The following is a 71,867-nucleotide window of genomic DNA, read 5'->3' on the forward strand; positions in this document are numbered from 1 at the left end:
TCCACCACAGCATTTTCTAAAGTAGTTCTAACCTAACCCACAGTGTCTGATGGTATGGCCTGACTCCATATATACATGCCTTTATCTATTAGAGGTTTGCATAGAAATGTATTTCCTCTTAAAATCCCAAAGTAGTTTTGGAGCGATTTTCGCTTCCATTTTAGTCACTGACCAAAAGAGACACTGCTCCTTAATCTGATCCAAAGTCCTTTCAGTAACTTAAATACAATTTTATTACACAGTTTATTCTATTTAGTGGATACTAAATTGCACAAAGACCTTTTAAATGCTGGCTCAGACCATTCACAGTGTGTCCAAAATTGATCATTTAAGTAATGTCTCTAATGTGATTAAAGGTGAAAATCATCATATCATAGTAGTGAAAATACTATTGCAATGACAGTCTATTCCCATGCGAACTACCATGTGCCAAAACATCCTGATGCTTCACCGAAGGGCGTGGGAAACACAGTTCGTTCAATACATGTGATCATTAAGACCAACAGAGAGATTCTTGCAGAGTCTGAAAGCTTTTGGGTAAGGCCCAAGATTCCAGAAGGTTTCCTATGAAGTTATTTTATTCTCATCAGGTAGAAAACAAAAAGCAAAGATCCATCTCCCAGCACACACTTTATTCCTCACAGATTTCAGAAAATACAGGGCTTTGGACTGAATTCAAGATCTATTCTGGGATCTTCATAAGGATCCACACAAGAAACCAGACAGAGTGTGTAGAGGCCTTCTACTGCAAATGCATTCAGGAAACTGCCTGGGCCTCTGTCAAAACTACTTAAGGGAACTGGACTTTTAAATTAACCTGAAGCAGAGGATGTAATGTTGTTAGTCCTGTGTAAACAGAGATTATTTTCTTATTAGAATGTTAATTCTCAGAAGTGGAGAGGAAGGTAAAAAAATAAACCTACCTGCAATAACGGTTTAGTCCTGCAGTGCTTACGCACAAAAACAGTTCTTGTCTGAATGAGTAATCCCACCAATTTTAGCTAGGATTTACACATCGTACCCTGAATTAGATATGTCTAAATCAACTCAAGTGTGTATCCATAGAGCTAGAGGGAGATTTGATTGTTTTTCTTTTAGTTTTTAATAAGATTCTATGACTTTTCAACCCGAGGTACAATTCCTAATATTCTAGATGACATCCTAGCTACACTGAAGTCAATGGCAATTTTCAAGTTCACCTCAGTGTTATTTGAACTTCCCCTTTTGTACTTCAAAAATTACTTTTCTGTACAAGACAAAAGGACTTCAGAGGTCAATTTTTGAACCAGGGGTTATTTTATTCTTTTTCTGTAACTATTTACTCAGTCATGGAACTAGTTTATGAGATAAGAGATTCGAACTCTACCTTATTCAAGCATTACAGCAAATATCTTTCCTACAAATACAAGACTATTTCAATCTCATTTTAAAACAGAAATGATGTCTGATATGGGGGGAGAGTCAGCATCTTCACTTCGTTCCTTTGAGCTAGGAGTGTAATTTACCTGTTTATAACATACCCTAGACAAAGCCCCACTGGTTTGAACACACTTTTACATCTGTCTTTAGTGACAGTCGTGCAACTTTCACCTTCACAGTACTACAAACTTTAAACTTCAATAAATTTGCACCTTTAAAATGTTTAGACAAGCCTAAAATGAATACTTTCCTAAAGGCTTTTTCACGTTTACTTTCTGTTTTGTGAGCCTTTCTGGCTCAGATCACATTGCTATAAAGCTTAGCAATTTACCATTTCCCAATTAAAATAGAAATTTACATTATAGGCAAAAAAAGGTGTGTAAAGCCCATACTTAGTTTACATTTTTAGCATACTTACAACTTTGAATGAATTACATGCTTTTTCATAACTGCTGTGGTGCTACATTGTAGTTGCAGTCATGTTAAGAGTTTACAGAAATTCCTAAAAGCCTCTTGGGCACAAAACCCAGAAGCGCTCATGAACTTTTAAACCTGGGGGTATGGAAGAGTGATAACTAACGTATTAGAAACAATCATAGGAAAGAGCAAAAACGAATTTACTGGATAGTGAATGGTGTTGATTTCATGAACCCTAGCTAATAGAGCAAGAGAAAAGGAGATTATCTGTTATACTTCTCAGTATCTTAAATCTTGTTTGACACCTTTCAAAAAAATCAAGAAGATGATTGTGATTATTTCTCAAAGGCTTGTAGAATGAAGGGGCTCAAAACTGTCCACCTTTTTTGCCTTTTAAAACTTTCCCTGCAATGGTAGATGCTTTGGACTTGACTGAAAATGTAAAATGCAGATGCATTTCAGTGGAAACCATATAAAGAGTCTGTCTCTATAAAAGCCAACATAGTTTGTCTGATAAAACTTTACCTTGATGTTTATATATTACAACTGCAAAACTTCTACTTACACAGTTTTTTTCTCCTTACAAGAATGTAATTTGTAAAGACATTATCATATAGACTTACTTAAAATTAGTTGAACCGCTTTCAGAAGATAACTATTAATTCTGTTGCCCACATTTCTACAAAATATGTAAGTTAGACTAATATTAACTGATTCGATTTTTTGCTACACCTTTTTGAGACAGTGGTATTGTATTTTGCCTATTTGCAGATAGGAACCTGACACACAGGAAAAAAAAGAAGGACAAAAGCACCCATTTAGTGTCCAATGTGAGGTACCTAAGACAAAATTTTTTGAGTGCTCAGCATTTTGTAGCACTTGATGTTTTCCAAATACAGCCTGCATTGATTTTAGCTGAAGTTGTGATTATTCAACATTTCAACAGTGAGTTGAATAAGGTTCCACATAATTTGCAGTCCACATAATTTGCAGAACCTCCATTAATCACTGTGTAGCACAAGTAGGACTAGACTCTGGTCAACGTAGAGACAGTCAGTTGTCTTAATCAAGAGATTTTCTTTCTTTTCTGTAGTGTTCTGACACATTCACTATAGGTATTTAAAAATATGTGTGTATATATATATACACGCACATACATACATACATATGTGCCTCTGTGTGTGTGTGTGTGTTCAAGTGTCAAGTGAAATAGGGCCATACACAACAGTTGTCTTGGCTGCACAGCCCCTACTCAACTCAAAATTCGATATGCTCAGAAAAAAACATGTGATCACGTCATTAAAGCTTTTTCATGATGAACAATGGGGCCAAAGTAAAGTTGAATTTTTATTTTTGAATGTGTGGATCAGTAATCTAGAAGTCTTTCTTTTCACATAATTCTTTGCTACTTTGTTAAAAAGTAACATTATTATTATTAAAGAAATGCCAAGGTCTGATACTGCAACTGACCCTTTCTAAAGAGCTGAAACCTTTCCCACCCTTACACAGGACACTACCACTTCCCGGTGGCAGACCACTAGTAGGTAGTCACCACTTACCTAGTCAGTGCTAGAAGTAACGAAACGCTCCCTGAAGGCTTCATCCATGTTTCTGCAATACTTATACTGAGATTCAAGGATGCTGAGATCAGGTTCACTCAGGGAAAGGTCCTGATCCAAACCCAAAGATTTGGGTCAGATGTCCCTAGAGGCCGTCCAGATCAGTTCACCCACTCCATTTCCGCAGGACATGTCACTCGGTGCTGCAGCCTAGCCACTATAATTTGGGGGCCCATCTCCTCGACCTGGGGTCCTGTTGCCTTAACATGGGGCACCATCACCGCAAGGTGAGTCACTGTCACCTCAGCTTGGGGCACCATCCCCTCAAACTGGGGCACTATGCCCTCCACATGGGCTGCCAGCACCTCAACCAGGAGTGCCATCATCTCAACCTGGAGCACCATCACCTCAATCTGGGGCACTGTTTGTTACCCAAGATGGAAAACCATCACCTCAGCATGGGGCCTCATTGCCTCAACCTGGGACACCGTTTTCTCACCCTGGGATACCATCACCTTAAAATGGAGTGCCAGCACCTCAGCCTGGGGCACTATCATCTCAGTCTCAGGCACCATCACCTCAGCATGTGGCCCCATCACCTCAACATGGAGCACCATCACCTCAGCCTGGAGCCCCATTGCCTCAGTCTGGGGACCATCACCTCAACTAGGGGCACTATCACCTCAGCATGGGGTCCCATCGCCTCATCCCAGGGCACCATTGTCTCAACCCGGAGCCCCATCACCTCAACTTGGGGTACTATCACCTCAGCATGGGGCCCCGTCGCCTCAACCCAGGGCACCATCATCTCAACCCGGAGCCCCATCACCTCAACTTGGGACACTATCACCTCAGCATGCAGCCCCATCACCTCAACCTGGAGCACCACCAAGTCAACCTGAGGCACTATCACCTCAGCATGCAGCTGCATCACCTCAGCATGCAGCCTCGTCACCTCAACCTGGAGCACCACCAAGTCACCCTGAGGCACTATCACCTCAGCATGCAGCCCCATCACCTCAACCTGGAGCACCACCAAGTCAACCTGAGGCACTATCACCTCAGCATGCAGCCCCATCACCTCAACCTGGAGCACCACCAAGTCAACCTGAGGCACTATCACCTCAGCATGCAGCCCCATCACCTCAACCTGGAGCACCACCAAGTCAACCTGAGGCACTATCACCTCAGCATGCAGCTGCATCACCTCAGCATGCAGCCCCGTCACCTCAACCTGGAGCACCACCAAGTCACCCTGAGGCACTATCACCTCAGCATGCAGCCGCATCACCTCAACTTGGGGCACTATCACCTCAGCATGCAGCCGCATCACCTCAACCTGGAGCCCCACCAAGGCAACCTGAGGCACCATCACCTCAACCTGGAGCCCCATCACTTCAGCCTGGAGCCACATCACCTCAACCTGGGGACCATCACCTCAACTTGGGCCACTATCACCTCAGCATGGGGCGCCATCACCTCAGCGAGAGTCCCAGCTTTCTCCCCCGCTTCCTGCAGAGCCGACGGAGGCGGGAGGGAAGCGAACAGTCAGCGCCTGAGGGGGGCGGGACCGGTGGGAGGTCCCGGCCCCCGCCTCCCTTCCCGCCCCCTCAGGCACCGCCTTTCCCCGCCCGACGACGCGAGAAAGTGGCTCGGGCTGCGCAGGGGCCTGGCAACTAAACGGCGGCCGCAGCGCTGCGCGTTCCCCCTTCCCCTCCTCTCTCTTTCTCTCTCCTCCCGTGCGTGTGAGTATCCGCCCCGGTTGCCTGCGCCGTTACCACAACAAAGCCGGGGAGGGGGGAGACGGTGGCTGCTGCTTCTCGGCGGCTGCCAGCCCGGCCTGGCGGCAGCGGGGCTTCCGGTGCTCCGTCTCGGGGGTCGCCGGTGCCTCCTCCCCATGGAAGGTGCCCGGAGAGCGGGTGTGTGGCGGTTGAGGGCGGCGGGAGGGGGCGGTAGGCAATTTCCTCCCCCGCCTGTGGTAATTTTTGCTAGATCAAACAAGGTGGGAGACGTGTTTTGGTTTTTTATATATATATATATATATATATATATATATAAACATATATAATTTTAAATCATTATATAATTTATATTTTTATTATTTTTAAATTTGCTGTCTTTCTACTTGGGGTCTGCCTGAGCGACATGTATGTAGGTGTCTCCCAAGCACGTCGCGCGTGCTATATTTGGAGGGCTTCGGCTGGCATTGAGCCACCAGAGTTTTGTCATGCCGCCGTCAGATATATTTTATGCTCTGCTTCAGTGCTGTGCCTGCCCTTTCTGCTCCTCAGCGGGATTGGAAAAGAGGTGGGAGATTTTCTTCTGAGGCACCGGCCCTCATTGGCATCATGTGCATGCCATCCTTAAAGTTACTGGACTAGGAGGGATGTGTTGAAGCGATGCTCGAATAGAGTTTAGTGAAGTGTTTTGGTTGGGTGTAGTTAGTGGGAATTAAGTCTACTGAAATTATCGTTGTAAACAGCTTGCCTTGAGCGTGTTAAATCATAGCAAAAGTCACATCTCCGCAGTTTCCTCGGGACAATAGTGTTGTAACTCCCCCTGCCCTGCACAGGGCTGTGTTCTGCAGTAGCGGTTCCCAAGGTGGGGCCGTAGTTTGGAAAAATAACCAACCACTGAATCTCTTGGCCCCTGTGGATTTGTGTGGAAATCACAAAAGAGGTAACTGTAAATCCTGGGCCTTTCTTGGCTGTCATTTGTGCAGCCCCTGCAGCAGAGCAGAGTACTGAATTCATTCCAAAGCATCTCAGTGAGATGATACAACAAACAACAGCATATGTCATGCTCATGAACCTCTGTTTTTTCTGGAGTTTTCACAGCATGTTAGGGAAATTGTAATTTTAAAATACAGTTTAGCATGGCTTCTGGCACAACCGAATTTAAGGTCATGTAACTTCTATGCTTTGCTAAAGTTTTTCCCTTGCGGTTCAACACAATTTTTCAGAAGCTGGTCTTATTACAGTATGCAAATGTTTACACTTGTTCATTCTTACTATAAAACATATAAAAAGCATCTAGTGTTTGCATTTGGACATTTCTATATTCAAAAATTGTGTGCTTAAAATTTCTATGCAACATTCATAGAAACAGCAGGAAAACTATGTGGAATGGAATGAATATAACAGAAATAGCAGTGCTAAATTTCTTTTGTATCCCCGCTTTTGTCTGTTATGAGGTGCTCAATCTAGAGCATCAAGTGCATTGTGCACATTTTTGCTTCTGTGAAAAAATAGTTAATCTCTCTTTCTTGGATAGAAGGCAATCGCTGGAGTTGTCAATGGAGAGAGAACGAAGTTCCACAAAAAGTTAAATTCTTCAGAGGAGCTATTTGAAGACTAAAATGAAGTAATCATTACTAGAAAATTAGTCAATGGATGTTAGCTTAAGAATGGGTTTGTAAAATAATTGGCATTTTAAAATACGGTTTCCAAAAATTTGAGCTCAGCTTTTGGAGTGCTTCAAGCTCTCCCACCATTTTTTCCTGTTTGTTTTTGGGGTTTTGTTTGGTTTGGTTTTGGTTTTTTGGTTTTGGTTTTTGTTGTGGTACTGTGGACATTATTCCTTTGTATTTTCTCAGCCTAGATAATCCTTGAAATGGTATGAAGTGGAGACCAGAGAAAAGGAGAGAACAAGTAATTTGGGGACATTCTCTTCCTTTCTCTTCCTTTTCTTGGGACTTAAAGCTTTTATGACCTACTGGGATTTTTGTTCTGGTTTTGTGCTTGACCATGTTTAAAAGGATATTCAGAGGGTCCCATGTTTCTGCATAAGACTTACATGGGCTCAGAGGGCCATCAGGAATGCAGAGCCTCTTGAGGCTTTGAAAGTGCAATTAGCCACTTCCTTTAGAGATTTGACCCAGCAGCGCATACAGGTGTTTCTCTAAGGAGTATGTCAAAATTTGCAGGATAGGTGGCATAGGTGATAGGAGCATCTAGAGCTTTTTAAAGTCTGCCCAGTCAGGACTCGGGTGATTTATTACATAATAATATACCTGGAGCTTAGAGGTAAGAGCCTCAAAGTGAGCCGGCTCCTAGGTGAGCCTAGGTATCCCCTTAAATTAATGGGAGATAGGCAGACCATTATTATGATGGATGTACCTTAGTGCTTCCACAAGAGCTGCTTTTTAAAGCTTTTTCATTCTTTGCTTCCTGGTCCTATGCTCAACCAAGACTGATGATAGTAAGGGTCGAAAACATAACCTACATTCCTTGGCTAAGTTTTTTTCCCATCCAACAATCTCAACGGATGTTTAAGTCACAATACAATGATGGGTATTTGTCATTCTTGAAGCGTTTCATTGCAATAACATGATAAACGTTGGAACTCCAGGAAACTCATATTATGTTGAATTTAAAAGAGCGCTCTATATTTCAGCATTTTATTTGCTTTTCCATACTGATATTTCTCATCTGAAGAAATGAACAAGTCATAAAAAGATAATGCAAGAGAGGATTGCAAGAGGCCTTTACCTCATTTGCCCCCTACACACATTCTGAGGAAACATAAATATACTTGGACTATTCCTAAGTGATACTTGTTTAAGCTGTTCTTTCTATACTGATTTAGTGACTGAATTTCTGTACTTACCCCTGCTCATCTGTACTAGACAGTGCTTGTTCCTCTTAGATAGAAATATATTCACTGAAAATTAAAAGAATTGCATTTTATTTTCAGTGGCTGTGGAGAATGTGATCATTGTCTCTGTAAAACTGTATGTGTATTTTCCAAACTGTGATAATAGGTGTCATCTTGTGGTCACAAAACTCACATCTATTTGGTCTGTGTGGAAGTACATCTATGCAAAGTGCTGAGGGAAATGCTGATGACATACCTACTTGTGCAGTCAGGTCACTAAGCATACTAAATCCGTAACATCAGAAGCATGAACAAACTTCTAGTTCAGTGAGCATTTCTGTTGTCGGAGACAGTTCATGTCTTGTGCCACTTGGTAAGGATGGCCTGGTATTCTGGAGTATGCTGTGATTTATCTGCTGCTGAACTCTGTCAATAGCTTGTGAAATGGTATAGTTGCTTCCTTCGTGGTCCCGCCATCTATTTCAGGACTGGCACAGAGGCAAATCCAGAATATGCCAAGGTTAAGTGGCATGTGCACAGTATAGATGGTCAGCTCTTGGATGAAAGTTTCAATGCTCTTGAACTCTATTATGGCTTTATTTTTGAGGTCTGTCTTCCCAACAGTAGCAGAAGGGCATCTGTAGATTCTAAACATTTCTGGGCCATACCTCTATTGCATGCAATGGATGAGACAGGAGCGCAGACTGAACACAACTGGTCTGTTACAAGGTGAGAGTAGGGGGAAAGCTACTGTACAAATATTGATGAAAGAATTGTTGTGTCTCATTTACTTTTGAACTGTGATGAAAGAAGGGTTTTATGCCTCCATGTAGTTTCAAGCGAGGAATGATCAATGGTGGTTTGAGAGCTTGAAGATGTACACAGAGACCTTTGCTGAGGTCTGGGCCACCCTTGGGCTATACTTTTTGAGACAGTTGACCAACATGGAAGCATTGCTTACATGAAGTGGGAGAAGTGGTGCATCCGCTGTCATTTGGAAGATGGCAATACCTGACTCCCAACAGTCTGCAGCAGCTGCTTGGATTAGTCTCGGCAGATCCCAAGGGATCTGATGTTTGAGTGGTGTGCTTGGAGCTTAAGGAAGGCCCACACAGGTAATCCCCCGACTGGCGCACCAGGGCAGCGGCACATGTAACTCCAGCCTTTATGTGGCAGACATGCTAAAGTTTTGCTTTAATAAGAGGAATTGTTTTTCTTTTTCCTGCATGCCATTGTGGACTACTGTGCAGATTCACCACCTTCAGTTGCGGATAGCCTAGTTGGATACATGTTGTCCCAATATTTAAATCTTTATACTGGTCAGAAATACTCTTCATAGATATGCACCAGTACAGCAGGAGCAAGAAAACTCAGCTTCCTTTTACCTTGCTCTTCACCCTCAATACCTGGCAGTAGAGTCTGTCCTTTTCTGGACTTTTTGTACCTGTGTACAAATAACATTTTCTGTCTGCCTATGTTATCGAAAGACTGTGGCTATGGGTCACTTCTGGGAAGGGTCAATGCCAGTGACCAGTTTCCTCCTAGCATCTTGCTGCCTTTTGGTCCCTGAGGTAGCTGGAGGTGGGACTCTTCCAGGTAGTGAGAAACCGTGTATGGCAGTAGGCCCATGAGATTTTTGATGTGGGTGGCATCACTTATGCTTGTAGAGATGGAGGGCCTTATGAAGGAAATCCTTCCAGAAACTGCTGATACTTTTTTCAAACAACATATGATTTGTCATCTTTATTTTTTATTTTGATTGTAAGCTGCTTCTGTTCCCTCTGGGTTTGGAGGGTTGCTGGTCATTTTCTTGGGATTCTGAGTAGCCGTGGCCTGTTTAGACAGGCCTGATGGGCATCATCACTCCCATCATTTAACTTCAGTAGTCTCTGACCCAGCCTTGCTGCTCATGAAGTCACAAGGTGACCTTTGCTGAAGAACAAACATTTAATGTGTGTGTATGAGTGAAGTCCTGGAGCTACAGATCCACACCTCTCAGCATAACGCATTGCAGCTTTTCGTAGTCGGGGAGTGGCTTGGTTTTGGCTCAAGAGGAACTACTCTTTCTTTCCCCCCTCCCCTCTCTTTTTTTTTTTTCTTTTTTTTCCCCTCCCTTGTACCTTAACTTGAAAGCCTTTGCCCTGCAGTCATCTAGGGTTCTCTGGTGGTCATGTGCTTTCATTTGCTCTAACAGATGATGGCAATTGACTCTGTTCCGGGACTTTCTCATGCCCATTTGCTGAACTGAAATCCTTGCTTGTAATAGCCAGGAGACTCGGGGCTTTCTGTTGGAATCCTTTTAAAAGGACTCCAAAGTACTTTGGAGCATCTCCAGTGGGCCTATGTCTGTTTGGGGACAGAACTGCTGTTCTGAGGGCTAACCTGTCATAGGTTTGGGAGTTACTAAACTATATCTTGCAGCATACAGGGAAAAATCTTTTCCTTTTTGTCCAGCAGAGAGAACTAGGGCAAAAACCAAATCAAAACAATCAAAGAAAACAAACAAAAAAACCCAAGAAAAAAAAGCGGAGGAAAAAGGGCTGGGTATATTGACCCCATAGATTTGAAGTAGCAGGTCTTCCCTCCTTCCTCTTCTCTAGCTAGGAGAGAGAAGAAGACAGTGAAAGGCATGAGAGAGACAGCTGAGAATCAGCTGGACAAGTGGTTTTGGATGCACTGGAAACAATGGTAGTTCTGATCTGGTCTGCAAGGGACAAATGGTGGATCCATGGCCTGTTCAGATTACTCAGTTCAGGCGCAAGCCTACTACTGTCTCATGAGCCAACAGCAAGAAGTTTGTCATGAATCAGCAGTAAATATGTAGGTTGTAATCTGAGCAAAGGGATTCACCCCCACGTAGTTATGTCTAGGTGGTTGATCAGCAGCAACTTGGTTACCTGTAGCTGGACAGAGCCAGCTTTTTCTTCAAGGTGCACCACGAAAGGATAGAAGCAATAGTTGCAAGGGAAATTCTGATTTAAAGAAAAAAAATTCACAGTGAGGGTTGTTAAGCACTGGAGCAGATGCCCACATAGGACTTGAAGTGTTCATCCTTGGAGTTGTTGAAAACTTGGCTGGACAAGGCCTTGAGCATAACTAGATCCAACTTTGAAGCTGACCCTGCTTTGAGCAGTGGACTGGACTGGATAATGTCCAGAGGATCCCTTCCAACCTAAATTATTCTATGATTCTAATTCCAGCTCCTGTCTGCTTTGTGGTGTTTTGCAGAGGAACTTGCCTGTGCCTCAACCAGCCCTTTCATCTCGGGGTGTAGGAACAGGTCCAGTGCAGCACGTATAACTGTGGAGGAGCAGAGCTTGGATAGATTTGTAGTGTTGGAGTTTATTCTGAGCTGGGGTTGAGGCCTTGTGTTTTGTAGATTGGTTATGAACCCATCATGGTTTGGATTGGGGAAATTGGTACCCAAGTTTGGAGACCATATGGTGTGCAGAACAGCTGTAGCAGGTATTGTGCTCTAAGCTTGGAAAATTAGAATATCTGCTAAACAGGCTGGTTGTCTCATTCATTGGGGGTTGCCCTCAAGGGAAATAGTTTCCTGAGAGATATATTTCCTCCTTTGTATGCTTTGTTGTTTCTTAGTAGTAAAAATGAAAGCTTTAATTAAAGAGGAGGTAGGTAGGGCTGGGTATGTGTGGTTTGTCACATGGCTGGAAGCCGCTGCACTAGTTGATCTTTACCACTGTTGGTTGTATCTGAGAACAAACTAAGTTTTGGGTTAGTCTGTTTTACAGGTTTTAAGACTTATGTTTCCCTGTGTTTCCCCTCTTTTAAACTAAACAAACCCTCAGAAGTTGGACTTTTCCAGTTGTCTTAATTTTTATTGCTCTCTTCCAGACATTTTCACATTCATCTTTTTTTTTTTTTTAAAGCCTCAGCCAAAAATGAGGAAGGGAGGAGAAGGAGGGGGCTGGGGTTTGAACTAGTGTGTTTTTACATGGTAACTTGTTTAATGATTGTTGTTTTTGAAAATGGTAGTCAGATTATATGTTTAGCATTTTTACCCTCTCTCAAGTTCACCATATAAAGAGGTGATTTGACAGTCAGCAGGTTTAAGGGGGCAGGATCCCTGACGGAGGGGCAATAATGAGTAAAGAGGGTCAGAGGATTTTGGAGTGTCCTAAAGAACATCTGCAATTAATAGTATAAATCTTTTAATTACAACATTTTAACCTTCCAGCCCCTTAGCTCTCAAACACTTGTTTCTGCTCTCTGAGATCAGGAGGGTAGGTCCCTGTTCTGAAGAGCTAGAAATTTCCAGCTGAAAGGAGAGGTGCCATCTGTGGGAGCACTAATTGTGCAGGCTGGGAGAAGGTTGCCTGCTTGGTTACTTCCTTCAGTATCAATTATACTTACAAAGCAAAATTAATAACCCTAAACCAGAAGGTGCCTTATTGGAGCCGAATACAACATTATTATTGCTTCTGATCCTTTACATATATGTTTGTTAATACATCCTAAGATGATGTCTGTTCCTTTTTGTTCCAGGAAACATATTGTTGACTCATCTTGAGTGTACTATAGCTGTGCTGTATTATGGCCTTTGTGGTGAGGCACAGTATGCACACAGTAATGTCAGAAATTTCTGATTCAGCCCACAGCGTGCTTAAGGAGCTTGTTTTCCACTTTTATTAATTACCAGAATCTTAAGACATCCTGAAAGCACTTAGGGCCTTCAGAGGATGTATAGCATACAAATTCAGTGTGGTGTTCTGTGTACTAGGAATTTGTATGTTACTAGATAGAAAAAGAAAAAAAGGCTTATCTCTCTGTAGGAACCATCCTCTTCCTTGATGATGAAAGTAGAATGCTTAAAAGAAAGTTGATCACTGCTTGTACTTTAATGTTGATTTTTTATTTTTTTCTGTGATTTATTTCAGTGCTGTCTGATGCATGTATTTCAGATGGTCTGCGTTTAAAAAAGTGAAAGATTGATTGGATAGCTTTAAGGTTTAACCAAGGTTAAAAATGTTATCAAACAATGTTATCAGAAGGCAGTATATGTTCAAACACAAAACCCCATCTAAATCTGTATTATCCTAATTCTATTATTATCCTAATTCTAGGATAACCCATTTTAAAGCAGGTACTTGCATGTCCCTATATGGGTACATGAGAGTGAGGAGCTGATGTGTGCTATATCACTTTTTATGTACTATCCTACCTTTGTATAAGATACTTTATATTGCACCCATACCTAAAGGCCTGCTATTAGGCATTACCTACAAAAATATTTCAGGTGGTGCTGTAGTTGGCAGGTTTGCAGTTGAGAGGGGAAAAACACTCGATACTTTTAGCATGAATAATGTCTTGATCTTTGTTTAACATGGAAGATGATGTCAAAATGCTGCTTGTCCTTTGGGCAGTGCAGCAGCAGGCAGTGGTTGGCCTGTACAGGACCTAAGTGGTCTTTGCTCTTGCAGTGTCTGGCTGGTGAGAATATGAATGTAGTCTTGGTAGGCAATCAGATGCTCAGTGCATCAACCTCTTGACGAGAAAGTGTGGGTCCCTACTGCCCCGACTGCCAGACTGCATGTTCTCCTTGGCTGCTTGGCCACTGCTTTCTGCTCTTAAATGTGTCAAGCTTGGTGTTTACAGGTGAAGGGATTAAAAAGTGGTATAAACTAGGAGGAACTGCAGTGAGGAAGAGACAAATAGAAATGGATGTGCTTGGTTGGGGTAATGGGTGGGTGTTACAGTTACAAGAAATAGGGAGAGGCAGGCAGAGAATTACACGGGGAGAGGAAATATTACAGTAAAAAAAGATCTGACAAATAATTAATGGCCAACCTGCTCACTTGAGTTGATCATATTTGTGTTAGAGGGTTTAATGGCAGAAAGCCACAGAAAACATATATATTTTTTTAAATAAATATGGTGGTCATTAGAATTAGCAGTTAATGATAAGTATTTGATTCTAATGAAGGTTTTCTTGGGATTTCAGAATATCACTTGTTGATTCTGTATTTTAACAATTGATAATGTAGCAGAACTCTGTACTTCTCACAGGAATAAAATTACATTCTGCCCTGTATATAAAGGGGTGTGAGTGTGTCTGTGTGTGTATGCACAGCCAATTTAGTAATTTAGGCATGGTTTATCAGCAAAATTGCTTCTTCTGTATTACTTCTTGGCAAATTCCAGCTCCCTTAAAGACATTCTAGATGCATGAGGGGAAATACCATCTCATACCAAAAATACCATCTCTTCAGCTATTTCCTCTTGTTTGTTTTTAATGGAAACTACAAAATTAATTAATGTTTAGTTTGTGAATGATTAAGAGCATCAGTGAGAGAAATTGATCAGCGCAGCATGTCTGTTTTCCATTAAGATGAAGGCTAAAGTCTTTAGGGGATTGTGCCAGAAAAGTGGAAGGAGCATTTGGCAGTGAAATGACTGGTGTTATGACTGCTACTCCTTCGGCAGAGTCAGACTGCTAAACTGCATTTCTCCTGGTAACAGTGGTTGCTGTCCATGAATCAGTTGTGGCTCAGTCTTCATGGAAAACAGTCCACTGGCAGGTAAGCTATTCCTAAGTCATGCAGAGTGAGAAGATGTCCTTGGCTGGTGCTAATGGTGGAAAGGAGTGTACGGGCTCCTTGCTATCTTTTATCACCTTTTGCCACCTCTACGCTGCCCTTTTACCACCGTCTTGAGTTAAAGCCCATCCTCACTTAAGAGATTGTGTTCAGAAAAGAGACATCTGAGAAGTCGTGGTGTGACCACGTATTATATTATAGCCGATGAGATAGTTTAGTCTCCTTTGCAAGAGTAGTGTTACATAAACTAAAAATACATGGATGCATGCATTACAGTCAACAAAATTTTATATTTCAAGCTGTACTTGTTGGTCTGCATCTAGTGTCATGCCTGGAGCACACCTTTAAAGGTTAGTTTCATCTGAAAGAATCACTCACTGTAGTGTGCAGTGTGAGTTAGAGGACTGTCAAGAAAAGCAGGCTCCTGATCCAAACTAAAGCATTAACACTGACACGCCCTACATCTCTTACAACTTAACCTATAGAGCTATGGATCTTTTGGTGTAAACTGAAATTGCTCCTACTTTAAGTGCTGAAAGTCTACAGTTTGAATGGCTTGAATGTTTGAATGGCAGCCAAGATGATGACCACCACATACAAACAAGGTTTTTAATATAAAATCCAAACTAATGATGGCTCATTGGTGGCTGTAGCTTAAAATGGCTCTAGCTTAAAGGAACAAAATGAGACACTTCAATTGCTTGTTTGTCATAGTTAAGACTCTTTAGCCACTAACAGTGTTTGACTAATCTCCTTAGGAGTAAAAGTTTTGAAATCGTGGTGGGTTTTGTTGGCTTGAAGTAAAGCTTTTCGGTCTAACATGTAAGCTGTGTACAATAAGGTGGCACTAAATTTCTTTATAGAACTTACTATGGAGTTGTCTGTAGCAACATAACATAATTAATTGCAGAATTATAAATTACTAGAGCTAAAAGAGTAAAGAACAAAACTATTATACTAAAAGTGTACTTGGATCTGTTTTTATGCTAACCTTTGGAAACCTTTTCTGATGGTTGCAGGCAGCACTTCATATTTCAGTATGGACCGGTTTGAAGATGTATCAGATGGTGAAGTGGATCACGCTTTCTTTGACAGTGATTTTGAGGAAGAGAAAAAGAAAGCTGAAAAAAATGGTGAATGTATAGAGAAAGGAAGTACAAAGGCAGCTCTTGCAGACCCTGATTTGGTTTCTAATTCAAAGGATGCAAAGTGTTGCGAGGAGGAAAGTGAAGAAAAGCAGAAAGATTTGCGGAAGGATCAGTCCCTAGAAAATAGCACAGATCAGCTTGGAGATGCTTCATCGTTGTCACTTTCTCCAGTTGTGGTGAATGCAGGTGCATCTGGAGCAACATCTGCAGCAAGTAGAGGAACACAGGAGAATGTTCCTGCTGGAATCCCCAAAATAGTTAAAGAAGGTGAAGAAGATTATTATACAGATGAAGAAGATAGTAGTGATGATGGCAAAAAACAGAAGGTTAGACCAAAGTCAGCTAAGCAGTCAAACAACGTAAAAAAGGCTAGCAAAAAATATACTAATATCAGCTCCTCTTCCTCTTCCTCCTCCTCTTCCTCCTCGTCCTCGTCCTCAAGCTCAGATACAGATTGTTCTGATACAGATTCCGACAGCTGTTTATCAGATTCATCTCATTGTTCCTCAAAGAGGAATGCTTGTAGGAACACTCTTCTGTCTCCAAAACAAAAATTCAAGTCAGCAATGAAATTAGCAGAAGGAAAACCAAAGCTCGGTGACTACTTGGAGGAGTCTGAAGACACAGTGACTGACGTAACACCTCTGTCAACTCCAGACATCAGTCCTATCCAGTCTTTTGAACTTGCAGCATCAAATGATAAGAAATTAAAAATAAAAAGACAGGAAAATGTGAACCAAGAATTATATGGTAATTTTGAAGAATTTAAGTACAACACAAAATTTGCAAAACCTACAGGGCTGGGAAATCCAATCTTATATCTGTATTTTTTTCATTAGATTCCGAGTTTGATCACAGATATAGTCGAAAAGTCCTGCATGATGCCATGGACCTGAATCAGCTTTTGAAAGGTGACTTTTAAATTTTCTTTTTACAAACACTGACATCTGTACATTGTTGAGAACAACAGAGTTCTGATAGAAGAGAATGAGGTTTTAATGTGCCCCATGTATTTTTAAAACTGGTTCGTGATTAAGCTGTGTTGATCTAATTCTTTGCATTCTTATGTATGTAAATAGTACTGATTCTACAGTGGAAAGAAGCAGCGTGTGTATGAGCATATACCTAGAAGTAAGATATACAGACAGGGCGAATCTCTAAATAAGATTTGATATATTAACAAATTGAATAATAAAACTGCACATGCATTTTGAGAAATCAAGGTTTACTGGACTATGCCACAATTTGCTATCTAAATTAAAACACCAACCTTTCTGATTAAATGGTGGGTTATCGACCTTCAAAATTGAAAGGCAGTCCAAAACTACATTGCATATTCATGTATTTAAAATTCTGGTACCTCTTTGATAATGAAATGGAATTATTTGAAATTCTTTTTTTGAACTAAGTGTCTGCCTCCCAAAATACCATAAAGTTGAGTAAACGTATTTTAAAGAGAAAAATAACAGATAATCTTTACTAAAACTTGAGCGGTTGCTTCTTGCCAATAGATTTAATAAATCTTAATAATGAAGTCTGAGAAAGAGAACTTGGTATCTCTTTCACTGCATTCATTGCAAAACTTCATTGTATGGGGTGAGAATGCACTGGATGATCTCATGTGGATATTTTAAGGTCTACACAGTGCTTTTGTGCTTGTTTTCATGGCCCAGATTTTTCAGTAGTAAAAATCTATAAAATAAAAGAGGCTTGGCTCAAGAAATCTGCTGATCTCAGGTGAGGAAGGCTTCTTACAGTCTACGTCTGGTACATTTCAACCCAAGTTTGCTGTATTGAGATAGATATGGCATGACTAAACCTGTATGTGTCATCTTTCTTCACTTTGTACCTTGCCAGACTGAGCCTATAGTGAGTAAGGATTCAAAATATATTGTATACGTCATTTAACTTTCCTATGAGTAGAAATGAGGATTTTACTTGTATGGAAATTCTTCTGGTGGTAAGAAAAGCAGAGCTAGCCATCAAGAAAACCATCTCATCTCTGACAGTCCTTGTGCTCTAGCAACTCTTTCATACTAGAAACAGCTCCAACCACTTGTCAAAACATGTTGTTAGAAGAGTTGTTGCTAGGCAATTGAAATTATGATGTCCTACATCTTTATTTGTTCCCTGATAGCAAGAAGCCATTTAATAACTCGTGATTATGGAAGGATTCATCTCATCTCTAAAACAAATGGGTATTATAGCTCAGAATAAGTATTCTCAGAGATTAATCTCTTTTGGGAAGGGGGGGGGAGTTTTTTTCCCAAAACTGAAAAACAATTCTAAATAACAATAATAAAGATTGAGTAATGAGAAGTAGAATTCATATAGTCTGGCAGCTAATGTTCCTGATTAACATGCATATTACACCCCAGTGCCTTTCTAAATTGGCAAGCGTAGCATAGCTTAATTACTTTGGGTATTTTGCAGTTTAAATGGGGCAGGATTATAAATGGTAGAAAGTAACTAGTCTGGGAAAATAGGAGCTAATCTTATTCTGAGTTATTGCTTCCAGGTTTTTCTGTACTCATTTAAAAAAAAAAAATAAAATGCAAATCATTTCCCCCTCCCCAGTCTGCATGAAATATTCATCAGAACTGCATAGGCATGAACATTGCTTCAAGTGAGAACAGTATAAGCCCAGACCTGAGTGCATGAAAGAGTATTTAAATGATCATCGGGATGTCTCAGATTTGGTTTTAAAGTATAATATTCTTCCAGTAATCTATACTGATGAAGCATTTTGTTTAAAATTTTCAACAAATATGCTTGTAATACAGCTGGGCCTAAGCATTTACAGTAGTTATGTGAGTTTAATTTCTCAAGGTCCCCAGAAATTTGCAGAATTTCAGTGTGATCTGTTACCGTGTTGTTTCTAGGGGGCGTGCAGTAATTCATTTTGTACAATTCTATGCATTGGTAATGTGAACATTTGGGAAGACTTGAGTCTTTTGTATTAAAAAAGAATCACAAGAACAAAGAAAGGGAAGAAATCTGTTAAAAGCACATGGTGTTCAAAGAACAAGTTTTGGACTAGAACAAGAGTCTGGTTATTGAGCAGCGAGGTAGTTTGTGTATCTTAAAATAGAATTCATTTGAAGCATTTAGAAAAAATGTTGCCATTAAATTAAAAAGGAGTTGAAATAGTTTTTCCTCTATATTATATGCCATTGATACATATTTGTGCTCATATTGCAAACTATTCATTTTTGTAAGCATTTTTAAAAAATCGTATTTAGATAAAAAAATTTATCATGCCCTTACATCTCCTAAAGCTGTGCTTGTTCTTGATAAAAGCCAAATTTTAAGTTATGCTATTCTGAATAATTTGAAATCTCACAAATAACATCATTTTAGTTGGAAACCTCATAGTCTCCATGCTGTATATTGCGCTTTGAATGCTTTTTAGGTGGGTATTGCTGTGCAGCTTTATCACTGATTTTAGAAATATTCTACAGTGACGAGAACTCTGAACAACAGATTGATAAAGATATGTGATAACACTTGGTTACTCCATCTGAAAGTTGTCATTTTATGTATGCTGTTACTGAAGTGAGCCTCACCAGGTACTGCAACTTGCTGTGCAGCCTTCATTCACCCTATGGAAAATAACTGAACTAATTTTAGTCAAAATGGCAGAAATCTATTTGGTAACAGTAGCTGGGGGCAAAGTGAAGATTATGCTTGAAAACTGGAGAGAAGCAGGTTCTGCACGTTGCCAAAGACAAATAAAGCATAGGAAGGTAGTCCTTATATTGGCATTTTTTAGACAGGAGTCGAACCCTGTTTCAAAGGGAAGGAAGAAGTACAAGGTATGGGGTGCACACTCACACTGTTTCAGTTGTAAGGAGCCCACAGTTTGCAGTGGGAACAGTATTGCTAGAAGCTGCAGGCCATAGTGAAAGCAGAGGTGGTGCAGGGTGGACGAATAAACTTGGAACTTTTTGGATCGATCTCTGTTGTGTGTTTCCAAATCAGTCCCGTGGCAGTGTCTGATGTTCAGTTCAGAGTGGCTTGGAGTTCAGGTGGAGGGAGCACCTCTCTGCAGTACCCTCCCTGAGGAGCAGAGCCTGCTCCACTCACTCATACTGAAGCCCTGTGGCTGCAAAGCCTGGAATACTAAAACCAGCCTGGGTCATGTTACAGTCTAGGTCCACCTGGACCATGTTCAAGTTACTGGACTTAGTGATTACTTACAATTATCCCTGCATTGTGATTAAAAATTCTTGAGTTTATCTGTTTTGGTAGCTATGAACTGCTGAATTGTTTAATTGTTTTTGGTAGCAGTTTTTATTTCTGTTAACGAAAACCACTTGCTGTTTGGGTGGCATGCTTATTTAAAATGTTTATAAATGCTAAATATATGACACTTGAATCATCTCATTTTTACAGACAGAGAAGTTGATGTTTAGGAGGCTTACATCATTTCATTACCATGCTAAGATTGATGTCATGTAGCTGTTGTCGTTATAGTGTATGACTATAAGAACTATTGTAGCACTGTGGAGTCAGACAGCCACACTACTTAGGAATTTAAATGTCTTGTCAGTGAGGCCAAGAACATAGGTACTCACAATTTCAGTTACCCAAGGTTAGTAGGGTTTATATTTTACAGACCTCTCCTCACTCTTTACCTCTCTTTTTTTCGCCACCTGCATGGAAAAAAATATAGGTGTGATTATAATTTTTCAGGTCAAAATACAGTTCTTCAGTTGTTTCATGATGTTATATGGGTTTTTGTATGTAATTCTTTTGTGAGTCAATGCTGCTTCTACTTTGCTATAAACCTTAAAGATCTTTCAGAAAATTAAAATAACTAAGAGCAATATTCAAAACCCATAATAATAAATGTCAGAGTTATCTCCTTCTCTGCTGTACTCTCGAGTAAGCTGAACACAAAAAGAGAATTAAATATGCCAATGCAAAGACATAGATTGTCAAAAATTGATTTTGGAAGTGCTTTCATAAAGCTCCATGTTAGAAAGCTAGGAATAAAAAAATGGGAAATTTTTCTGATGCTGTTTTGCTTGATCCTGTGTCTTGATCCAATGTCCCATGTAATTTTAAGGAATTGAGGTTATGCAGATAGAGATGGATTAAGCATATGCGTGTGAATTAAGCACTCATCCATTTCCATCCCATTATGCTACAGACTTGCTCTTGTCTTTAGACAAGTCTCTTGATTTCTGTAGTTCAGAATACAGAGTTGTATGCTAAAAATGCTGTGTATATCTCTATCTGAATTTATGCTGGGTATCAATACAGTAGTAATGGGTATATTACACAAGGTATATAGAGTGCTAAAGAATTTAGCACTTTGTGTTTTCTTCTCTGTAAAATGGGGTTGATACCTGCTTATTTTACAGAAGTGTCTGTGAGAATTAGTCTGTAAATCCAGGGTATTAGCTATTATTAACTTGAGGAGGTGGTGTGATGGGGTAAGTAGGACAATGGGCCACAGGCTGAAGACCTGAATTCTATCATTGAAGCTCTCACTGACCTATATGCTCTCTGATAAATCTTTTTGCCTCTTCTGTGCCTTAGATTTTCTATTGTAAAATAGTCACTTGGTGAAAAGCACTGTGATATAAATATCATTATTATGAAAGTAAAAGCTCTGTGTTTCTGAATAAAAGCTGTTGTAGAAAACTAAATAGCAGCTTCAACTGAACATGTAGCAATTGCTTTAACTTTTTTTTTTGCTATAATTTGTCACTCAGGAAACAGAATAAGTTTTTTATAACTTACATTTCTCTTCTTAGGAATATGTTATCTGTGTGCTCGTTCATGCTGAACTAGTGTATTTGTAGAATAATTGTTAAACAATATCTAAATTTAAAGTAGACTCTTAAATATATACATAAACACCCAAACTCTACAGTTGAACTAAATATGTATAGCTTTTTCACTAAGTTTTGTTTAGTTTCTATGTTCATAGTTTGAACTAATTGTGTATGTGTTTGTATACATATGCATAATTTTCACAGGTCTAGTAACTCATGTTGAGGTAAAAGAGCAATTATCAGCTTATTCTTATATTTAGAGTTTGAAAACAGATTGAAAATCTTTTAAGATTGTAAAGAGATCCAGACTTTCCCAACATCCATAAGAAAATGCGTAATTTTGGGAAAAAAAATTTCTGCACCTTTAAGGTATCTGTTGTCTTTCTCATGACATCAAGAAGTAACTAGCAGCCCTATTTAAGCATAAATTTTTCAAGAGGAAAATTTATACTTGAAAAGCACATTCTCCTTTTCTTAAAAAAAACATCAAATCACAAATTCTCCAAAATCCTTTTTAAAGAGTTCTGTGACATGAAATAATGGATATTCTAGAAAATATCTGTTTAGAGATACTAAAGAGAAATAGTTTTAGGTTGAAACTATTAGACATTGATGAAGAACTGTGATTTAATTATTTTGTATTTTTCAAATGTGTTACAGATGTGGTAGTGGAGCAGTATAAAACAAAACACCAGGCAAACTCAAAAGTGTACGCACTGAAGCAATTTAATGCATTTTCTTCTACTGGGGTTGCAACAGATACACTGAAACATGCATGATTTTAATTTTAGCCTTAATGCCATTAGGACAGCTGTACCATCCTTTCCTAATGTATTTGACTTGCTAATTATCATTTGTATTTTATATAAGGTTTGGCCTTTCTCACTTTGCAAGGTCATTTCAATGCTTACAAATTGAAAGCAATAAACAGCTTGTTTATTGCTTAAAAGAAAGTCAGGTGTCTCTCCATGGAAACCAGCTTTCATAGAAATCCTGTGAATACCAGAGAATTTTCTTTTCCTGCTTACCAGTAAATGAGAACTAGAACTGCACACTGTGCCAGTCTTCATGCAAATGCTGCTGCTTGTTTGTCCCCCTCCCCCAAATTATTGATTTATGGTCTGTCTGATAATGAAGTGGTAAGTAGGGATTTAGTTAAATTACCTATTACCCACTGATAGAGTATGAAGCTACAGGTAAATTATATTTAATTGTTCCAAGACTTACAAACTCTTTAGAACCTTAAATCATAACCTTAAACTGTAGTGTTGCCTCATGTTGTCATTGGCCACTGCAAAAATAGCCAGATAAACCGTTCAAGCACTTATGCATTGTGATTGAAGAGTAGTGTGGGTGCATTTTTTAATAAATCATTGAAATAACTTTGAAACTCAAATGTTTGGATTATATAAAACTAACTGTACCTGAAATATTTAATAGCATTTAGAATAAATGCATTTACCTCTTACATGGGATCTTGATCCTCTTTTGTTCATTGGTGGTGAATGGTCCCTGATGGTGTAGGCTTGTGCTGACCTCACTTAGACACCTACTGCCTGTGCCATGAAAGCAATGTTGTTGCCAGTGAATGTTGACATGCATTCAGTGCATGTGTCATACATGTCTGCTGTGGATTACATAATTTTCTGTCATAGTCAGTGTGCAGAGAATAGGAATATGATGCTGTGTAAGTGGTGTTTTCCAGAGTGCAGGTTGGACAGATTTTTAGCCAGGTAACTTTGGAAGTAGTGGAAACTATTACTGCTGATTTGAGGTTCCAGGGTCAGAAGCCTCATTCTGGACCATGGAAATCATGTCACCCCTGCTTCAGGCAGACCTGCAGAAACTTTTGCTCACTGCTTCATTACATTGCTACTGCGGTTTATTTGGGCATAGTTTAAGGAGCAGTGATTTCATGGATGTCCCCTGCCCTCTGCTTGTTTTGTTAGGAACAAGCACTTACCCTGTAGTATTAGTGATCTTCTTTCAGTAAGGCACACAGTATGCATTCTGTTGCTTGTCTCTTTTCTACTAAACTTTAAACTCTCCTGTTGCACAGTTCCTAAGGAGATCCATGTTGCATTTGCTGTGATTTAGAAAAGGTTATCTATGGATAGGCTTCTGTCAGTTACGGTTTGTTTTGAAGTGGTGTTTGCAGCTTAAATTCTTCGTTAACATAGGTCTTAACTAAGTAAAACACAACTCTAATTTATTAATTTATCAGCTTGAAGAACAACAAATGAACTACTTTTAATGTGTTATCTGATCCAATGCCTTGGTGTATTGTAGCACTGTTGCTGCAAAGACCTACTTGTGAAATTTCAAAGGCGGTTCTTCCTTAGGTCATACAGAAGACTAACTGTAAAAAGCTCAGTTGAGGAACTGAAGAAACTAGTGAGGAACTGGAGAGTTTTAGATTGATCTTTTCACCCCATCCCCTTGAAGGAAACTTGCTGCTGCACATGTTGTATTGGGTCTGAACTTTCGGTGCAAAATTAATGAGTCTGCTGTAATTCAACAACGTATCAAGAGATTAGATACTGGTTTTTGTCAGTCTTCTGCTCAGGCTTCACTGAATAACTTCACAGCAGGACATTCATGGTGATCTTGACACTTCTTTCACTTTCATGGTGATCTTAACTATTCTTACACTTTATTAATAATGGTTCTTTTGCATTGTGATAAATTTGATATTATCACTGTTAGCAAGCCCTTAACCTCAAGAGTTGTCAGAAAGCTGTTGGCAGTAGTAAGGTCAGTTTCTCCACTAAGTATAAATAATAAATAATAATGAGGCTAAGAATGAAGGCATATGGAAGAAAGTGGGCTGGAGTCTCTTTTCTGCCTGCTGCAAATAAGAAAGGCTATCTTTGTGGCAAGGTGATAAAAGGTGTGGATGAGGCACTGTAGAAGGAAAATATATTGAAAGGCAAAAGACTTATGAGGGCTAAGGAAAGGAGGAAGAAAGAAGAAATTAATGAAAACAGAGAAGTCTGTGTGTTGGGGGGATGTGACTGAAGAAGCTGGAAGGTGAGAGTAAAGCTAGTAAAATTTTGTCATGCTTTACTCACATATGTAAGATGTAGTATCCAGTAGAGCGATGCATGGAAATGTGTGTAGATATGTATTCACACAGCCTAAGAGCTTCTGGTAAAATACCGGTGGTGTTTAATGCTACAGAATTGCATACCACTGCCCCCAGGAGATCTGGGTGACCAAGTAATGCAGTGCTTGTTGAGCCTCGTGTGTAGCAATCGCTGCAGGGCTCCTTGAATCATTATTTCTAAAAGCATTTACTGACCAGCATTGAGGGGAAAGGGAAAGGTGTGTGTTCCATGTCGTTGCTCTGTTTTTATTTTTTTTTCATCACAGCTGATAGGGATTTTCCAGAAAAATTAGAAAGTCAAAAGATAAATAAGCATCAAGGTAATTACTTATCTGTAAGCATTTTAATCTGTGTTTAGTGGTTGTAGTTCATAGCTGCATCATCAGAATATACACTCTTGACCAAAGTATAGCCAGCTACCTTATAGAGAATTTAAAAAACCATATACCAGTGAAGACATGAAACTTGTATTTCTAATTAAAAATGTCCTCATTCAGAATGCCATTGCTTTAAATGGAATCTGACTAGTTCACACCTTTCACAGAAATAAAAGAGCTGTTTGGAATTCGCACTGACAGTTATTCAGAAGCTTAAATGTCTCTTGTAAGAGACTGCATCACCAATAGCATTGGTGCCACAAAGCTAGGTCAAGACTTCAGTTGAACAACTGTTCTTTGCCACAACGTGATTTCCACTCTTGCATATGATGTGCAGTCTTGTTTAACCTGTGAGATGCTGTGGATGTAAGGCAAAAGGTGAAATTATCTTTCATAGCTTCGTAATAATACAATTATCAATTATGTAACATGATCTGTAATAAATATCTTCTTCAGATGGTTGCTCAAATTACTTTCTTCCAACTGTGTTCTGCATTGCTGGTTTTGCATGTTCCCGTAACGACATATTTAATTATTTTTTACTGAGAACTATGCTGCAGCTTTGATGTTACCGTGTGAATTGTGTGGCTCTAGTTATTTTCTGTGCATTTCTTTTTGTCCCTTGTAGGTGTATCCAGATGAGTATTGTCCCAGATTTGTCTCCTCAAATGGTGCTGATGGCTGTACTAGTTTTCCCTTGAGAATAACTTACTAAATTGTAAAGATGCTTTTCAACACATTTATACTTTATTAACCTGTTTGTTGGTACACTTGATCTGCACTAGTTTGCATTGTGTCTTGGTTTTGAGGTGATTTGCATCTTCTCTTGACAAATTAAAACAATATTTGCTCATGTGAACAACCTCAGAGTTAGAGCTGCCTAGGGGCGGTTCTTGCCTATATTGACTAGCGTACTGATGGTGCAAGCTTACTTATTTCCAGAAGGATTTTGAAATTAATGAACTGTTTGGATTTTGAGTTCTGGATACTGTTTCTAAATTTCTCAAAGACAGTAGCAATATTTGCTTGCATCAATTCTGGAATAAACTCAGTTGAGATACTGCAAGAAAGATTTAATTTCGTTTTGTTTTGAAGTAAGAACATGCTCATCATTCTTTGAGGTTTTTAAGGTATTAAAGGCTGCCTCAGACATCCCTTCCCAAAAAAATTGCTGATGTGGAAGTGTTTGCTGAGGACGTATTACTGCATGCCTGGGTGTTTTTTCTTTCTGCTTTTCTCAAAGCTTCTGCTTTGTGGATGCTTGTTTTGCTTCTGTGAGGCTTTTAAGGCTAAGAGTGAGGGGTATGTTCTGGAGGCACTGTGGTATTGGAGGAATGTGGGGAATGGCTTGAGTAAGGTGTCCTCGTCTGTGTCTCAGCTCCAAAAATGTTTGATCTAACCTGGTACTGCCATTTTTGTACCATAGATAATGCAATGGTTTGATGGGATAATACCATGACAGCAAAACTCTTAAAACAGTTGCCAGAAGATCTACTGCAGAGCTTTAGAAAGCAAAGGCTTAGAAATAGGTCAATAGCAAAGCTCCAGTGGAACTATAATAAACATAGCTGGCTCTGGCTGAGAGTGAAGTTTTCCAGTTATTATCTTATTTTGCAATTGTGCAAGTCTGTCTTGCTGTGTATTTTTAAGTGTGTATTATTTGTTCTTTTGTCTTGAAACCTCATCCTGGTTTAATTTGTCATTTTTTTACCGTTTTTAATTGCCAGGCCGTCGTAATTTTTCTTCTGTTATATATGCTCACTCATTTCTCTCCATCCATTAAATTTAATTTTCATCTTTACCTTTGCAATTCCTGCACCAACATGATGTAGGATCGCTTCAGGAGCAAAGGATCAACAAAATCACTTCAGGAAATGCATTTTGTGTCTCTGAGTCATGCTTCTCCAGTGTCAGTTTTCTGTCTGAAATATCATTTCTGTTCTGCCTCTCAGCTGAGACAAATATTTTTGATATCTTTGGAGCAAAGTTTAAATCTCTTTCCATGTGCAAACATCTAAATACTGATTTATGGTTTAATTATTTGTTCTGTAAGTTATTTCTAGTCCTGGCTTCCTGAAGCTGTGTTTTCTATTGCTTGGAAAACTTCTCTGATGCTTATATTGGTGGCACAAATGATACCACTGTGATGATGATTATGTTCAATGTTGCTTTAGTGCTGTATAATGGTAGCCCCATTAGCATATATATATAATTGCCTATGCTGATTGCTGGTACCATAGTAACTACAGTAAAAATATTTGAGGATGGAAGTCTGAGCACATTGTGTCAATGTAGAAGTTGGGCAAGCATACTGGTAAAGGTAGAGATCAGGGGTGATCAGAGTCAAAGGGGGATCAGGAATACTGACTGTGCACATAAGGCTGATTTATATTCTGATTTCTAAATTACAGATACATTCTACACAAATGCTTACAGAGTGTCTGTGTGCATATTGCTGATTCTCTTGTTTTGCTCAGTTGTTTGCTGCATCTGTTCAATTCCTCTGGATTACCAGTCATAAATGGGGAGGAGGGGGATTCCTAGTGAGAAGGAAGCAGATAGGTCTTAATTAAGGCCAAAAGTAGACTTGATTTTTGTGGTGAAACTTGTGTAAAATGAATGTACTGAGGACAACTAAGCATCCCTGAAAAATTCTGAAATGCGTAAATCTGGAATTCAGATGGAGGGAGGTGAAATGTACCTTGGTGTTTCATGTCTGTAAATAAATCCTAATAATAGAATACAAGATATGTGTTTGTTTTGGTCTTTTAATCTGAGTATTTTACTTTTTGCCATTTTAAAGCTTTCCTACAGTTGGAGAAAAAAGAACAAAAACTATCCATCGATCAGCCATCTAAAGGAACAAGGAAAAATTATTCCTTCACAAATGAAGAAGTAAGACAGATTGATCGGGAAAACCAAAGGTTGCTAAAAGAACTGTCCAGACAATCTGCAAAGCCAAGAAGAAGTACCACATTAAAGAAGTCGGCTGTACCACCTCCTAAATTGTACCACAGTGCCCTCAACAGGCAAAAGGAGCAGCAAAGAATTGAAAGAGAAAACCTGGTAAGTTTTGAGACTGATTTGGATCGGTAAATTGAGAAGGACTGTTTTTTGTCAGATGAACTACTGCTAAATACTTACAAAACTGATAAGGCAGCACTTGGAGCTTTACTGCAGTAAGTCTACAATGAATTTCCTTTACTGTGCTGTTTGCATAATTGTTTGTATTGGGGGGGGTGGGGAGTTATGTTTTTTTCAGATGAAAATAGATTTTACTTTATATGAGTCTGCTCTACTTTAATATTAAATTTAAGAGGAACAACCATTATTGTTAACACACTTATAACTTTGGATAGCAGTCTAACTCTGTTCATCCTGCTTCATGCATCATGATTACTAGTCTCTCAAGAACAGGGTTGCAAAAAACAAAGCAATCAATATGATAGCATCAAACCCATTATATTTGAAATACAGAGGATACAATGTGAATGTCAGTTTTGGTTTTTGACTCATTTTATAGCTATCCATCTCTTTCAATATTTGTAGCGTTCTGCTTGTCACAGTATTTGAATGTAATGGCAATCACAGTAACTTACTTTAGTGGAAAACAGAAATTCAGACTCATTTATAAGGATATTGGCAGAGTTGTCAAATAAGAAATACAATACTGATTTGAGTAAGGTATTTTTAGTGATTGAATACATATTGTAACACATATAATGGTATTTTCATATTTCCTAGTTGTTTATTACTGTGTTTGAAAAGCAGAAAAAAAAATAGTTAAAATATTTGGAAAATTTATAGTGGAAGTAATTTATTCACTTTTTTCATCTGTGTAAGTGTAGGTTGCAATTTCCTTTTATATAGATAGACAGAGATACAGATTCAACATGGAGGAAGTCTAATTGACCTATTGTCATGGTTTAACTCCAGCCGGCAACTAAGCACCACGCAGCCATGCTCTCACTCCCCCACAGTGGGATGGGGGGAAGAGAACTGGAAGTGTAAAAGAGAAAACTCGTGGGTTGAGATAAGAACAGTTTAATAAATGAAATAAAATAAGATAATAATTATAATAAACTATAGTGAAAAGGAAAATAACAAAGAGAGAAATAAAACCCAAGACAGACACATGATGCAAATGAAAACAATTGCTCACCACCAACTGACTGATGCCCAGCCAGTCCCTGAGCAGTGGTCCCCCCCACTAACCTCCCCCCTCGTTTTATTGCTGAGCATGATGTCACATGGTGTGGAATATCCCTGTGGTCAGTTGGGCTCAGCTGTCCCAGCTGTGCCCCCTCCCAACTCCTTGTGCACCCCCAGCCTACTCGCTGGTGGGGTGGGGTGAGGAACAGAAAAGGCCTTGACTCTCTGTAAGCACTGCTCAGCAATAAGGAAAACATCCCTGTATTGTCAACACTGTTTCCAGCACAAACCGGAAGCATAGCCCAGTACTAGCTACTGTGAAGAACATTAACTCTAGCCCAGCCAAAACCAGCACACCTATTCAGGAAAATCTGTTAGGCTGTAGTTCTTCCAGCTTTCAGACATATAGATTGTTAAAACTTTTCAAAGTAGGAAACTTTGTCCCCAGCTTCACTAGACTACAGTTGACCAAAATAACATTATACTTCACACACGGAAAGAATTTGGCATAAATACTTGTTATAGATGTGTGATACTTCTCATTGTCTGCAGAATAAATGTTTTTAGGCTTCAGTGTTTTTAGGTTGCCTGGAGGGCTTTCTTCATGTGTTGTGGGGTTGGTTTTTTTCTTGTTTTTTGTTTATTTAAAATGTTGAAGGCAGGACTTGCTCTTCTACATGAACCTTGATAATAAGAGTGTATTCTTAGGCTGTGGGGAGGAAGTGCTGTGTCACACTTATGATCTAATAGTAATATACTGTATTTATTAATATACTGTAATATTAATATATATGATGTTTTACGATACGCTTCTGTTTGAGTACAAAGCCACAAACCTTTTCTCTTTTGATATATAGTGATATTTTGTCCAAGAATGTCTTGCCTTTGCAACTTTTGGATCAAAAATTCAGCAAACCTAAACACAGATAGTAATTTCCCATGTTGCTGTTTTAGTAAATGCTAGAGATTAATGGTGGTTGCTTGCAGTCTGAGAAATAATATCCTTCATTTACTTATTCATTTATGCTTTAGTTGTTATCAGCAACATGAGTGGGCACATTTGACATCAGAATCATTCATTAGAATTTATGTTAGGACATCATGCTATTTTAGACTATAAAAACATTTGGTTTATTCTTTTCCCCAAACTCCAGATGATATATTCTGCTCTTCTTTTTGGAAGAGTGATTCATCAGTATAGCTCTTATGTTTTGTTTAACATTGCTATCATTTTTGAGCAATTCTGTTTACTTTTTTATTCTGTTTGAAGTGTATGTGCACCTAGAGCATCACAGTCGTAACACTGATTTTTTTTTTTTTTTTTTTAGTACTACCTTTTGGGATTACAAGTATGACATGCTTTTCTCAGAGACTGTAAATGAAAGAGCTGCCGTACTCTGCCCACTGATGAGGGGTTTTTTGCTTTGTATAGCTAAAAGTATGTGCTTTATGAACTTGTTTTCTGGTAAGCAGCTTTCTTCACCTTTGTAGACTGAAGAGCTGGAATTCCATGGAACTTCCTTATCAATATTTCCTCTATTACTTGACAGGAATTTTTTTCTTATACAAGGCCTGAGGTACTGCATACAGGATATGCTGCTTGATACACCTTTGTGAAATGTTTGTTGGAGAAGGATGCAGGGTTTTGGTAAATAATTCAAGAATAGAAATCTGTAACAGTATTCTGTGCAGGGAGTCAAAGAGTTTTGATGCAGAGATTTTGTTTGTTTGTTTTCCCTGTTGGATTACAACTTTTATAATTTATTGTCCTGAGGTTAACAACTTGTGTAGGGAAAACTTTCACTTGTTCTGCGAGAACATTCTTGGAGTAATGCCTATATTTACTGTTATCAGAAAGACAGCTTGATTTCTGGTGCAGGCATTTGGCATCAGAGGTGATGCAGGGAAAGTAATTTGAATATTAGGAAATCAGAGAGGAATCTAAGCGGTTTGGTGCTCTCTAGTTTTGTGAAAGGGTGCAAGGAGGTACAGGGAATATGTGTTGCTCCCACAGACTCTGCTAGAAAGAACTATGATGGAATAAAAAGGTGCATTGCTCTGAAGAACAGTAGTTATAAGGTAGTGATTAGCAATTTATGGAAAAAGCACAATTAGCAAAATAGATTGCAGTTAAAATTAATGTCAGAATTTTGTATTTGCTGCTTTTGACTGTATGCTTTCATAAATGGAACCTGCTTTTGATTGCTCATCTGAGCTAGCAAGACCAGAGTGCGTCTCTTGCCAATAGAGGATGCTGCTGATTCAGAAAACATTCTACTCTTGTATTTGAAGATACTCTCAACCCCTTCTCCTCTCCAGTGGAAAGGGACGTAAGCGTAACTGATGTGTTACTTTTTTCCCATGTCTGCATATATGTGTGTCTATCTGTATTGACGTATTAATCATTGTTTCTGCCAGTATAAATAAGATACTCAACTTCATAGACTGGACGCTACACACCATTTAAACTTTTAATGGTTTATTGTGTGATACAAAAATCTATACTGGTATATACAGGTAAGTACTTAGGGAACATGAAATACAGATTTGTAGCCACCACACCATTCTTCAGTCGCTTCATCTAAACTTAGAAGTAATTCATATCTCTGTGTTGTTTTTTGTTGTGTTTTTTCCATCTTTTTAATTAATTCTGACTAGAATTTAGGTGTTAGATGACCTTAGGGAGCTAAGCTGCTATGTTCAGCCAAGTTCCTAAGGAACAAGTGACCTTTTGAGTTCACACTGGAAGATCTCAGCAGGTCTGGGACAGCAATTCTCAAACCTTAGATCAAGGGGGATGAGGATATTCTCCTTTTCTGTGGATATTTGGTCTTCCCACGCATCCCTGTGCGTTCTTCCTACCCCATGCTGTTGTGACTCACTGCACATAACACTCCATGTTGTTCATTCCCCCACCTCATACTCCCCCAAAAGGTACCCTAAGCCCCAACAGATCCAACTCTGGTCCCAGTTCCAGTATAGTCACCCTCCCACACAAATAAAAAAAGTCACTTACTGTGTTTCTCTGCAAGGGCTGTCTTTCTCTTTTCACCTGCTTGGTTCCCCGAGTCATCGGTGCTGCAGATGTCATTAATGCTTCTCCCCACCACTTGCTCTAGTCATTGTGGCCTCTACCAGCACAAATATCCTTCAGCCAAACTGTTCCCCTTCTCTTGCAATCTGGGCTGCCTTTTGTCTTGCTGGAAAACCTGAACCTCCTTTAGAAATGCAAGTACTGTACTGCTATAAATGAATGTATATTCATTTGTCTCAGCTTGATTTAATGGTGCTGATGGGCTGTGGTAATTGGGTGGGGAGAAAAGGGCAAGGGAGGGATAGTGCCTCTGGCCATCCCTATAACTGCCTGCCACCACATACAAAGAATATGCCTTATCTTGAGCTACAGCCTTCAATCCTGTGCTGCGCCGTACCTGCCCTGCCATCCGTGTCATGCTGCAACCAGGGGGGTACCTTCTAGGCATGGAAAGAAACAGGAGGGGGAGGGCACTGGTCCATCAGAGTTGTGCCTGGGCACCTTGTCCTTTCCTCCCTCTATGTATTCCGCGCTGCTTTTTCTCTGCCTTCCCTTTGTCCCATCCCCAAGGACCACCCCCAAGTCTGAAAGCATTAGGCTTCGGATGCTGCATATTTATGTGGTTGTAGAAAGAATACCAAGGTTGTTCGGCCTTACTGGTCTCAGTCTGGAGGAGAAAGCTGTAGGAAATGCAGTTGTGAAAGAGAATGTAGGCTTCTGGGTCGTCTGAGGAGCTCAGAAATATTCGTGTTGGGTTGGTGGCTCCTTAGAAACTCAAGCACACAGGGTTTTATACGGTATTTTCACTTACTGGGTTCAAAGCCATTTTATGCCAAGACTAAAGACAAAATGTTGGTAGTTCCTGAGATTACAAAGTGCAATGGAAAAAAAAAAAAGAAGATGCTTCTATGGCCCTCATCAGGGGAAGCTATCAGGATGTGGAATTGGCACGCAGATGTGCCTGGCTAAAATATACTGCAGTATGGTGCAAATAAAGTGCAATTCTGTGATCGTAGTATTTAGGCTATAGGCTCTTTGTGGCTCTCAGATTTTATTTTTTTTTTTGTGGTCTGCTGATTCCTGACCCAGACTTGAGATTCCTGAACACTGCTGTGGTAATTATACTAAAGACTGATTAATTGGCAGGTTCAAGGAAAGTTTTGGTTATTTTGCACACTGCTCAATTTTGTGGGATTTTTTTTTTTGTACTTATAGCCTACTTTGTGGTGATGCCAGCCACACGTAAACTTGATAGCTGTTCAGTTAAAAAGACTTTTCTGGAGATTAAAGAACTTTAAGAGTTTTTTGACATTTAGAGTTTGTCAGGTTAAAGCTAATTAATGCAACTGGCAATTGAAGAAAATTACAAATACTTGTATTGATAAGAATGAACAGAAACATGTCCTTGAATGCACTTTTATCTACTCCCCCTCCCCCACCTGGACTCTGCAAAGGGACAGTGTGGTCACTAACATCAGTGACATTAGAGGAGGCATAATATAAATAAATTTGAACAGCTGTCAAGGCACACTAGTCAGCTGGTTAGGATTCAGAGGTGGTGAAACTGAAGCTGTCATGCATTTAAAAAGCAAAGTAAAATAAGAAAAAGTAACTGTTTTTTACCTTCTCTCTGAACTCAGTTTAGGAGTGTCGCATTTTCAGTGGTTTTTTTCTTTCTTTTTCAACATAGCTTCAGAAAAGTCTGTACTGATTTTTTTTCTTTTCTTTTTCCTTTTTCTGACAGAGAACATTAGAATTAGCTTTAGTGCTCTCCTGATACGCCCAAACTTGAGTTAGCAGCATTTATCTTGGCCCATTGTATAGCAGCAATCTTTTGATATGGTGTCGGGTTCCTGTGTTCTCCAATTGTTGGCAATCCGACATTTCCTTTTGTCATTGACAATATGTATTTTAGTGTCTTTATAGATACTAATCTAAGTCCAGATGCCTAGATTTATAAAGGATTATGCTATTCCTAGAAGGTAATCGTGCAGGAACGCCTTCTGTGATTTTTTTCTTTCTTTTTTTATATTATTTTTGTACTTTTATTGTAAACTCAGTATTATAATAAAGTAAAAGAAGATGGGGGAAATAGAAGCCTTGGGAGGCTTTTGCCAAGCTGGGAGGTCATCAATGATATGGTATTATATATGTATTGAGCTTGAATCAAGAGCTCTAAGGAGCTACAATGCAATTTAGAGCAGCTAATGACATTCCTGACATTAGTGTCTGTTACTCTTTTTTTTTTTTTTTAATTCCTTAAATCTGATCGGGAACATATATTTGGTTCTGAACACCTGGATTATGTTATGTGATCTGATTCTTTGGTCATTAAGATAAATGACGAAATTTCTCTTTACTTTAGTGGTGCAGGATTAAGGCTCCAGAGATTTAGCACTTCAAAAGAACAAGGAAGGTGGCAGTGTTCTTCAGTCCATTTCTCAAAAGGAGAACATAATGAAAGAATTGGTAGATTTATATTTATAATTGAAAAAGAACATTTGTTCGAGGTACTTGTACCATTGTACAAGGTAGTTCCTTGGTTAAGGACCTCAAGATTGTAGGGTTGGTAATAAAAATATAAGAATCGGATTAGTTCTGGGTTACAGATTTAGTAGGTCAGGGCTGCCATTTCAGTGTGTTGATGAGTTCTTTTCTGTGTGCAGCAGGCCATTCTCCAAACTGCAAAATTCATGACTGCAAATAGTGTGTAAGTTAACATGCCCTTGGTACAATTCACAGCAGAGGGCAAAGGAACCACAGGAGCTATTCTCTCATCCTCTAGAAGAGCTTTTCTTAGAAGTCTTCTGCACCACAGAATCTATAACTGCTCTTTCCGTAGCTCAGGGCTGTGTCAAGTCCAGTGTTAATCTGTTCAACAAAAAGTAATGTTTTAGTACTGAGAGAGGTCTCTTCTTTTGCTTTAGGAATGGGGACTTGATACTTGTCAAAATACAGGCGTAGAAGGAAAAGCAGAAAATTGTATTTAAGCTAGAATAAAGCGGGCATATGTAAATATTGTATGTTCAGAATCAAGGTTGAAATTACTGCAGTGTTAAGGTACGCAAATTCTATGAGACTGTTACAGTTGCAGTGCAGACTTGAAACATGCTCGACTCTCATAGGGAAGTCACTTCTACAATTTACCTGATCCATTTGTGATTGAAGCATATTGAGAGCTTCCATTTTTAATATTGAAGGTAAATAAGTTATCTCTGCAAGTCTAAATGTATGTAGTTGTGTTAGGAGATGCAGATGAAGTAAAATGTTGGATGTAACATTTAGAGGCAAGTCTACCATTTCATGTTCTGCAGCTGGCTTTAGTGAAGAGTTATTTCTAGCTGAAGTCCTTCCTTTGACTTTTGCTTACTTAGGTATTTCCACTTGATGATGAACTGGCTGGCACTTGATGCAAGCAGTTGTGACATATTATGTCTGAGCCAAAATCACTTGTCCTTTCTCCCTTGTGCACTCTGTGCAGGTTTCCAGTGCCCATGCATGAACTACCAAGACTTTGTAGATTCCTATTACAGCTAGGCAATGACAACTGACATCCTGTGAATACTATACTATTTCCTAAGTCACTTTCTGTAATTTTTTTATTTATTCTTCTTTTAAAAATAAATAATCAGTACCTGATTGGAAGTGGGGACGAATGATCGTTTCCTACAAAGTGCAGTTTAATGGCTATAAAGACAGATTCTTGACTTCTACCATATAAGTATGCATCTAGACAATACATCCTTATTAACAGAGGTATTTTTAGTACTTTGGAGACTTGTGTAATTGCAGTTTGCATTTTCTGTTATTGATAGGATGCATGTCATAACCCTGACCAGCAATGGTTTTCTCATTGCCAAATGTTTGTAGGCCATCAAATGAATTGAAATTAGCGGAGGGAACATATAGATCTATGCAAGGCAAGCACTGGAGGCGAAATATATTAACAATGTGAAGTTGTTAATTGGAAGTTGTATGTAGCTGGGTACTTCCAAATTTGTCCTGCCATCAGGTTCTTTGTTTAGATTATGGAAATTTCTTAATCCTGTTTCAAGTAGAAGTAGTTATGCAGAATGGGAAACTGTATCTTACAAATACTACGTAAGTAGCTGTTCTAATGTAATGCTTGCTGCATGATTGCCAGGGTTAATTTCAACAAGACAAAATGATGTCTATAACAATAATTTCAACTAGAATCTCTTAAAATTACATTATGGATAAAACAAATAGTGTCCGGTGGATGTTCGTGCTTTCCTTTTGACATTACTTTCACAGAATTGAGGTCAGTAATCCTCTCTGGGGATCCTGTAGGGCAACATAAAATGCTCTAAGTATGTCTGCAAAGCAAAGATTAAAAAAAAAAACAACTTCTCATCCTTCCAGAAATTTAGAAAAGAGGAGTAACCAAAGGTAGGATTAGAAGAGTGCAGCCCATCTTCCCACCACCTTTACTATTGCCAAACAGATGTGTTGTTTCAAGTTATCATAAAGTACAGAGAACTATGGGGTACTAAAGATGTACTCAACATAGAACTGATGATAGGCAAGGGATACTTACTATTTGTGTCATCTTCTAACAGTGAGAAAAGAATTGAATGTGAGCAGAATAGCCTGTATTGGTAGTTGGAGTTTGTGTTGTGCAATACTAAAAATTTTGGGGTTTTTTGCAGTTCACATAAGAATCAATTTGTGAATGTTTGTTTTGTAGCTTCTTGTTCATCCTTTCTCTTTCTTGATGATATTTTTTTTTTCAACATTAAGGCTTTCCTGAAAAGACTGGAAGCAGTGAAACCAACAGCTGGTATGAGGCGTTCTGAACAACTGATGGACTATCAGCGCCAGATGAGTTATCTAAATTCTTCACCGTCTGTAAGAAGAGGAAGATCTGCTTTCAGCCAGCTTAGTCCTTCCAGTAAGTACTTTGAAGTTGCAGATTCTTGCATGCGTTTATCTCTTTTTATAATTCAGAATTGTGAGGCACTTGCTGTGAAGAATAGCAAATAAGTTCCTTTCTCTGTCTTCCTTAGATTGAGCATTTATCACACAGAAATCATTAAAGTGATTTTTTTTTAATCATACCAAAAGTATGACGACCATATGAATTGTTTACTTACCATCCTAAATTTCTAATAAATTATCTTGTTAATAATATTTTCTAAGAAAGTCAAAAAATCACTGTTGTAAAGAAATATTTCTCATTTTGCCAGTACCCTTTATTGAAAGGAGAAGAGAAAGAAAAAAAAAAAAACCCAACACAAAAACCCCAAAGAAGTTTCAAATTCTCATTCAGAAAATGTAAATCTACTGATAGTAGCCTTGTTTCTCTTAGAAATTGTGCGTGTAATACTTGGAAGTAGATCATGTGTCCCCATAGATCCACATGTGTCAGGTTGAAGAACCACAGCACTATGGCATAGGCTTGAATTCTTTGTCCTGACCATTCACAAACAACTCATAACATTTTGGGTTTGTGTTCAACTGACTGTGACTTGTTTTTTTTCTGCAACACTCATTACCATAGTTTCCAGTACTAATATAGCATGAAGTTTTCTGTTGTACCGAGCACAAGTATTCTCACTTTTTGTGTGTGTGTGTGTTAACAGGAGGCACTTCAAGAGCATCTGCTGTACCAAGTACGATGAGCCAGAGAAATGAAAAACCCGTGTCTGATCCAGCCAGTGGGGCATTACAGAGACCTAAACCCACTAATGTTCGCGCTGCTTGGTTGTAAGTGCGTTCTTTGCCTCGCGTCCTGAGATAACCTCAGACTTCTATTTTTAGTGCTTTTGTAAAATCTATGTGCAAAAATATTTTCTGCATTGTTCAGTGATTAAAATGCATTGCATATGATATAATTGCTTATAAAATGGTTTTAAGTTAACACTTTCACTTCAGTCAGTGTTTTCCATGACAGGAAGAACTTATGAAAGAGAAGGAGGTATTTAAATGGACAAGGTAAATAGAAATTGCCAATTATTATTTTATTCTCAAATCATAAGTGGAATTTGTATCCATAACATGGAAGGACAGAATTGATGCACTATAGGCGCAAGATGTAAAGAAAATCTTTAAAATAATAATATTTTAAAATATTGCATTAAACTTAGAAGCATATGCTTAATTCCTAGATCATCCTTGCTTTTCATCCTGGCTTTAGGTAAGCCTTCTGAACTTTGTGGGTCATGTTCTTATGACTGAAAGAATCTTCTTTTTACAGCAGCATGAAGGGGTGAAAAGCAGATTGTGTATTCCTGCATGGTTAGCTAGAATACTGAGGCTGCAGAAGATTATGTTCTGCCACTCTTGCATTCCAGGTGTTGAACGTTTTTTTTGTACTCAAGGCTGTGTCTCTTCCAGATTTAAAAGAATTTTGGAAGTTGTATTGGGACCTTTGTGTAGGAAAGAAGCATCTGATGCTATTTGAACAAGAGTAAAGACTGAAGTGAACAACAGTTTCAGATTCACTCTAAACAAGAGTAAGTTTTAGTTACTTCTTATGCTAGAGGATATTAAGCAAGGGAGATATTTCATGGCCCTGCTTTTGCAGATCCTTGCCCTTCTCGGTGGGGAGATACAAACTTGAGCTGCAGGAAACTTGAATGTCAGATTTTGAGAGTGACTACTAACCAGGGTCTAAAAAAAAAAAAACAGACAGTAGAAAAAAGAAAATCTTGTTATGCTTCTTAACCTGTTTTTTAATGTCATGTTGATACCAAATATTTGTAGTAGTGTCAGATAAGCTTCAGTAGTAACATCCATTTACAAGGGGAGCAAATTTAATGGAATTGGTAATTGCAAATAGTAGCTGGTATGCTTTATTTCTATACATAAAGGCAAATTTTCAGTGAACTTCTTTTGTAGGACTGTAGTCTTATAAAGAGCATAAACTGTGATGCCACTATCCATGGATATTGCAGGAACCCTGCTTGCTTCCCCAGCTTCTTCCCTGGAGAGGTACAGGAAATCTCTTTGTATTATGCATAAAGAAAAAAAAGCTGTACTGAGTAATGCTGGGTCTTAGCCCTATGAAAAAGAAAGTTTATTATTCTTTGCTTGTGCTTGCATGAGGGCTTAGGCTTTCAGGTATTCTGCATTGTAACAAACTTTTTACTTGGTCCTGTGTGATAGTTTGGCAGAGCTTCTGCACCTGGTGACCTGCGGATCAAATTTAGCTGTTTGACAATATTTGAACTTCTAACTTTAAGCAGCATTGTGGCAAACAGATTTTTATTGCAATTATTATTCATTGATAGGGACTGTAACGAATTCTTTGCATAGTGCTGCTGTATTTATTTGTACTATTGTGCTAATTAAAATTATTCACTATTTAAAGATTTTGTCCTTGAATGTGAATATCAGGGTCACAGTTTAAATACTTTTGAATGTTCATATAATAATTTTTTTCTGTGAAGGAATTCACAAAATGGATTACTTTTAATTGCTTCATCTTATTTTATTTAACTTTGGTATGAAAGACTGTCAATTTTGTATGTCATTTTTGTAAATCATAAGAAATAAAATATTTAACATGAATTGTTTGTCATTGCAGTCGCTTCTTTCAGAATTTTATAATTGGTATTAAAGTGCAAAGGAGGTCACGGGAGAAGTGTTTTGTACTATGTGTAGTTGAGGAAAATGCAAAGAATGAGTTTATTCATTGATACACTTTACCTGTTAGTGACTTTGGTGTGGGTTTTTTTAAAATAAGCCATATTGACAGGTCTTCATTAAGTTAGATAATCTCATCAAGATTTTTATAGCAAAAAATCCTGTTTCTAATAGGCTTGTTTTCTGTCTTTTTTTGTAAACAGACAGTTTATGTTCTCTTCTACTTCCTTCCCCCTGCCCCCCCTGAAGATCTCTTTGAAAGAAAGGTGCAAGCTGCTTTGCTTCCTCCTTAAAGTGAACTGCCACACTGGCTTGACACATGGTTTCAGGTAGGAGCCAGTCTCCCTGCTGAAGTGACAGGATTGCCAGTTTGGGTGACAGCACTGGCATATTGATCTCACTAATATGAGAAATGGACTGTGATGCCTCTGTCATGTTTTTGCTCTGGAAGTGTCCCTGCCTCATTGTGAGCTCTGTTTCTTCCAGGATAGGGTTCTGCAGTGTAGTCTTTCTACAATACTGAAGGTCTTAAAGAAGGCCATAGTTCAGATCATTGGCTATATGAGAAGAACGGGAGTGATGATGCATCCCTGTCTGGATAGGTGACAATGTGAAGGGCATTTTCCCAAGCAGACAACTGAAACCTTTAGCACTCAGTTTTAATCCCAGCAAACCTAAGAGACTCGAGCTAATTTGGAAGAATTGCACAAGGCCGTTCTTCATATGGAATGTATAGGCTTTCCCCTGTGCCAGGGCCTGTCTTCTATCAGTTGGCTTGCAGTCTTTATTGAAGATCCTGAGGCTTCTCTGCTGTCGTCCTGCCACTCGGATGAGGGTTTGTCTGATTGTCCTAAATCAAATGGCTGGCTGGATTTATATGTCTTCTGTGATGTATGTAGACTTTACATTGGACTGTATTTTCCTTATTGTCATCTAACAAGTTTCAGGATAAACCCCTGTGAAAAGTCTGAGATACTTCCTTCTAACAAGTCACCAATAACACTTTTATCCCAGTGCTTTTCCTTGTTGTCCATGGTGAATAGACAAAAATAACTTCCTGCCTTCCCAACCTGGGCAGCTCATTGAGTCATCTGGCAGATGAGAGCTTGTGGTTTTCCCTGGAGCACAGTCTGTACATCAGTGTGATGGAGATGAGGGCAGTGACTTATATCAAGCCTTCTAGCTGTGCAGTCATGACCATCATATGCAGGCAATGATGAATACACAGTGATATATCAACAAGCCAAATGGTGAGGGAGAAGAAAAGGCTCCTTCAGTACCGAAGTGGTGTATCTTATGAACCCAGTACACTGATTACAAAATGGTGGTGTTTAACTGCTCAGTCTTGAGCAAAATAGTGGATGAACCATGTCACTGTCACCTGCTGAATGAGGAAACACAGAGCTGCATGTGGAGCCATCTTCCAGGACTGGAATTATGTTGAGGTCATCCTGTTTCAGATATTGGCAGTGATTGCTAATGCTTGTGATACAGATCTGGTTTGTCTTCAGGATGCACGCTTCCAACACCTTGGTCAAGAAAGCTGCTATATGTCTCCTGGTAGCTCTCCTCCTGGCCAAGATGAGACAGGATTTGGCAACACTGATTCTTGCAGCTGTCACTTCTGGTTCCAGGACCACCCATGTTATTCACTACAGAGTCCTAAAATGCTGTTCTCCATGATCTTTGTTCTGGGCTCTGTGTACAAAACTCATAGTTCTCTCCACTGTATTATATGTGGTCAGTGCTTGGAACAAAAATGACAGGTCTCATTTCTCTCCACACAGTGGCTCTTTGGACTAGAACATGCTAGTGAGAAATTTTTCTGGTTTAAAGAGAGAGGGATTTCACAAGGGGAATACAGGTGGCTGAGACTTGTCACCTGGGGCATGATGCTTCTTTCCCTGACATCCTAGGTTGGCTAGTGGGGCTCCATCTCCAGCTGAGATTATCCAGTAACCATAACTGTGGCATCCCTATGGATGGTGTGTTCTCCTGGTTTTTGAACAACTTAGCAAGGATTTTTCCTTCTGCTATGCTTCTCACCATGTCTTAAACTCTTCCCTATGGCTTTTAAAGAACTGATGGCTGCTTTTTCCCTGACAAGTGTAGGGCAGAGAGTGGAGGTTATCACCTTCAGAAAGGTAGGGAAGGTTCAGTCTGCTGTCATAGCTTCTCCCCCTGTCACTCTCTGCAGTAGGCTATGCTCTTTAGAGACAGGTTTATCTTTCAGACCCACCTGAAGTTCCTAACTTCATCTCATCCAAAAGATCAGTGTACCTCAGTTCCCTCCCCAGGTAGTGTCCTTTCAGAGCTGGGCAGTGCAGTATCTGCTGCATGGTAGGTGGGCTTTGTCTTTCTCTTAGTAGGATATATTACCAGGCTATTCAGAGCAGGTTTCCCAGTGTTCAAGTGTGAGATATAAGGGAATGGTTCTGATGCAGGCTTTTGCCTGCATAGTTTGTCTGTGACTAACTATTGCAAAGGTGCAAAAGGCTTGGGGCAGTGGTATCAATTGTCTGTGGCAACTGAGGTTCATTTGGCTGGAGTTGAAATAGCAATGGGAGACTATCTGCGAAGTCTTCTATATTCTAGCTTTGCAGAGCTGATGGCTGGATTTTAGGTTATGGTTTCAGCAAGTGTTACACTGAGGAGTGCCACAGACTCAGTGCAGAGCTGCTTTCAGGGGAATGGTTATTTCATTGACAGTTTTGAACTCTTACCCCAAGTATCTTTATGGAGAGTACTGCCTGGAATCTGCCATAGGGTGTGCATATGCCTAAGCATTCAGGCAGAAATAAGGAGCTGTTTACCTTTAAGTGTTTTCCATATGTATCATTTCATGTATTGTCTCTTCCCCCAGTGGAATTTTCCTGCATTGATACTCCTCACTCTCCTTTTTAATAGCCTTTACTCCTCCTTTGTTTTTTGACCTTTTTTTTTCCTGGAATATAGTAACTTCTTTCACTTATGCTCATCTGAAGTTTCCTTTGCTTCCTCTTAATTCCCTTGCTGCTCATTCACACATACACTTCCCCCCAAGGTTTGGTACCTCTGTATATTACAATCTGTCATTGTCTCTGGTATCTTTGTAGCCAACTTAGATCTTCTCTAAAACATCCAAATGCCATATGCAACCTTGTCAGTGAGGTAAATGTGAAACAAATAGTTGCAGTATGTTAGCAGGCTTCTCATAAGGAACTGTTAGGAATGGGTAGAGGAAGGAGAAAAGAAAAAGGGCAGAAGCAGGCAGGTAAAACTTTAACTAAGACTACTTCAATAAGCACTGTGAAAGAGAGCAGGAAGATTTTCGTTACAAACTTACAGTTCAACAGGTTGCAACCTTGGTTATTTACTACTGGGAAGAAAACAGACCAGCTATCTAGAAAAGCAAGTGTCTAAAATAGTGACCATGAAAGAAGGGAGATGAAACAATCAGGCCAGGTTGAAAGAGACCCTATCTTCATGATACAAAAAAATAATTGCATGTAGGTAATTTAAAAATAGACTATCATTTTTGGACTGATGTTTTCCCAAATTCTTCAGGTGGATAGATGTTGCTTCCAGATACTGTTTTAGTAGCTTGTACCTGCCTTCAGGGAGAATGGAGCTGCTGGTTTGAAGCTGTAGCAGACACAGAGCCCATCATACTAACTGACACAGAGCTAGGACTGCCTGCATCTGACAATAAATTAATTTCAAATATAGGAAAGGGATAACTGGAAGCCAAAGCACAGAACTTGGAACTGATCAAAATGTGAATCTCTTAGCTCTCCATTTACTGCTACTTACAAAACTGGTTAATCCAGAGTTCTCATCTGCATACTCAATTATGAAGCATGCTCCTGCTCCATGAGAGTAACTGGATAGTTCTGTGATAGTCACATGCAATGTTAAGCAAGATGGTGTCCACAAATACATTCTTTTTGGGAGACTTGTTCCATTTATACTCCAGAGTAGTCTATTGTCACAGACCAAGGGATAATGCTCTCTGCATTGGCTTGCTTTTCTGTATTGAATTGCTCCAGCTTTCACACAAGCAATGCTCTTGAGACCCAGTGTCAGGGAAAGGCAGCTTACAGCATGATGGCACCTGCAAGAATGTCCCATCTCAGGCAGTGATAACCCCTGCACTAGAGCAATACTGTCCACTCATCAATTCTACTAGCCCAGGCGTCATCTACTCTGCAGTTTATATTCAATATGGAAATTGCCAGCCTTGTAACTAGTCAGCCTTTTACATTCAAGTACAGCTACTGCAATTCCAACACTTAGGTTTCCACAGGTTTTTTTTTACCCTAGGGCACCAGAAATGACAGGCATTCCAGAATTTTTATCAAAAAAATCTACATATGAAGTAGTAAAAGATGCAGCTGAAAAAAGCTTGAGATTTGCTTAGTCTTGCCCTTCTTCCTAGGTGGATACATAACATTTGTTTATATGTAGTTTAACTGAACCACTGAAATGGACACAACTCACTTTCCCTCCTTTGCCTAATTAGAGAGCCTATACTTCAGTAAGTCCACAACCATGCAGCATCTAAAGTTTAAAAACGCTGGGTTGAGCATGTTCTGATCTCAGTGGTAATTAATAGCTCAAGTTGTTAATAATGGAAGTATAGTTATTAAAATAACTCAGAGGTATTCCATTCTAGAATACTTTTTCAAGTAAAATAAGCAGCAATGACTTCACTATCAAATGAAGACACACTTACTTCAAAGTTAAGGGTATGAATTATCAAAGCAGCTAAGACTATAATGGTAGTTTACCTGTAAGACAACTGGCTGCAGTACCCTCAAGCTGAATCCACTTGGTTTTGCTACTGTAGAATTATCAATAACTGTTCCACCTACCTAAAGCTCTGTTGAAAAAACTTTCAAGAGTCTTAGGCAGTACCAGACAATCACTAATAGTGTGCTGATTAACATATCACCTTAAGGGACATGTACTTCTAATGTGTTCAGTGTACTGGAAACAACAGGAAAACTTCATTAATATATTAATTTATTTCATCATTTCCATTTTAGTTCAATTGAACATCAGAGCAGACAACTTTTTGCTTTGTGAAGATACAGGGAGTTTTTGAAACACTGTATTTCCATATTGTACAAAGTATGTTTGAAAAATCAGATTGTGGTTTCAACCATGTGATTGTATAATTTGTCGGTGAAGAGGCTGCAGTTAGGAACTCAGCCTGGTGCTTTAGTGTAGTTTGTATTTTCAGACATACTTTTCACTTAGTATCATATTAAAAAAATACAGCTTTAGAAGAAAACATGATTTTAATTCATGTTATAAATGTCATCACTGTTGGGTAGCTAGAGACATCACTTAGTACAATAGGTATTTCTAAAGATCTCATTCTGTTAAGAGTTCACAATATTAGATTTTAAACTAGGCATAGACCACCTAAGTCTTGTCTCTAGACAAAATGTATTACCTGAAATTTGAAGTATAATATATACACAGGTTCCAATACAAATGTTGGAGGAACTTTCATACAAAAATGTAACTGTGATGTAGTGGACAATTTTTAAATTAATGCATCCTCATCTCAGCCAGATATGTTACTCAAATTTTATTCTGTTTCCCTAGGAAATATTTTGTTGTCCATTACATCACAATAGCATATTTTTTAAAAAAGTTGATTGAGAACAATTGAACTACATTATGATGTTAAGTTTTAGACATATTTCTTGATTTCATCATAAAGTACTAATACAAAAGCTCCGCCCATGCCTCTCAACACATTTGACCAGGCACCTTTGAAGAACGCTTTGGATCCTTCATCTTTGGCTATCTTCTTCCAGCAATCAATTGTGCCCTTGTACATAATATCAGCTGTGGAAACAAAGGTCAGAAGGCTTGAAGTTATACAGCAGGTCTGTTTCAACTTCCATATATTTAAAACAACAAGGAATAAGCAACCTGTAGCCAAGAATTTAAAATTAAGTAATCAATTAATGAAAAGTAATTTTAACTCTCCACATGGAAATCAAAACAAATCAACTCTCAGCCTCTTAAGTGAACATGACAAATAACCAGCAATGTGTTTCCCATAGCTTTTTTTTAAGGATTCCAATAAGGCGGCCATTAGTTTTCCATAAGACAAAAAATATCCATCATCTCCCATCATACCTCAATGAAGAGATACCTTCTGCTGCCAGAAGACCATAGGAGCACTTATTCTTACCTCCCTTTCGGCCAGACTGCATCATCATCCTACGTCGCACAGTATCAAAAGGGTAAGAAACCAGCCCTGCTACTGCAGTGACAGTCTGGGCAATCATCCAGCTCACTACGATATGCACATTCTTTGGATCAGGCAACATACCTGCCATCAAGAACAAATGAGGAGAGTCAGTACAGAGACAAAGGGTTGTAGGAGAGATGGCTGTGGAAGGAACAGTCACCCACCAACCCCAGGAGTCACTCAATCAAGCCAACTCAATCACACCTGCAACTTCTCCTTTCATCCATATTTGACTATTAACAGGTACTATGAGTGAAACAAGTTTATAGGACTGTTGGATTTTGGGATCTAAGCCCTGTTCATGCTCCCTAGCCAAAAGGTCTCTCCTGCAGAACCCTCCTAGGCTCGTGTCATGAGCTGCAATGAGTAACAAGCTACCATACAAGCCCATCTGTACAAGCCTTAAGACAGAGAAAGAAACTGGAAAGTGTCTGAAAACACACTGCAAACCCAAGGCTTCTGCTCAGAGCAGCAAGTTGAGGGAGGCAGGAATGCATTTGAGAAACACTTGTGCATATTCTACCACCCTGAAGCGGTGCTGAGCCAAGCCCTGCTTGTCCTTGTACTGTCAAGTACCCCAGAGTGCCTTTACTGGATGGATCTTCCCTTGCAGTCACTTCCCCATGCACTTCTTACCCTTGGCTGTGTCATAAACCCCAAAATAGGCTGCTCTGTAGATGATGATGCCCTGGACAGACACACTGAATCCTTGGTACAGGCCCTTCAAGCCATCAGACTTGAAGATCTTGATGATGCAGTCGCCCAGCCCAGTGAACTCCCTCTCGCTGACTCCTTTGCCCACATCAGCTGCCAGCCGGGTCCTGGCAAAATCCAGCGGGTAGACGAAGCAGAGGGAGGTGGCTCCTGCAGCACCCCCAGACGCCAGGTTCCCCGCAAAGTAGCGCCAGAACTGCTTGCGCCTGTCCACTCCCCCCAGGAAGATCTGCTTGTACTTGTCCTTGAAGGCGAAGTTGAGGGCCTGGGTGGGGAAGTACCGGATGACATTGGCCAGGTTGCCTCTCCAGAAGGAGATGATGCCTTGCTCCTTGGGGATGCGGACTATACAGTCGATGATGCCCTTGTACTGCTTCTCTGCCGTGATCTGTTTGCTCGCATGCTGGACCTGTATGGAGAAGAAGGAGGAGGGGTGGGAGGGTGGAGAGAGGGGCGCTGCAGGGGTGACCCCGCACGGCGGCCCGCTGAAGGGCAGGGACGGGCCTGCCCCGCCGCCTGGCCCGGCTCCCGCTCCCCCGAGGCGGTGCTGAAGGGCCCGGTCAGCTCCCGCGTAACCAGAGCCGGCCGAGCTCCTTCCCATATTTAGTCACGCCGGCCGGCGCCCGCCGCGCCGGCACCCACCTGTGGCGCAGCCCCGCCGGGCTCCCGCCGCCGCCGCCAGCGGGGCCGCCGCCGCCCCCCGGCCCCCGCCGCCCCCTCACCTGCAGCAGCAACTTCACTCTCTCGATGGGGGCGACAGCCGTCTTGGAGATGGCGGCAGCGACCCCACCGGCCAGAAAGTCCTTGAGGAAGCTGAGCGCTTGGTCACCCATGCTGGGAGCCGGTCCGACACCCCCTGCCCGGAGAGAGCCAACGAGCCGCGCACCGCCCCACCCGGCCGCCCCCGCGCACCGCCCGCCAAATGGCCCCAGGCCCCGCGCCGGCCGTCTTATGCCCCGCGGCCTCTCGCGATAGGAGGAGGTGTCCCCCCGGGGCACGGACATTGGCTGGGACCCTCCCGAGCCCGCCCCCGCCGGGGGGCGCGGGGCAGCGCCGCCATGTTCCCTTGTGGAGGGAGTGCGAGGGCTACTGGGCTCGGGACGTTTAAAGGGCAAATTAAAGTTATCTGGTCGCTGCCGGGGAACGCTATGTCAGAGCATGTGCCTGCTGTATTAATAGCTCCTGGGAGGCACAGGAGGGGACTAAGGAAGCTGGCAGGAGTACCTCAGGCAATGTTAACTGTTTCGTGCAGGCTGGAGGCTGGTGCTGGGGACTGAAGGCTTGCCTAGAGAGGTCTGGGTGCAGCGACTGCTCAACTTGTTGACTGAAGGCAACTCGAAGAAGCAAGAGAGCTTTAAGCCTTGACTTTGTGTGCATGGATTCACACCACGAAGGGTGAGGGGGACATGGATGCTAGGCAGGCGCCCTGGTGTAGATGTGTTGCCCCACAACAAAGTTCACCAGGGATGCATAGTCAGCTTGGGAGGTGGTGCAATGTTCATGAGCACCGGTAGCCAGAAATGGGCTAGACCTCTCCGAGTCAAGGACAAAGAGAGCTGCTTCATGTTTGATACATTGTGTGAACTTGCAGGTGTTGAGGTCTTTAAATAGCCCAGCATGCTCCAGGACCTGGCTTTCACGAAGAGGAGACAACGTGCCTTCCTGCATTGTACCCTCATTTCAACCCCGCAAGGTCAGACCCTCATAAGATTCGCAGTCAGTCCCCTCTGAAGGAGGGAGGGAGGGGAAGGGACTCCTGGAAGTACATGTCCAGGCACGCTTAAGTTGCTTGACTCACACCAGATGTGAAAGAAGAGTAAAGGCTGTAGTGAAACTCTGCCTTCATTCAGTGTCTTGTTCTTAGGGAAGCGTTCGAGTCTCAAATGAAGATTACATGGCTCCCTCACTAGTTTCCCTGTTTCTCATCTGTTCTTTCTGGCAGACCCCAATAAGAAAGCAAGAGCTTATGATTCACTGTTGGGTGACTTTGTTGTGTAGAATAGTTACATGAAAGACAATGCAGCAAGTTGTAGATGCATACCTAGGAGTTTATTTTAAATGCTTTAAGAAGGCAGTAAGATGTGCCCCTAAGACAATGTTATACTGAGGAGTGCATAGGGTAATGGGGTCTGCTTTGATTTGGTAATACGGTATCAATAATGGAAATAGGATTCATCTGAATGTAGGTGCTAAAAGATTGGCTGTTCTACGAAGAGACATTCTCTTCAGGACAGCAAATCTCTTCTCAGTGACGTGTTTGTTAGCACGAGTCAGTGAGACTGTAAATTTGATCCCCCGTCTCTCCTGCCGTCTGCCGCTCTTAGGTCTGTTGAGGTAGAGGTCTCTTCTCATGAACCTCAGCTCTGGGAAGCGGACGACAGCTTTAACTTCCAGGAGCACCCTTTGCACCTTGGCCATCCTAAGCAGAGGGAGCCTCTCCCCAGCTTCTAAGAAAGGGGAGGACAGCCCCCCTAAAGAGACCTTTTCCCTGAGCAAGGACCGAAAGCAGGTGCAAGCAGGAAGCGTAGGGGATCCCTAGAATTAGACTGTGAGTTGAGGGGAGTATTGTTTAATGTATGTAGCTGCCTGGTACCCTTGACCTTTCCTTTTTCTTCCTCATACTTCACTCACCAGGTCTGGTGTCTCCTCTTTTCACAGGAAAGTAAATACCCCTTTTAACGTCTCAGGGCTTCTGCTGCTGGTTTCATACAGACCCGTGGGATGATGGTGCTCACAGTTGCTGTCCGACTGTCCAGACTGATAAGGTCTCCTCAGTGTGTGCACTCAGGTGTCAGCCAGTGCCCCACTGACTGGTGTATGGTGAGTGAGAGGTGGGAGAGTGGCAGTGGGATGCTACTGGGGAGGGAGGGGAGTGGGGGGCCTATGGGGGGGGGGTCTAGCCTGAAAGGGTCTTTTGCCTGCCCCTCCCCCACCATCTTTGTTTTACCTCATTTAAATTGCCTTATTTTAAAAAGACATTTTAATAAAGTCTTTATCATAAGAATTTCAGTTAGTTTTTGAAGTTATTGTTGTGCATCATCATCCTACTCTACAGAGGCTCTTTGATTTAATAGATATTTCTGTAGCACTAATACTACTTACCCATGACTGCCAATATTTAAAGAAAGCAGTGCATAGAAAGCTAATAGCCACCTTTTCTGCTTCTGCTCTCCCTTTCCTGAGCCCAGATGTCTATTTTCAGGAGATACTCGGCTTCCAGTTTTAACAAAAGCAGGGCTGGACCAGGACATATGTCTGCTACTCTGAGTGTTATTCTTCATTTGTTTTATTTTTGCTCCAAATGCCTGTTTTGGATATTTCCTATGTATGACAGTGAGGCTTTTTATGCTACTTACTGTAGGAGTTCAAATGTATCCTGTAAGGAACTTACTGCTAAGTCCACCAATACCACCAAATTTGAGGGTAAGCTTTTCCACTAGCTGGAAATGCCGTTAAAAAAAAGTGAGAGGAACTTTGGCTTTTCATACAGTTAGTTGGTGTTTAGTGTTCTATATTCAGAATAGTTACTGTTACTTTCATGGAGAAATAGTTAAAACAGTTTTGAAAACGCAAGCTTTCCTTTCTGAATTATTGAAAGCCAGCTGTTAAGCCTCATTTTCCTTAGAAGTTTGCAGCTTGGGAAGGATTAGCTGGCTTCCTAGGCTGAGTTTGTGGGTGCTCTGGTGCTCTGTACTGCTGACATAGCATAAAGACACTGGAATTTGTTCTAAAAATTCTGAGCTAAAAATAATAACCTAGATCTATATTTTCAAAAGAGATTAGTGACTGACTGCATTGTGCTTTGATGTGTGAATAGCCAGCTTGAAACACTACAAGAGATCAACTTTTACAAAGTATTGTGTACCCTTGTTTATTTGCATTTGCAAGGCACTGGGAACTCTAGTGTTGAGGCAAGGCCAGACACAAAAGTCAGCAGTCTGAGTCCGACAGCAGACACAAGGGGGAGCACAAGGAATCAGTCAGACCATCCTGACCCGCAGCATAGACGATGATGCCAAGAAGAAATATGTTTGGGATTTTTTTTTTCAGGGAAGATTTGTAGGGTTGTAGTAAATTTTCCTTGTATAAGATTGGTTTATGTTTGTGGTCAGTTCCTCCCTGAGTAAGAGGAAAAGCATGGAAGAAGGCAAAAAAGTGACAGTTTGAAAGTGTAAGCAATAAATAATGAAGACTAATTTCATGGTCTGATTGATCTGGCTGTAGACATGAACCAACATTTTCGCACTACGCCGTGCAGGGCTGTACGAATAAACAAGGGTTGCTCATACTTGATGTGATGGAGAACCATCAGTCAGTGGAAAGACACAAAGGTATGGTAAAGATGGTGGGTTAAGTCTTGTCGTGGTTTAACTCCAGCTGGCAGCTAAGCAGCACACAGCCACTCACTCACTCCCATGTACATCTGTCACCTAATACATCTCTGTATTATCAACACTGTTTGCAGCACAAATCCAAAACATAGCCCCATACTAGCTGCTATAAAGAAAATTAACTCTATCCTAGCCAAAACCAGCACAAGTCTATGCACCGTGGTCTACATGTGTAATAGGATTGTAAGACAGCATTTTTCAGACCAGAAAAAAAGAAATGTTGTAACTAAAGTGATGAGACCTTGGATCAAAGTATTATCGGTGTGAAAGGATAGAAAGAAACACATTACAACCTTAATATGTAGGGATGGATCAGCAGGATTTGCAACTGATATGTGAGACTCTAGGAGGACATCCAAGTCAGGGATGGATACCCAATGATAGGCTTAGAGAGTGATTCATAGTGATGAGCAAAGCAAGCAGCAGGAAGGATGGAGAACTGGGGAAAGACTAAAATCTCTTGGTTTTATCCATACTGAGGAGATGCTTCATGGACTGCTCAGGTTTTTAGCTAGAGTTTAGAGAAGACAGCGTTGATACAGAAAAGTTGAATCTGAATTACCACAGTAGGAATAATAGCTATATTTGTGCTTGTGGAGAAGGTAAGAGTGAAAAATGTACAAGGAAAGGAGGCATGAAACAATAGCAGATGTCCTAGCACACAGAGGAAGCAGCAGATGCAGCTATTTATCTTAAAATAGCAATTATACAAATAGGAGGAGAGTAAGAGAGCCCAAAGAGGCTAAATGGGGATGAGAGTTGAGGAGAAATAACAAGGTTGGTAGTGACAAAGATGATCAAGAAGAATGAAGGAGTGTGGATTCTGAGTTTTGTCTTGGGCAAATACTAGTGAGGGCAATTTTAGCTGGATATTGGTGTTATCTGGCTTAGGGAGGAGCCTACATTGAGCTGGAGAGGAGGAAAACTGGACAGTAAGTGTCAGCAGCACATCACGGAGGGAAATGTTAGTGCTGGAAATAGCAGCGTAAGTCCACATGGGATATGTTTGTTTATTAGACCGTGTGTGTAATGTGAGGATAAGGAGTTGGAGGAGGGTCAAATTTCAGAAGAAAACTGAGGAAGTGGATGAAAGTGGATATGAAAAAGATCAGAAGTTATGTTTTTACAGGACAAGCATGGGGTGTAAAAGTAGGAAAGAAAAAAATACCCAATATGTGACACAAGGAGTAGAGACTTGCGGGAAATGGGCAGTATCATATTAATACTTCCTTTAGCAAGGATTTGTGTAGAAGATGTTCAGAAAGAGAGCATTTGAGAAGTGCATTAAAAGTGGTGAAAGGCAGCCAGGTCTTCAGTTAAGTTGGAAAAGTAGGAAGAAAGATTAGGAGGATGGCACAACTGGAAGGGGAGACAATTAAATTGGCTGTGGATGAAGTAAACCTGATCACAGGCCAACCAGGAAATTGAAGCTGAAGGCAGACTTGAGGTTTGTGTTTGGCAACCAGGCTTCGTAACTCATGAGATAGGAGTGGAGAGTAAGAAACAGAGAATCTACAATCAAATCTGTGCTTGAGAGCAAAGATGAGACAGGAAGAAGAGGGCAGAGATTAGATGGGATTTTATCAGTCTGATGAGATGAAAATCATGGAAAGAGCAAATGAGAGGACATGAGGAAGGACATGGCAGGCAAGGGAGCAGGTCAGAGAGGAAGGATGGGACAACAGAGATCAGGGACACAGCAATGGTCGCTGCAGACCACATCAAAGGAATGGCCCTTCCAGGGAGTGGGACACTGAGGGCTGCAGGTGAAATGAACAGACCAGTGCAAGGAGACATATGGGTGTCTGCTATAGGGTGTCAGCAAGGACATCAGCACGGAGCTTGAAGCTTCATGAGGATGAGTGTGGGAAACTGTGAGGAAAGGAAGAGAGTTGGTTGAAGTTGCAGAGGAAGGCTGATGAGGAGGAGCTGGCTGGCTGGCTGACAATTCTTCAGAGAGGGAAAGAGCCAAGATACTGCTCAAAAGCAGATAAAAAGTGACAGGGATGGTGAGGGCAGCCCCAGTGTGAGAGTAAGGGGTGGGATGGCATGAGAAACTGAGGTCTCTGTAAGAGACTGAAGCTGCAGAGGGAAAGTCAGACAAGGGGATCGAGGATGTGCAGACATTGAGATGTAATAGGCCTGTAGGAAACATTTGAAGTGTATCTTCCAGCAGCAGCAAGTGAAGAGAAGGAAGGGGAGTGGAATGGGCAGAAGGACAGAATGGGAATGCAAGAAGGAATGAGTGAGCAATGGTAAAGTCTTGAGAGAGTGGGGATGGAGAGGTGGAGGTGTGGCAAATGTCACTAAGGGCAAAAAGGAGGCAGAGTAAGAGGTAGAGCTCAGATTTGTGCCTCAGGAAGGTTGTTTAAGAAACAAGAAGGAACCGCTGAAGGAATAAAAAGGGAGAGAGAACATTAGAGTAAGCTGCAGCAAGAGGGCAGGGTGAGAGATGTGGAGGAGTAGCCCACAAGCAGGGTTAACCAGGTTAGACAAGGTCTCTCTAGTCTCTGTTGGCTGATTTCTTCTTCATGCAGGTGTGTAGCCAGGCATGTTTTACTTTGGACATTCCCTTTTGACTGAACTAGTAATGAGAGTATATGTGTTGACTAAATGACTTCTGCCGTGTTAAGGATTACACTGGTGAAAACAACTAACCCAAGGTTAATAAATTTTTTCAATTTTCAATGCTTCATTTACTTCACTAGTGGCTGCTTTGAGGTAGTGGTGAAGGCAAAGGTCACTGCGAAGAGCATGGCATGGGCACCCAAGAAGAAAGGAAACAAATCAAGTGCTAACCCTGCAGGATTTGGTTCCTCATCAGAGGTTTATTTCACACAGTTTTCAGAACCTTACTTTCTTGTTTAATTCTGTTGCAATATCAGGTATGACAAAACTGCTTTGAGTCAAATAGTCAAGCACTGATTCCTGCTACACTAGTTGTCTGAAGAGTTGAAATCACAGTCTTTACTCTGAAATTAATGTCACTTCTCTATAGGACCGTGTAGTAAATACTTGATATGCTGTAAACAGAGAGAATAAAAATATTGCTAAGATTTAGAACTTAAGTAATTTTTCCTCATAGGTCTCAACATACCTTGAGAAAAAAAGATGTGCATTACAGTGGATAACTAATGGATGCTATGGGCTGTCATGAACATTTACCGTACTCTGGAACATCTGTTCATTGTTTGATAATTAATGCATTCTTGCCACAAACATAACAGTACACATTACAGATTATGGTAAACTCATTAATCAGAGTCATTGTGGACAGTTTCCAAGCCATGGATATAAGCAAATCAATGACCTGTTAGACTCCATAATAGTTGAGACTCCGTAATAGTTGATTTACTATTTATTAATTCTTTTTTGGTAAATACATTTTTTATATAAAATTTATCTCATTATCCTCAGACTATATTTTGGAAGAAAAGGCAAAGAAAAGTGAAGTGACTTCCTCAAGGTCATTCTGTCAGCATGTGGCAGAGCAAGGCATGATGCAGGTTTCCCAGTTTTGCCAGATCTCTCTCGTACATGTATGAGTTTTTTAATTTCTTTCCCTCTCCTCTGAGCCAGAAGTAGAGAGTTTTATCAGCAGCAGGATCAGTTTGCTGTCCTAGTCTGGAACACGGCTTAGAGCTGAAGTGGATGAAGTAGGAATCTGCTGTTTGAGTATGTAAGTAGGTATGTAAGTAGGTAGATGGGGTAATGTACATCCTGAAATCTGGTTTTGTATTTGGATAGCCACTGTAAAAAGCGTAACTTTGAATGGTAGCATCCATTGCTTTATAAGTTCTGTTTCCTGTCTGGTTTGATGTGTCATGGTTTGTGATCTCTCAAACAGAAAAGGTTAGCTGGCATAAATTTGTACAATTCAGATACCTAGTAACATTCTGTTACAGGTATTAGTGCACTAGTGCATAGTGTTACACACACTACTTCATTGTTATTACAAAATTAATTTATCCACACTGAACTGTGCCCTCACCCAATCATTATTCCTGGACAAGGCCTGCTGAAGACAATAGAAAAGGGTCTGGAGAGGAACTAAGTAAGGGTATCAGAATTGGGCTGATAGTTGATAGGTTTTCTCAAAATTGTAAGCTGGCAACGTAAGCTATGGCAATAGTATAAAAAGTCAAGATCATATTTATTCCAATAATACCAGTAAAGCTTATTCAGAACAAGCATAAAGCAGAATTTGGAAGCCTATGTTGCAGCTGAAAGGAATATTGTGCTTTTTCTTTTGATGTAGATCTCTGCAGAAAATAATTTCTTTAGTCATTCCCAAACATGCATCATTACATGGTGGAGTGTATATCACTTCTTGGATTCAGTGATTTTCAGTTTTTGTGCTTCCAGGAAAAAATACATGCTGAGAGGATCTCTGATGTTTCTTTTTTTTAACTTTTTTATTATTATTATTTTAGCTGGAACATATTTTGCATGAAGAAATGAGATCTGGAGATCGTTTTGCTCTACAACAGCTTTTAAAAAATTATGACCTTCAGGACAAAGGGAAGGTCAGGAAGGTTTGCTTCTCAAGAAGAGCCTACATTTCCAGGGTCCTAATCTTTGTGTTTGATAGATACTCATAGCTTCATTTTCCTACTTACTACCTTGAAAACTTCTATTTCCTATAATTTTTTTCTTATTCTTCCTAAAGATAGTAGTTTGCTTTTGTTTTTGAAATCAATGCCCAGAAATTATTAAAATTGTACTTTGCTTTTCTACATGTTCCAGTTCATTCCAGGGTATACTTCTCATGGTATTCACCAGATTTCTTGGAAGTTATGACAGCTGCAAACAGTATCAACGATGTCTGGGCAGGTATGTGGTCAGAGAAAAGCTAAGTTATGGGCTGAAGCCCTCTACATTTTCCATGTAAAACATACCACACGATAAAAGTTGTTCTTGCTGCTAGCAGGTAACATTTCCCAGCAGTAGCGTTCCAACTGTGTTTAACGTCCTGATCAGGAAAATGAGTTCTTCACCTAGTTCTCCTGCTTACCTAGTGGGTTTTTTATGATTGTTTGTTTCCAAACTGGAGAAATATGGGCTTGTGTGAATGGAGAATTCAGATGCCCCTGCCTAAGTGGCATAACCTAGAAAATAGGTTTGATTTGTTTTCAAAGCTTAGTAAAGCTAAGCTATTAAAAAGCAAAAGTATTAAAACAGATTTTTCTGACTCAAAGTTTGCAACATGCCCTTCTTCAGAAAATCTTTTGGGTTGAAAGAATGCCTAGTAGGTCACCTAGCTCTCTCTGCATAGTGCAACATTGCTCTCTTCATTCCTGCAATACCCTGAGTGATAGCTCTCATATTCAGCTTTCCATCGCTCTGGTGACTCTTGCATGTTGGTCAATTGCCTGCCTCTTCTTAGAGTCATAGGGACCTATTCTTTCTTCTTATGTTCGTGTAAACCAGTAATAACCCTTTTGAATCAGTGATAAAACATCGGTGCAAATCAGTGTATATGAGGGAATCTCATAGCTTTTTTTAGTTTTTTTTTTTTTTACTGTTTTGCTCAAGCTTACTCTTCTAAACATTTTCATATCAATCTTGATGGGATAATGAAGGTACTTGGTCTTTGTGTTATTCAATTCAATTTTTGTCATCCTTTGGGTTGCAGTAATTTTGGAGTGTCAGAAAATTGAGTTGATCTTTTTATGTTTGTAATCTTTGCTTCTGGGTTTTATTTGCTAAGTTGCTTCTGTGTGTAATTTTACTGTTCTGGATATTTTATCTTTTAAAAATCCATTGTTTCAGGCTGACAGATTTTAGTTAAGTGAAATAATTTAAGTGATTTGTTTGGTTTCCGTCTGCTATTTCTGACAATACATGCAATTATAATATAATAATTTTCTTTTTAATAAGTGTCAATATTGTTAGCTCCTGCTCAGGTTGTTACCTCTTCCGTCTTCAGATATTTTGTAGAGTTTCTCATTCTGTGATTGTTAGATTAGTCTTTCTTCTGTGAACTAGTTCATAATTTTCTTGCTGACAGTAATTTTATTTTCATATATTGTAGGACAAACTGAAATGATTTCTGACAGCAATATATGTTTAACTGAATCATAGCTTTGTGCTCAGTCAGATAACCTGCATTGCAATAGCAAAAGAAGGTAATCATATTTTTATATTACAGAAACAATTGCAGAAATTAAGTGTAGATGTCACTGTAACACATACTTGAAACATCTATTACCACAACAATTTTAATAGAAATGCAAGCTTATTTTCAAGTATGTGAGAAATGAACAAATTATGTAGCTCAGTGTCTGAATCATCAATTTCTTCTCACCCTACGTGCTGGTTAAATAGTTCACAAATACATTGTTATTATAATTCAAATAGCATTGATTATAATGCCAGACATGTTTTTATAATAAATTGAAGTATTGATCTTTCTATACTTTCTATACTTTTCTTTACAAGAAAATGGCAAATTAAGGCCAGCTCCACACCACACATTATTGAAAGTGTAGCTATGTTGATCAAGACTGTGGGAAAAAATCACACCCCTGACTTACAGAGCTACACATGCACCTCTCCATCCATTATGGAGATGCAGTTTGTATTGGCAAAGGAGTTCTTTTTTATGATACAGCTTATTTCATTTGAGGTGCTCCGATCGTGCTAGCAAAAATATTTTTTTTTTCCCCAGGTAAGCTGCCTCTCTGCTAAGGGGCTTTATTAATAGAGAGATTAGCCTTATCAGATATGCCTGAGGATGTAACAGTTTTCCATATTTGCTCATATACTTGCCCTGTCCCTGTATATGGGTAGCCCCACATTGAAGCAATAGATAGGTAGTTGTTAAGAATAGATGTGTATAATGTCTGCAGCCTAATTTCAGGTCATGTTGGAGACGAAGGAGTGGGGCCATTGCTCCAGAAAACATGGTATTCTCATTTAACTGATCAGCTGAAGTTGGTGAAATGGGACAGTGAAATAAAGGGCCTAGATTCCTTTTAAATTATAGGCGTAGTAGTAGCAACTTTCATTTTTTTCCCAGCTGGGATCCTTTGTTATGCCAGTGAGTTTTCCTCATGAACCATTTTCCTCTAAAACTACCTGAAGCAGAGATAATCAGGACTTTGCCAAAAACAGCATTTTTTTTGGTCAGAAGTTATCCAAATCATTAAAGTGTAAGCAAGAAAACGTATTCATTTCAGCAAAAAATCCTCAAGTCCAGTGTATATGCATGAGGAAAGAAAGGTCTGCAGAACAGCCAGAACCTCAGCAACTGGGAGGTCAATGTTGAAGACAATAACCATACCTCTGAGGGGAGAGACAAGTGGTTGAGACAGTCTGTAGATGTCAGAGTTTATGCCTTCTGCCTTGTGAACAAAATCCAGAGAGGAAAAAAATGGAAAAAAACCCGGTAGAAACAGAAACAAGACAAAACAGAGAGAGGGCTAAAGGGGTGGAGGCTGGGAAGAAATTACTTGAGGGTGGGGATGACAAAGGAAAACCCAGTGATGTCTGGGACAGAGCTAAAGAAGACAAGGGTGTGCATGTCCTAATGGGCACCTTTCTCTGATTATTCTCGGCATTGTTTGTTTTGAGACCAGCGTGACAGAGATTTGTTCCTTTCTCTCCACTCTGGCCTCTATCTTAAATTATGTTAGGCTAAGGATCTTAAAGTTTTAATATCTGGAACATCCTCTGTCTGCTTTGCTTGTTGGTTGGGCATAGTTTCTGATGGATCAGTTCTGATTTGTTAGTCTGTGATATTTAGCCTCATAGTTAGTCTCATGTTTAGCTTAATTAGTCTAATATTTAGCAGCTGTGGTTTTCATTCTGTCTGTGGGTGGTATTGCTGAGCCTTTTTGTTTGCAGTGATCTGGTCTTTTTTGCTAATTTTTTTCTAACTTAATCAAAAATTTTGTGTAATAAACTAGAATTTTAGTTATTTTAGAATGTTAGTCCTGTATAGGTGACTGTCGGTATGTCATTTTCATGCCCTTAGTGTCCATATCACTGAGGAGAATGCAGGTAAGAACAGATGTTTCCACTTCTGCACTGTAACAGGCTGAAACTGCAAGACAAAACCATTGTCAAGTTGAAGAATTATATACAGTAGTTTGTGACCCTGCTACTTCTTGTATGACTTTATCCAGCCAGCTGCAGACCTGTGGACAGTCATGATGACTGCGTGGCCAGTTGATGAACAGCTGAAAGAAACAGGAAAGCAAAGTTATAAGTAGCTTCTGCTTCTCTCCATGGGTCTGACAGTTAGAAAGTGCTACTCTGTCTGCGTAGTCTAACCTGTTTGATATAGGATATAGCATCTGCCAAAGGCTTGTGAGTCCAGCTCAAAGCTTCATGTTTAAACTAGGCAAGAGGTATCTTTGAAGAAGACATCCGAGATTGATTTAAAATAGCAAGTGGTGTCAAATCTGTTGTGTCCCTTGATGGAGCATTTTACTGCTTCAGAACTCACTCTGGAAAAGATCCAGTTCGAGTCCCAGTTCCAAAAATTCCTTTGGATTTGAATTTGCCCAGCTAGCTAATATACAGGATATGAGAGGGAAGAAATGATGGGGATGGAAGCAGAAGTCAGGAAATAATTAATTATGTGGTATGTTACCGCAGTTTGACAAAAACCCAATCTGTATTTCATTCATTCCTAGAGAATGACTGCTTGTTTCTGATTCAATGGGAAAAGAGACCTTTTAATACTTTCTTAGAAGTCATAAGAAAGAAAGGAAGATACTGTATTAATATACATTCTTAAATGTTGCTATATTGCTTGAAATTAATATATATAGTATGTACAGTTGTATTATAGGTAGGTATAAATGAATATATGCTGTAAAGTGTCTTACAGGTCAACACTGTAGAAAGAATTGTCCTTTTGCTCCATTTAATTTCTTCTAATTTATAGTAGGATGCAGTAATGGAAGAAACTGAGCTATTCTCTATCTTCCATACAGCTATAATGGGAAAAAAAGAGAGGGAATGTTCTGAGTATATATAGTGAGGAAAATGGGGATCATGGGAACAATCATTTGGACACGAAACAGTCTTGAAATAGTCAGACTGGGATAAATTATCTGGACCTTCTGAGTTACTTCCAGGATCTTAGTGACAGAGCTGTCACTCACAAGCTGTATGAATCTATTGCTTGTATATTTGCCTTTCCTTTCAGATGTTACAGTGTTGTAGGCTGGCACCCATTTTCTGTGCATAAAATTAGAACAGTGACTCAGGTCAGAAGTAACAGTTCAAATACAACAGATAGATCTTTATGTAATTTAAAATAGTCTCTGTGGCTTCCATGCATTTCCATCAATGCCATGCTTCATTTTTGTGAGGCATTTTTGAAGTTGCAGGCTTGCTCATTCACTGGTAATAATCCACAGGCAGGAAGAGCTAAAAGAATGAGAAGTTGTGAGACAGCAGTGTCCCTGGTACCCAGCAGCTTATTATTATACACTTTTGTCTCCCGTTCTGCTCCTCACCTCTGCAAAACAAGATAAAGAAACCCCTTAAGCAGAGCACTCTTCTTTGCTTCTCTTCCCCTTTTTCCTCCACTTCTAAAACACCCTCACTTCCAGAGAAGAAGAGATCCCATTGACATGGCTTTTGGGAAAACTACCCTAAAGCTGTGCACTTTCTCCTACTGGGCACTGCTCCGCAGGGGAGGTTGTTCTCAGCTTTGAGCAGTAGTAATGGGGGTGGGAGGAGGTTGGTTACAGCAGGGGATGAGAAGCATGCATTTACATAGGCTCCTTTTCCCTGCCACCTCTCTGCTCTCCAGCAAGCACAAGTTTATTTTAGCATTGGCCTTCTGAAGCAGGATTAATTTTCCCCTGAATAGGTCAGCCTGGGACAGAGCCAGGATCCATGGCCTTCCATAGCTGGGGTGACTCGGGAAGCTGGAGATACCTACTAAGTAGGCAGGGTTTCTAACTGCTGGGCCTGTGCCCAGTGCAAGAGAAGTATCCTGGAATAACCTTTCTGATAAACATCAGAAAAATCCGTATGCGGTCTTTTTTCAGAGGCTGGTGTCAGGCTGAACCAGGCTATAGTACTACCCTCTGCTGTTGGGATTCTGGAAAAACGTAAAAGTCAGTGATAAAATCCAGCAAAACGTTAACAAAATGTAACTAGGAAAGCAGCAGTGTGTGGATACATGAATTATTTCATCCTCTCATTTCATATAGTGCTTCAGCCAGTTGAAATGTGCCCTCATATCTTCACTAGCAGTTCAGTTCGTAGCAACAGAATATAGCTAATAGTTCTATTGTTCTTTAGCACTGGTAGTGTCCTCATGGCTGTGCAAAGCATCTTGTGACCCAGAAATCATACCTTCTGGCATGCTTGTTTGTGTTTCAGTGTGCAGGGTAGATGCAGAGGAAGGAATTTCCGTGCTTGTTTGTGTTTCAGTGTGCAGGGTAGATGCAGAGGAAGGAATTTCCGTGCTTGTTTGTGTTTCAGTGTGCAGGGTAGATGCAGAGGAAGGAATTTCCATGCTTGTTTGTGTTTCAGTGTGCAGGGGAGATGCAGAGGAAGGAATTTCCATCAGTAAGTCAGATTTTTGTAACTTTGATATTTTTTTTTCTTATTGTATAGAATTATTAAATTCCTTACTTACAAGCACTTGAGATAAAGATGTGTAGAAAGGTACAGCCATCCAAAATTACTCTTGTTTAAGTACAGGATGCATAGAGGTGTCTAGGACTTTTTTTCTATAGCTAATCTGAGCCAGTGTGGAAGCAACACGAAAGTAATCTGATATTTCCATCAGAACTCGACAGAAGTGCCATCAAGGGGCATTTCCTAGCCCTAGTGCAGTACACCGCAGCTAGACTTGGAGCATGCGTAGCCCTGAACCCTTGCACATCTGCAGATATCCCTGGCAGCTGTAAGAGCTGTGTTTAGGGCTCTGTTCTGGAACATAACAGCTGCATCTGGGCTGATGTCATGGCCCTACGGAAGTAAATGGGCTTGTGGTATATGATTCAGGAAAACCACTGCTTCACTTCACAAAACATGTTATAATGCTAAGCCTTGATTCTCATCTTAATGTTCATATCTTTAAATGTGATATTCATGTTTCACTTTTTGATACTGATTTTAAAATCCTTGCCTTCAATTTCTTTGCCTCAGACATATTGCCCCAACTGTGTGGTGTTTTGATTTAGCTATCAACATGCCTTAGAGAACACAAGTGATGGATCCCTTTCAAATAAAAGAAACTTCTCACTTTCTGACTAGTACAAAAAAAAAAAAAATCTAAAAAATCTAAATAAAAGCAGAACTGATCAATAACACTGTGACTCAACTAATGTTGTACAGTGATAAATAAAAGCAACTGTAGTCATTAATCCTGTCAGCAACTCAACAAACTGTTGTATGGTGTGCAGAGGTTTGCAGTGACTTGTTTATGCAGGCAGTTCATGAATGATAAAATACATCAAACCTATCAAAATATGTGAGTTGATTATTTTTAGAAGTGTGATTTCACTTTGGGAAGTGGCTGTAACAGTGGAGCTGTGAGGCTGTTCATTGGCTCCTCCTGCCTTCAGGAGTGAATATTTTTATTTCATTTAGAGAAACCCTTTTCTAACATTCAGGCCTGCAACCTCAAGCTGAGCATTAAAGGTGAGGACTTTTGTGCTTGTGTTGTAAACAATAATCAGGCCATAACTCTGGGCCCATTTGGGGGAAGACAGAGAACCAGTAAAAGTGCCTGTTTAACCTTGCTTTCCACTTGGTTTGCTCTTCAGTTTTGGGTTCATTTGGCTTCATTTCCCAGGCTCCTGATAGTAGAGGAGAGAGACTATACCATTGCCTGGCTGGGATGCTGATTTGCACAAGGAATATTCACACCTCAGCTAGGGTGGAAGGAGGACCTGGTTGACTAGAAGTGATCATATTGCTCTCTACATAGCCCAGGTTTTTGGTTGGCTAGTATTTGATTCCACCACATCAGCGTTTGCAGCAGAAAACAATTCAAATGGAAGATAAAAAACCAGATCAGTTTTACTTGTAGTCTCAGAACTTGAGGATATGGGTTGAAAAAAGTGGGAATGGGTAAAATCTAATTGTGTCTTTTCTTTCATAGATTTCACAGAGAAATGGGAGATAGGAGAATCAGTCCAGCATCTGGTGTGACTGCAGTTGAAGACAAGTTGGCAAACTTGGTTCAGTCTGATTTCATTTCACTCTTGGCCACATTCTAGTAAGCATCCATCCAGTCACATTTAGTTTGTTTAATTTGCGAGCCCTTTGTGAGAGTAAACTGCTGAAGTCTGAAATTTGAAACACAGAAAAATCACCTGTGATAGAAGAGAGGGATCTTTTTCCAAAGATAATAGTCTTCGGACAGGATTCCACAATTTGATGCTACCACATGGGCACCTTCTGAGATGTGTCAAAAAATCATGCATTAGAAATGTCTGTATCTCTCCATTATAGTTAGCTAGTTGACATGTAGATAAGGACTCTGTGAATATCTGCATTGGGATAGGCAAATTGCACACCAGTTTCCTGCCTGTACCAATCCTGCAGTGTGAAAGGAGAGTTGCTGAGAATTCATGGGCTCCATTGTATGGAAAGTGGCAGCATCACCAAGTCCATTTCAGGAAGGGATATTTGCACAGTCTTGCAAAGACAGTCAGCCTTCTTTCATTAGGTGGCTTTTATAGATCCTAGGTGTTTGGATACTAGGGTGGATTCTCCTGATTTTTCTTCCACCACCCCCCCCCCTTTTTTTTTTGTTTTGGTTACTGTGAGTTGCTCTGCAGAACCTCATCCATCAGTCTGCTCTGAATCCCTTACAGAGGCAGACAAACAACAAGCAGTGATCAATGGAGAAATCCTCAGTCCTTACCACCTTTGCACTCCTCCTGCAATATGAAACGGGCAGATAAATGGTTTAAGGAGCCAGGAGGAAATATCCCTTGTGGAAGAGAATCCCAGGTAGCTTAGGAACCTTGGCATCTGACTGTCAACTGGTGGGTGTCTGGTATGCTCCATTCACTGCCTACTTCTGCCCCTCGGTCACCAGAAACGTTAGCCACTGGACCCCAGAATGATGCCTGCTCTCATCTTTGCAGAATGCTCTGTCTGCCCTGCAGTTGGGGTTTGGCAGTGTTAGCAAAAATTGAGTGTGGATCTCATGCTATATATTTTTTGCTAATGCTTCTTAACTGGAGCCTGGGGTGTTTCTCAGTGCAGTAGCCTTTATTCTGGAGGAGTTCTGGTCACAGAGGACCAGTTCAGAAGTAAATGTTTAGTTTGAAACATGCCAGCAAAGTGTCCTAAATATGCCAGCAAAGTGTCCTAAATGATTCAGTACTGTGCTCAGTTGGTTGTTTGAGATCTCTGATATGTTGTTTATATAAGGCAGTATTTTTGTAAACTCCGTTAAGTCTTATGCCATTCCTGTACAGTGTGGGCTGGAGCTGTATACTGGGAGGGGGAAGGGAGACAATTTTCCACTTACCATATAGGGTAGGCAACATATCTGGAATGGAATTGGACCCTTTCTCCAAGTGATGGAATCTCTGGTTAAAATAGGTCAATCCTTTCACTAACCTAGGGCTCATACATTTTCAGTGCGTATGAAATTGTGTTTTCTTTGTATAGTTTTGTCTTTTTTACATTTTTCTCAGAAAAACTGGCAAATTTAAGAAAAAGGTGATTAGTCAGCAGGAGTTTCAGGCAGCAATTGAGTGCAGGTAAGAATGATTTTCTTTACCCAGAACCATCTAGCTGTGGGGAGATAGAATTTTAACTTCCTAGGAGTGTTTCCTTAAGCATCCGTTTTCACAGTGCCTGCAGCTAAGTGCATTCAGGGCACACATATTGTTTTATGCATAAGGGAAACTATGTGAAGTAGTTTATCTGTGAATCAGATTATTTAAGGGGCAGGGAAATAATGGACTTTCTAGTTGGTTTTTAATTTTCAAGCCACAGCTGGACAATCCTCTGCCACCTTCCCATCCTCAGTGTGCCCAACATACTGATGTTTTGAATCTGACAAGCTTTTCATTATTCTTAGAATGATTATTCTTGCATGTCCCGGTCAGTTGCATTAGAGATTCTTGTCCTTTGTCCAGGGCAGTGTGGTGTCTGTAGCTTCAAATGATTGTACAGGTCACTAAATACCCTATATCTTTAAGGGGAATGTTGCATGATTACTTGGTTTTATTTGCACTTCATTCTGAATAGTTAGAGAGAGCAGTTCACCCCTACTACCAAGTAAGCAAGGCAGAGACACCTCTGAAGCTTCAAGAGTTGTCTCCCTGGGTACACATTTCCTGCCATCCATCTCTAACAGGGAGATCTCAACACTGTTGAGGAATGAGTTTGACAGCTGATAATGCTTTGATTGCAGTCTGTCTGAATGCATGGAGGCATCACCTTCATGGTGGTTATTGGTCACCAACTTACATTGCTTCGGCACAAATTTTCTTCCTCTTCAGCACTTTCCTGTAGGTCAGATTTATTTTGGATACAGAGTTTTTACTGCTGCCAGTGTTTTCACAGCAACAGATACCTTTACATAAGGGCCCTCCTAATCCTTTCGGACGGAAGCCCAGCTGCACCCAGCTTCTGCTTTTTCTGGCCATGGTATACCTGTGGATGGCTTGCACTGAGTGTCCAGGATTCTTTAGCCATTTCACCTGTCTCACTAGAGGGCATTTCTGGGTGTTGTCCTGGATAGAGGGGAGTCACTCTGAGCTGGACAGTAACAGGTAATGGTTGGAGGAGATCCCACTTCCTGCTCCCACAGATATAACCCAAGTCTGTCCAAGATTGTGGGGGATGTGAAGCTGTCCTGTCAAACAGCTTAGAAACTGGTGTTCACAGAGAGCTTTCTTCTGTGTTTGCCTCTGGGAACAGATTCCTTTTTTGCATTGCTTATTCCAGGCTGGGAGCAGCAGGCTCTGCTGCACCTCCTACAATCTCCTTTCCACAAGGAAATAACAGCCATCTTGGTTGTCACCAGTAGCTATAATTCTTCACTGCTTTTTTCTACCTCACTTTTCCTTTGGGTATATTTAAAGACCTCCTTGTCTTGGAGGTGCCATTTCAGTACATTGTTGCATTATCAATGGAGCAAAAGACTAAAGTTGGACCGTCAGCTCTGAAGTGTCTGTCTGTGGTATCTGCTATGAAAAGCTAATGGGATGGATGTGATGGGTTGGTCCTAGTCAGCAGCTAAGTACCCACACAGCCGCTTGCTCACTCTCCCCCAGGTGGGACAGGGGAGAGAATAGGAAGAGCAAAAGTGAGTAAACTCTTGGGTTGAGATAAAGATGTTTAATAAGTGAAAGGTAAAATACAAAGCGATGCAAAGGCAATCACTCACCACCTCCCACAAGCAGACTGATGCCTGGCCAGTCTCTGAGCAACAGCTACAATGGCTACCTTGGAAGACAACCCCACCCCCAATTATTATTGCTGAGCATGATATTATACGGTATGGAATAAAACTTTGGCCAGTTTGGGTCAGCTGTCCTGGCTCTGTCCCATCTTCTTGCACCCACCCTCCCCAGCCTACTCACTGGAGTGGGGCAGTGTGAGAACAAGAGAAAGCCTTGATGCTGTGCAAGCACTGTTCAGTGATAGTCAAAAGACTGCTGTGTTATCAACAGTGTTTTAGCCACAAATCCAAAACACAGCAGCATATGGGCTGCCGTGAAGTTAACTCAATTCCAGCCAGACCCAGTACAACAGAGCTGCTTAACACTAATGCGTAGAAGATCAGAAATTGAGGGTAGAGTTTCATAGTTGGCGTGAGGATCCTGATAACTCCATGGCAGCTCTCAGCTCCTTCTCCCTTCCCATCACATGTTCCCCATGTCAGCACTAGCAATCATGCAGCCTTGCAAAAACTGAATTTTCAGCACGTCCTCAATAGTGAGGTGAAGCTGTTACATCAGCGGGGGGCTGGGAATGTCTGGCTAGGGCTGAGGAAAATGACAGGAGTGACCTTTCTGGAATAGACGTGTCAGTCTGTGACATAGCTGAGTGGTTGTCATACTGTGGTTGTACTTCATCGTTCTTATATACCCCTAATTAATCTCCCCCACCTCCACTTATTTCCTTCTAAATGACTACTATCACCATGTGGTCTTTAACTCCTACTTCAGCTTTAGAGCAATTAGCTAGAGAAAACTGTATGCAGAAAAAAGTATCCAATGGTTTGGTTCTCTGAAGCTATGATGCATGAATCTCTCATTAACAGTTAACTAGAAAAAGGAACTTAATATTTAATGTATGCTCCAGAACTAGATATAAAAGTTGCTCATATATTATGTATTTCAATGCAATATGGATAGGGGAGATTAATTTTTTACTTTGTTTGTTTTTTCTTAGTGGCTCTCTACATAGGTCTTTAGAATGTGATATACAGTGTACAATGTTTTGCAACTTTTTTTTTGGTTAAATCTGAAACATGTACACCAATGTGGGAAGGCTTCCATAGGAAGTTCCTCTTCTGAAAAAACGAAGTGGTATTTCTGGAATGTCCTTGCCACTAGGTGGCAGGGCGCCCTTTGGGTAAAGGAAGCACTAAATAGGCTGTGTTCAACGCTAATTTGCTCTCAGCCTGGCAAAGCTCTCATTGAGCTTATCGAGAGTTTTGCTGGAGTGAGGAGCGGATGGAATGCTGAAGAGAACTGTAATTATGTTATGACCCTTTGACAGCACCGGCATGCAGTTTTAAATTTTCTGCAGTACAATAGGTATCTTTATTGAATCCCACAGAGCTTGACATAATAAGATAATAAAGAAAAGCTGTGTTTTAACCGCAATTAAACCACAAGTCAGTGTTGGTGAATTTGCTGGAGAAATCCCTGCCTCTTGTACACGTGCAGCATTTGCTGTGCCAAGTTCTGAAGTACTCAATCAGTCCTTGAAGTGAATTGCAAAGAGGAGACTGGCCCAAGTTGTGGCCTTGGAATCTGGCGTTAAATAGTTTGGACTGGCAGTTTGCTGCAGGTGGAAGATCCAGTTATCATTTAGAAGAGTTGAGAGCTCTAATTTTTGATCTTTCACGCCAAATTCATCTTAGTGTAATCCTAATAAATTCAACTGAATGAAACTTGTGTAATGGTGCTAAGAAACAGGATGCTTCTGTTTAGGCTGGAGTTGTTATAGTCATCAGAATATTAAGATGAGGCAGTTGTGGGATTTACTGATCCCAAATACATAGGTGCATCTGGGCAAAAGGGATGTAACATCCCTCCATTCTCGCACGGAGCATTATGCATTGGCAAATGGAAATGACCACACTAAGATGAGGTCCACATCACTGAGCCTGTGAGCTAATGAGAGTCGAAGGTAAAAGATGTACCGAAGTGGGTGCTTTGTCATGGTTTTTGTAGCATGACAAAAACTTCTCTACTAACACATCTAGAAAACTTGTAGGGAAATTCTCAAAATTTTGAACTTTTATCGTTTTAGTTGATAGAAAGCTAATTTTTAAGTTAGTTGACTCATTTAAAAAGTATAATGACAAGTTAACATTGACTTTATCAGGGCATATGATACTCCTAACACAATTGCTCAAAACAAAATAAACTGTTTCACAAAAATGTCAGCATTTTCGAATTTATATGTTGTGGTGTTTGAAATTGATTAATTTCTCTTTTTCCGGAATAGTTTTTTATACTTTATTCCAAAAATTTTAAAATTCATTTAAAAATATTTAAAATTAGTTCATTTATAAAAGGGGTGTGGTTGACAAAATGGAAAGTGTAAGTTCAGTGAAATACATACTTTGTGAAAAGCTGTTTCAGAGAGGGCACTGTTCAACACATTAACTTGTGCAAAAGGTATTTTCAGATGGGGTATGATGTGACATATTGCGCAATTTTTAAATCACATTTTCAGAAGCTACTCACTTGTAGTATTTGCCACTGACTAAGCTTTGTTACAAATGACACTGCTTAAGCCTGTTGGATCGTGACTTGGATCCTTCGGCTTTAATGAAATATAAGAATTTTGTGCCAAGTTTTGCCAACAGTCAGTTTGGGAAAGATCTGCATCTGCTTTCAGAGGAAAAAGGTATTGGCTTTCCTAGTCTGTTCCCCAGGGATATAGCTCTCGAGGCTGCCTGCATTGGGCATATACTACTCATACACTACTTGGTTTGCACTTAGCCTTCTTATCTGTCTTACTCATCTGTGTGCAAGGCAGATTTTAGAGCAGGTTGGTCTGACTGGCAGACTTCCAATCGCATCTGGACTGGAGTTGGACATGTATTTTTCCAGGGTATCAGACATGAGGTATCCCCTGTGTTCCAGCAGGAGATGCTATATTTTTAGCGTCCTTGTGGGCATGAGGAAGCAGCTGCAGTGTGCAGATGCCAGCTGTGAGGAGAGCAGGCAGCTCTGGGCAGTGCTGGCAAAGCTGCCGCTCATACACTGCTTCTTGCTGAGGGGCACTTGGTGGAATTGCCCAGACAACCTCAGTGAAAATGAATGGAGTAGCAACTGCTTTAGTCCATATAATGTAAGATTTCTGGTTTGCTGTAACAAAAATACCTCCAAGTTAGTTGTTAGTTGTGACATTTTTAAAGTTCTTTTTCAGAGAAAACATCCTGTGTGGATTAAAAGCTCTTCTTCTTTTTTATATGTTTTGTTTTGTTTTGTTTTGTTTTGTTTTGTTTTGTTTTGTTTTGTTTTGTTTTGTAATAAAGACTCTCTTTTGCTGCCTGCACTGTCTGAATGGCTTCCTTTTGCTGTGTCTGCATCTTCAGAAATCTGCCGTAACATCTCCAGCTGTTCTTCAGGGTCAGGAAACAGCACCTCTTGTACCTTCCAGGTGCCATTGCAGTTCTTGAATCAGGAAGCTGCTTCCGAAATAAGTCCTTTTCAGCAAGAAATAATGCTTTATTCTGTTTGATAGCCTGTTACCCAGCCTGGATTTTTCACCCATGGTTTATAGATATGGCAGTGTTCCTAGGATCAGCCAAAGCAGTTCACACCCTCCATTTTAGGTAATGTTGACAGTCCAGATGAAGAGCTGGGGTTTACATCATCCTCCTTCATAGATCTCACAGAGGTGATGGGAGGCTGTTGGGCAACTCTTGGATAACAGATGTTCTCAGGCCCCGGTGGCATGAAAGCTAGACCTGAGCACAGTGTAAAGCAGCCCTGAGAGAGTATGTGGGGGACACAGCCATGGTCCTGCATGGTATCCCTGCTTATGACATCCTCTCTGAGCTTAGCACCCAGAGGAAGACAACTCTGATAATTCTTGATCATGTGTTCTGGCAGAATCCCCATGAGGCCTCTTGAGATGGTTTTTGACTTGTTGCCTGCTGTTGGAGCAGCAGTAAGGAGATGGAACTAAGGCCTCGTACTTCCCATAATTAATGTAGAGTTGGCAATGTAAGTCTACCGTTGTCATTTGGTGAACTGACTGACCTCTTGGGGAATGTGCTACAAGACAGAACCCCAGTAGCCGAGAAACGCTTGCAGCAGCAGATCCTTACAACGCTGTTGTAGGTGTCTGGTTTACCATGTAAAGGTATTTAATAGCCAAGCACAATTACTTTTTTCCATTTTCATTTTCTCCCAATTCCTGTTGTTTCTGTGACTTATTCAGCAGCAAGGGAGACTGCTGCTGTGTCACATTTAGTACAGACAGGTGGTGACAGCTTGCAGCGTTTGAACCATTACTTTGCTTAGACCTCGTCTGAGCATGAGGTTTACAGTACTACAAAAACCAGACAGTAGCATTGAAATAGCTTTGCCTGAAGGAACATGCACAGAACTGGGGTCTGAGAGATTCCTTTGGTAAGGGTAGAAAGGTATTGGACTAAAGGGGTGGTTTAAGAGGCATGACATGAGAGTTCATGAGACCTGGTTTTATTTCCTAGCATTGTGTGACTGTGGACAATGCATCCCTTCTCCCTTCTATGGCAGGCAGAGGTCAGTAACTACAAAATCCATCAGTTTGTGAAGGGCACAGGTACTAGGGGGTGACAAAAAGCCATGTAACTATCTAGACACGCTGAACAGTCTGGTTTATGCATCTGAGTGGAGTAATCCAAGATACAGAAGGGAAGGACACACAGCAAACTGGTCAGTTCAACAAAATACTGTACACATACCACATGCTGCATTGTTGGCTCTTAAAAACAAACGTATTTTCGACACAGTATGGACTTGCTTGCGCTTTCTCACAACGTGTATGGGTAATAATAACAGGGAAGTATTTCCTCTTTACTTCTTGTTTTTTTTACATTAGCAATGTCAGAGCCTTTTCCTTGAGGTGTGACTGAGGCGGTGGGTAGGAGAGTTGCACTGATTGTGAGACTTGGGGGTCTTGGCTTGCAAGTGATCCAGAGCCTAAAACATGGTGGCCTGTGCAACCCCCCTCCCCAGACTCTGCCCCCTCCCCTCACCACCCTGGCGCTGTTGTGTGCTTGCCTAAGTGTTAGACTTAACACTTAGGCAAGCACACAACATAAAATAGAACATCATTTTAGATTCCTTGAAGTCCATCGTTAAATTCTCTTTTCATAAATATTTAAGTACTTGCCCAGCTTGTTGTTGCTGGTTTCCTTAAAAAATGCAAGAGAAAGATTGCTTACCTAGTGTTAGTTTTTTGTAGGGAAACTAAAGGGAGCCAGGCGCTCCTGGTGCTACCTTTCCTTTTCAAACTGCTCCCATGGAATGAATTTTTCTCGCTTTGATAGTATTTAAATAGTAAAAATTACAAGAGATTTTTGGGCCAAATTTTAGAAGGCATGTAGTTGCCTCGCTCCC

General features: G+C 40.4%; 2 protein-coding genes across 3 annotated transcripts; one reads left to right on the forward strand and one right to left on the reverse strand.

Annotated features, from left to right (window-relative positions):
* The first annotated feature begins 5,023 nt into the window (after positions 1 to 5,023).
* On the forward strand, positions 5,024 to 39,634 carry CFAP97 (cilia and flagella associated protein 97). Of its 2 annotated transcripts, XM_072862663.1 has the most exons (8): positions 5,030 to 5,140; positions 14,472 to 14,530; positions 15,568 to 16,446; positions 16,536 to 16,607; positions 27,769 to 28,031; positions 36,913 to 37,063; positions 37,755 to 37,878; positions 38,509 to 39,634. In XM_072862663.1, the coding sequence occupies exons 2-8, from the start codon at positions 14,509 to 14,511 to the stop codon at positions 38,573 to 38,575; spliced, it is 1,578 nt and encodes a 525-aa protein (XP_072718764.1). In that variant the 5' UTR covers positions 5,030 to 5,140; positions 14,472 to 14,508; the 3' UTR covers positions 38,576 to 39,634. The 2 variants fall into 2 exon arrangements, with proteins under 2 accessions (XP_072718765.1, XP_072718764.1); XM_072862664.1 differs by lacking the exon at positions 14,472 to 14,530 and having other exon boundaries at positions 5,024 to 5,140.
* A 5,123-nt stretch (positions 39,635 to 44,757) lies between these two features.
* SLC25A4 (solute carrier family 25 member 4) lies at positions 44,758 to 47,634 on the reverse strand. The gene is made up of 4 exons (XM_072861492.1): positions 47,449 to 47,634; positions 46,649 to 47,135; positions 45,953 to 46,093; positions 44,758 to 45,600 (listed from the first exon to the last, which is right to left on the reverse strand). The coding sequence occupies exons 1-4, from the start codon at positions 47,557 to 47,559 to the stop codon at positions 45,443 to 45,445; spliced, it is 897 nt and encodes a 298-aa protein (XP_072717593.1). The 5' UTR covers positions 47,560 to 47,634; the 3' UTR covers positions 44,758 to 45,442.
* Positions 47,635 to 71,867: the final 24,233 nt, after the last annotated feature.

This window comes from Ciconia boyciana, chromosome 5 (assembly GCF_034638445.1).
Source record: "Ciconia boyciana chromosome 5, ASM3463844v1, whole genome shotgun sequence".
Taxonomy (NCBI): domain Eukaryota; kingdom Metazoa; phylum Chordata; class Aves; order Ciconiiformes; family Ciconiidae; genus Ciconia; species Ciconia boyciana.

Bases quoted from the DNA above. Each gene is read 5' to 3' on its own strand.
- SLC25A4 (XM_072861492.1), bottom strand. From the start codon at position 47,559: ATGGGTGACCAAGCGCTCAGCTTCCTCAAGGACTTTCTGGCCGGTGGG. The intron at 47,136-47,448 runs GTGAGGGGGCGG...TTCTCCATACAG, and splicing joins GAGTGAAGTTGCTGCTGCAG to GTCCAGCATGCGAGCAAACA. The intron at 46,094-46,648 runs GTAAGAAGTGCA...TCTTGATGGCAG, and splicing joins GGTTTATGACACAGCCAAGG to GTATGTTGCCTGATCCAAAG.
- CFAP97 (XM_072862663.1), top strand. From the start codon at position 14,509: ATGGAAAACAGTCCACTGGCAG. The intron at 14,531-15,567 runs GTAAGCTATTCC...TGATGGTTGCAG, and splicing joins GGAAAACAGTCCACTGGCAG to GCAGCACTTCATATTTCAGT. The intron at 16,608-27,768 runs GTGACTTTTAAA...GCCATTTTAAAG, and splicing joins CCTGAATCAGCTTTTGAAAG to CTTTCCTACAGTTGGAGAAA.